The sequence below is a fragment of the Papaver somniferum genome, chromosome 8 (assembly GCF_003573695.1).
Source record: "Papaver somniferum cultivar HN1 chromosome 8, ASM357369v1, whole genome shotgun sequence".
Classification (NCBI taxonomy): Eukaryota; Viridiplantae; Streptophyta; class Magnoliopsida; order Ranunculales; family Papaveraceae; genus Papaver; species Papaver somniferum.
The window spans coordinates 32,819,741-32,880,688 of NC_039365.1; the positions used below are offsets into that span (position 1 = coordinate 32,819,741).

General features: G+C 37.0%; 1 protein-coding gene and 1 long non-coding RNA gene across 3 annotated transcripts; one reads left to right on the plus strand and one right to left on the minus strand.

Moving 5' to 3' along the window:
• Window positions 1-50,008: 50,008 nt before the first annotated feature.
• LOC113306618 lies at window positions 50,009-53,843 on the plus strand. 2 transcript variants are annotated; one of them, XR_003338739.1, is made up of 4 exons: window positions 50,009-50,517; window positions 51,801-52,852; window positions 53,006-53,278; window positions 53,582-53,843. It is a non-coding gene; the product is annotated as an uncharacterized LOC113306618 (long non-coding RNA). The 2 variants fall into 2 exon arrangements; XR_003338740.1 differs by having other exon boundaries at window positions 53,006-53,273.
• A 5,173-nt stretch (window positions 53,844-59,016) lies between these two features.
• Window positions 59,017-59,688, minus strand: LOC113305367. Its single transcript, XM_026554421.1, has one exon. It carries the CDS (start codon window positions 59,686-59,688, stop codon window positions 59,017-59,019), a length of 672 nt encoding a protein of 223 aa, XP_026410206.1.
• Between the last annotated feature and the right edge of the window lie 1,260 nt (window positions 59,689-60,948).

Genomic DNA, 60,948 nt, shown 5'->3' on the forward strand with positions numbered 1-60,948 from the left:
CTGTCAAAAGACAGTCAATACTAGGGGCATATCAGTGAGCAAGCTGATTTTCCTCCCATTCTAATATATTGCATTGCTTTACTTTCTGTCACTAGAAAAGTAAAAACAACACCAGCTCCCTCCTTGTCCCTGTGGACTTCCCCTGCTTTTCATTATCTACTATCTGACCCTGTATACTTGCAGGTGTAAATATAACCATAGTTTTAGGTTTAATTCCTTAGCTATCAAGTTTTTTGCGCCGCTGCCGGGGACTTGGCTGCTGTGTGGTTGAAGCTTTGTGTATTTTGCTTTTCTGTTTTCTGTTACAGCTGTGTAGCTTGCTGTTTTTTTTTCTTTTATTGTTCATCATAGCATACTTGCTGTTCATCTTGCATAACCTTCTGCCATTTGCATCTGTCATCCTGCATCTCATACCATAACTGCATCTTGATGTTCATAACATAACTGCATCTTGCATTCTTAGCTGCATAGTCTTGTAGTTTGCATACCATAACTGCATCTTGCATTCTTAACTGCATCTTGACTGATTCATACCATATCTGCATCTTAAACCTACTATCAGTTTCCTGTTCATACATCTCAGTTCATAACTTACCTTGCACTTAGTTCATCTAGCCTAACTTGTTGTGCACTGCCTTGTAGCTAGTTCTCACTTGCTGCTTTCACTAGCTGAGTCTTCCCTAGCTGCTGTGGGCACCACTGCTGTTAACTTGCTGGTGCTTCTGGAAGTTAACTGCCTGTTCTCTGCATATTATTCTTTGCATACTGTACTGCATTCTTGACTGCATTAGCATCTCTGCATTTTGTTTTGCTGCATCATTGTCCTGTACAAGTTTGTGGTGTTTCTGTGACTCTGGTGCTGACTGATTGTGCTGTGAAGTCCAAAAACTCACCTGTGAAACTGTTGCCTGCTGTGCTCCTGTGCTGTGGAGTTGCTGAACTGTGGAGCTGTTGCTGAGCCTGGTGCTGTTGGAGTAGAAGTTGTGACCCAACTGGGCCTCTGTTAAGGAGTTGAAGAAGGATGATCCAAAGCCCAACTGGGCTTTTGCAACCAATCTGAACAGCTGGGCTGTGCTTAAGCAAGTAAGCCTAAACCCAAACCCAAATTTTTTGGGCTTGTAATTTTTTGTGGGTTTGTATTGTTATTCTCTTTTGGGCTTGTAATTTTAATTATCTATTTGGGCATGTAATAATTATTTTAATTTTATTTCTTTTATTTTTTTATTTGGGATTGTAATAATTTTAGTTTTATTTTTATTTTCTTTTTTTTTTGTGGGTTTGTAATAATTAGTTTTATTTTTATTTCTTTCTTTATTTGGGCTTGTAATTTAGTTGTTTGTTAGGCTTGTAGTTTCTTAATAGTGGGCTTGCTCTAAACTTAACTTTTTGGATTTTGGGCTTGCCTCTTTTGTGAACCAAACTTAACTAAATTTTGGGCTAAAAAAAAATCATGGGCCTTACTTTTCTGTGATTTGTGTGATTAGTTCATAAAACAAAGACATGTCTGGATTTTGGTCTGCCTCTGGGAATAAATCTATTAGAGATGCTTACGGGCAAGATTCACCTTATGAGCCTCCCACAGACCATGATGTCAATAGTTATAGGGATTATAATTATGGACCTTTTCAAGGTCATGAGCCTCAATATGCAAACCCGTATAACTATTCACCCATGTATCAACCTAGCCAACCTAATATGCATGTTTGTACCTTTTGTGGTGGTTTAGACCACCCTGATGAATATTGCTATGTTTTGCATGAATTTAGGAAATCTAGGGGATACCATGAAAATCCAAATTATGAAATGCCCACAAATTGTGAGGCTGGTAGTCATTGGGACCATAATCAACCTTTCGAAGGTTGTGATCAATATTTTGTAAACCCTAATGACCATGCACACATGTACCATTCACCACAATTTGAACATGAAGAATTTTGTACCCCATGAATTTAGACTCTACCGTAGAAGCTCTCAGACTCGGTGAGCAAAATTCTGATAGAACTATGTCACGCATTCAGGCGAAGTTAGATCAGATTTTGCTTCAACTACAAAAGGAGGAAATTCATGAGGAAATGCATGTTGTCCCTAATGAAGTGTCCAGTCCCATTCATCTAAATGATATTGAATATGAACCTGATTTAGAGGAACATGAATCGACTAAGGACAACACCACTTTTAATGAGGATCAATATGCATGTTACCATGATGATGATTATGATGATAATGATATGTTAGAAGAACATGTTTTTGCTGAAAATATTGTGGAACCTTTTGGTTCAATAACATATGGCTTCTCAGCCTCAACCTTCATGAATGTTGTTTCTTCTGATACTCATTGTAATTCATATGATTTTGATTCTAATATGGGGCTTGTACAATTCTTCTGTGAAGATGAACATGACATAGGAATAGTTGAATCTTCTGTAGACACTAATTTTATTATGCATGAGGACGAATTTGATGTGTCTGATTCCTTGCCTAAGTCACAAAATGTTATTTCTTCCGGTGATGATTTGAGTACTTCGAACAATCATGATACTGATTTAGGTCTTGATGTTTTGTTCGATGAATGTGAGCATGTTTTACCTGTTTCTGATTTAGGAAAAGTATGTGTTGGTACTATTGATCGTACCCATGAAAATAATTTAGATGTACCCACTTTCTGACCTAAATATCAAATCGAGATTATTCCACCCAACCTAGATTTGGTTTGCAACAAAAATTTTAAACCAACTTTTCTGAAAATTCCCAATCTAGGATTGGAACTGTGTGCCTCCCAAGTCCTCTTGGACTATTTTGCTTCAAAATATAACACTTTTAAAGATCCACAGTTGGAATGCATTTCTTTGCCCATCCCGAAAACAGTCCATTATGAGTTAGACCTTTTGAATCCTGAACCCCTAAAATTAAAAGATTTTGTGCTTAAAAGTAAATCTGTTGAACAATTTAGGTTTAGGGGTGATTCATTCGGTTTTTCACTCTCATTCCCATTTAAGTCCAATTTTAGTGTTTTGAAACTTTCTATGTTTCTACACTTCGTCTTTTGGGTTGATCCTCAACTCTTTAGATTGTTAGTGTATGGTGAATTTTTTGTATATAATCCAGTAGATAAAAATTTTAAAAATCCTTTTGTTCATTTTGTATATATTTTGCTAATCCAATATGATCTCGGCTGACATATGTTGGATTTTTTCCTTGAATAATGGAGTTCAAAACTTGCTTTCGCCAATATCTGGTAATCTCTTTCATTTTTCTACACTTAGCATCGTTCTCATGGTATGTGTTATAATCATGTTTATCTTTGAAACATTGAGGACAATGTTTAGTTTAGGTTTGGGGGTGAAAAGTAGATACTTTGATAATATGCCATAATTGAAAACAAGAACTCCTTCTTTTTGAAAAAAATAAAAAAATGAAAAATGAAAATAAAAAAAAAAAAATTGAAAAAAAAAAAACATAAAAATGGAGCTCATTTACCTTGAAATGTTGACTCTTGTGCAAATATGTAATTATTAGGAGTCTTAGTCTAGATATTTAGGCACCCTGATTCTAGCACAATTCACATAGTGATAAGAAATTTGCACGCGCACGATCTACCAATACATGTATAGCCTCGATCTTCAAGGTGTTTGATAGGAAGTTAGATTGCCAATCACTTTAGAATACTGAATGAGACTTGACTATCTTGTTCTTTGGTTGGCTGGGATAGAAGTTGGAGAATACGTTAAGAAAAGCAACCATAGAATTTGACCGGATGCATTCGATAAGGGCCACCTCTTGCTAAGAGTCACGTAATTATGTTTTTCTTTTTGTTCATGTATCAAAAGTGTCACTATGTTGTAAAGATCAAAGTTATTTCTTACAAAAAAAAAAAATCAAAAAAAAAAAAATCAAAAAAAAAAAAAATTCAATCAAGTATTTATTTCATGTTTTGTCATGTTAAAGACAATATTCTCTCTTGTTCCAAAAATAAAAGAGAGTAATCAATGTAAATAAGAGTCATGTAAATAGTCATATTTTTGTTGTAAATAGTCTTGTAATAAGCAAGGAGGGTGCAGCCATCGATGTATAACGCGGGTAAACTGAAATATCACCAACTCATTGGGTGAACATTCACAATTCTTGTAAAGCCGGACATCTAGCTTGGCTTAGAATTTGGTTCTTAGCCTAAAAACTATCTCTTGGTGATTAGTAGTCATAACTGCAGGTCATTCTAGACACATGTGTAGATACACTTTACACTCTTATCACATGTCTTTTTTTGTTATCAGTGCTAGGATTGTGCCTTGGATAGCTAGATTGACATCTCCATTTTGCTGTGAGCTTAAACTGACTTGCACATGTCACATTTGATGGAATCTGAGCTTATATTTTGACCTAGAACTTTGTAGGTACGTTCTAAGCAAACCTTCACGAGACTTCACTCGTCCACTAGGGACACTTAGTGGTTTAAAAGGCTTAGTGCATATGCTAAATGCATTCGAGAGACCAGCGACAGTGGTATAGGTAGGATTTCCTTAGTTTTGTTTTACTTGAGGACAAGTAAAATTCAGGTTTGGGGGTATTTGATGAGTGCTAAAAAGTGCATATTTCTATATATTTTTCTTGGCATTTAACTCATCTTTTGTGCATTAATTCTACATTTTATCCCATATTCTGTATTTTCATTGTTTTCAAGAATAAATATTTTTATTAATTAATTTTGCATTTTCAGGTAATAAATAAAGTTTGGATGAATAGCGGTGCGAAAAGAGCAGAAAAGTAGTGAAAAGCCGGGAGGAATTACACAAGGAAGCCGCGAAGAATGTTGTGCACAATACCAAAAGGCTAGAAGTGGGCTTGAAGAGGAAGAATTGTTCTTAAAGAAGATATGGGCTTGGCATACCCAATGCCCAAAACCCTCACCCAAGTCCATTTCCTATATCCATACCCGTTTCTCATGTAGCCGTCAGATTGGATCCATATCATCATCCAACGGTCGCCTCCTCTCCGTGCATCAAAGTCTGAAATTCCTGACCAACACTACAGCACCTAACTCCATCTCACGCCGTTAGTTTCGTTGTATCTCTTCATCCGACGGTCGCTGAAGGCTATGTTCCATCTTATCGTTGGATGCATTTCATATGTATCGATCCAACGCCTATCACTCGCCTAATATCGAAATCTGATGAGCCCACCTCACACTCGAACAACCTAAACCTATACCCTTCAGACAAACACACCCCTAATCCCATCGACCTTCTCTTTCTTCTTCCCCCTTCTTCTCTTCTGCAACTCGATATCCAGCGCCACCAACTCCACTGCCCCGCTCAACCACCACCTCAACCACCACCATCTCCTCTCAAATCAACCAAACCCCAACACCCATCACTCCCCCTATTCCTCTAGCTATTTATTTTATAGTTTTCTCAACTCTCTGAAACCCTAGATGAGAAAACAATAAGATAGGTCGAGCTAGAGCAACAGCACAGACCAGCAGAGCAGAAGAGGAAGGACGAGCATGGGAGAAGCAGGAGAAGAAGAGAAGGAAGCATGGGTCGAGACTATTGAGATGAAATCAGAGAGTTAGGTGAGTCAATTTCACTTTTTGGTGAAACCCTAATTTTCTGATAATTTGGGGATTTTTGGTTTTTTTTGCTTGCTTGTATAAATAGAAGGTGTTGGGTGTGAAATTGGGGCATGCCTGGATTAACCAGAGCATCAGTAGAATAGTTTTGTTATTTCCATGAACTGTAGCTTTGAGGGTTTCAATCTTTTCAATTCCATGATTCTCAATTCAAATGCATTGTTAATTTTAGCTGTTCTGAACTCCAACATGTATTTAATTTGAGTGTGTGATTGTTACATTTTATATCAAGGTCCTGTTCATGTTTATCTTGATGCCTGTTTTGTTTGAGCAATGGGAAGTAATCAGTGCTCTGGTATGCCTGTGATTGACTGTGCTGTCAAAAGACAGTCAATACTAGGGGCATATCAGTGAGCAAGCTGATTTTCCTCCCATTCTAATATATTGCATTGCTTTACTTTCTGTTACTAGAAAAGTAAAAACAACACCAGCTCCCTCCTTGTCCCTGTGGACTTCCCCTGCTTTTCATTATCTACTATCTGACCCTGTATACTTGCAGGTGTAAATATAACCATAGTTTTAGGTTTAATTCCTTAGCTATCATACTTTCTACAAAAGCACTAAAATATTGTATCATAGCTAATATAAATATGGGTATAAAATGTAGCATATACATGCTTATCATCTTTACCTAGTGACGAAAGTCATGATATGTTTCAATCACTTTGAGAATTGCTTTGATGAGAAATGGTGTAACAACTATATAACGTCCTCTAAGAATGTTTCAATGATTGAAATGAGAGTTTAGATTACATAACCAATGATGGACATAAGCATTGTTGTGGAAACACATTTATGTATAAGTCCTATTCCTTGAACCAAAGTTTGCGAACTTTGTTGATCAAGAGAAACCGGAAGAATGGCTTGTTGCCAAGTCCGCGAACTCATTCCGTGAACTGCCGAACTTCTCATCCCGAGAAATTCAGCTGGAGTTGACGAACTAGCTGCGTCCGCGAACCCAGTCCGCGAACCGGAGGAAAGTCTTTTGCCGAGAATTTTTGCTGGAGTTTGTAAACTCTGCCCGGTTTCTTAAGTCCGCGAACCTAGTCTGCGAACTTAAGAAGGTTATATATCTGAAGATGTTTTCTGAACTTAAACTTAAAAAAACTGAGGAATGCAGTTTGCAAACCGTGGCTATAAAATTTCATGAACCAATTCAAGTGAATCAAATCATCTTTGCTTCAATTGTGTCTTGTGTAGTATATAAGATTTCCTTGCAATTGAACAACTCTCTAACGAGTTCATTTGAAGTCATTTGAACTAGTTATGGTGAAGAAGAACATGGTTGATATGAAATGATCATATGTCTAACCTTTTGGTTAACTATTATAGAACCAACAAGTGTACATGTTTGGGTACGGTTAACAAACCTAGAAGCGTGCATTTCATTTGTGTATAACAAGCTAAGTTTTCGATCTAACGGTTGACAAATATTAGCTTGAATCTAAATCAGGTTTTCATCTGACGGTGGATGTTGTTTGCTTTGTAACCAAGGCAAAACCCTGATTTGAAAGACTATATAAAGGATACATATAGTATTGTGCAAAACTAATCCCCACACCTTACTTGTGATACTAGTTTGCATACTAGAGTCGATTATTCTTTAACCTTTGGTTTTCTTCTTCTAAAACTAGGTTAACGACTTAGAGACTTCATTGGGATTGTGAAGCCAGACGGATACTACTTTTATTGTAGTTGTGTGATCAGATTTTTCATATTCTATCGTACGAGTACAATCAGATTGATTGGCTTGAGATTGATATCTCCGATAGGCAAGATATAAAAAGTAATCACAAACATCTTCGTCACATTGTTTGTGATTCCGCAACATCTTGTTTCGCTACCATACGATTAAGATTGTTGTGAGGTGATTGATAACTCTAGGCTGTTCTTCGGGAATATAAGACCGGATTATCAATTGGTTCCTGTTCACCTTGATTATTATCAAAAGACGGAACAAAACCTTTAGGGTTTATCTGTGGGAGACAGATTTATTCTTTGATAGACTTGTCTGTATGAGACAGATTTGTTTATTGTCAAAGCCTGCGATTTTGGATCGTAGCAACTCTTAGTTGTGGGTGAGATCCGCTAAGCAAATCAAGTGCGTAGTATCCTGCTGGGATCAGAGGCGCAGGAGCATAACTGTACCTTGGATCAGTGGGAGATTGATTGGGGTTCAACTACAGTCCAGTACAAAGCTAGCTTGGAGTAGGCTAATGTCTGTAGCGGCTTAATACAGTGTGTGTTCAATCTGGACTAGGTCCCGGGGTTTTTCTACATTTTCGGTTTCCTAGTTAACAAAATTTCTGGTGTCTTTGTTATTTCAATTTCCGTATTATATTGTTTTATCTTTATAACTGAAATAATACAGGTTGTGTGTTAGATCATCAATTAGAGTAATCCGACCTTTGGTTGTTGATTGTCATTGATTGATCCTTGGATATTGGTCTTTGGTACCATCCAAGTTATTCCTTGTGTTTGATTAAAGACTCGCTGATTTCTATTAGTTTGAATAAATCAAAACAAGAGAGATATATTAACTCCTCGATATACTTTAGTCTAGGTTGAGTCTGACTGTCTAATTGATTCTCTAGCAAAGTATATTGGAGTTAGTCCATACAGATTGTTAAGCGAAATATTGGGTGTTGTTGTTAGACCCCCGCTTTTTCAACATGTATGTGTTTCCACACATTTCTTATATCCAACAATGATTATATAATCTAAACTCTCATTTCAATCATTGAAACGTTCTTATAGAACGTTATATAGTTGTTATTCACAAACCATTTTTCGTCAAATCCATTTCCAAGTGATGAAACATAACATGACTTTCGTCACTAGGTAAATATGAACTTGGCCAAAGAAAAAGCTTTCCAACACATATTTCGAGAAATAGATAAGCGAGATGAACTTGGCTCGAAATAGAAAATGTGTATAATCAAAGATTATATAGCAAAACGACTTTTGTCTCAAGATAGGAGATAGAGTATATAGACTTTTGAGTGATAGATAAGTTCAAGTCTCCACATACCTTTTAGTCGATGAAGTTCCACCAGTTCCTTGAGTAGTTCTTCATCTTGTATGATGATCTCCATGGAGTTCTTGAGCTCAACTACACTTTCTATCCTAGTCCGAGACTTAGCTATAGTAGAATAGAAATCAAGACTTATTGTTTTGATCACTAACATTGACAAACATGCTTGAGATAGCAACGCATGCGAGTTCGACCGAGAAGTACTCTAACAATCTCCCCCTTTGTCAATTTTAGTGGCAAAACTATCAATACATATGGAATACAAAAATAGATAAATAAACTTTTGTATCTCTTCTTCCACATGCCTAATCTTCAACATTACTCGAAATCTTCGTCACTTCCAAGTACTCCAATGATTCCAAAGGTTATAAGTTTAGCAACATCATTGTTGAAAATCCGTAGCTATAACAATGAGAAAACAAGAATTCTCAATCATTGTTATACAGTGTCATAGTATTACTATACAGCATCAAAGTTCAAATGTATCACAACTTCGACAATAATACTATGGTGATATGTATCACTCCCCCTTAGTCAATACTCCATCTCACATGGAAACTACTCCCCCTTACATAATGATCCGAAAACCATATGTATTTATAGTGTGAACTACACATTAATTCTCCCCCCTTTTGTCAATAAAATTGGCAAAGGTACGAAAACGAGATCCTAATGAAAATTTCCATAGAGACATTTCATGACCAAAAGAAAGCACATATCAACTTATTTAGATGCAATCATAAAGCCGAAGCTAAATGCTTTCATCAAGGAGTTTATAGAGATACAAGATAACCCCTATAATATTCCACATCCGCACTCCCTATAAAGATTTGGAAATTAAACACAAGTTCAATAAAGAACTCTCCCCCATAATTTGTCATTCACGAAAGAACAACAAGAGCGACCTTATTTTCATAAGAAAAGAAGGATTTCTTTGGACATAACAAATCACATACGAATATGAATTTGAATCCAAACAATACTCAACTAAATTAACTACAAGAAAATCCATGATTAATCTAATCGGGAATGCTCGACATAAGAGAACTTACGAAGCGTCACAGTATATACATAAAATATGGATCAGGGAAGATCAATAATGCGGAATAGATAAGGATTCATTCTATTTTCCATCACTATTTGCACAATGACATACAATAGACATAATCCTCGTAAACAAAAGTTCATCCTATCTTCCATCAATATTTTCATAATGACATAATAGGCTTAAAACTTTTGTGATGTCAAAAGCTCATTCATTCTTTTATCAATACATGCATATCGACATATGAAAGACTTAACTTTTGACAAAGTATGGGACAATCATAGTTCACGGACGCAAACACGCATATCCCATAACAAGTTTGCAATATATAAAATCATAAAGATTAATACTGCAAAAATCATCTTCCAAACAATTTTTTTAGAATTTAAACAAATAAATCTAAAAATAATAAAGATGAAAACGTTGGACATAGCTATGTGTGATCACAATAATGGCTATTCCAAACTCTAGTTATCATTCTAAATAAAACATGAATAGAATATTTACTAGACGTTAAGACCTTTGAAGAATTCTTTATCATCCCCGAACTCCTTGTCGTCAACAACCATTGGGACATAAGGTTCATGAAGGTAGGAGTTAATATCAATGAACTTTCTTGACTGGTGTCGAACCAGGGCCTTATAAATCTCACGAGTCTTAAATACAAAAGCCTTTATTTGTTGAATCTCCTTTTACATCTCTTTCAACACTTCAAGAACGTCAAAAAACTTCTGAGAATTTAAAGGAACAACTCTAGGCTTCCTCACATTCCTTCTTTTTCTTTTCAATGTCGGAGATAACGGAGATTTCTCTTTTTCCTTCATGATTGATGGCTTGAAAATCATATTAACATCTTTTCCATCACAAGACATGATGCTTGGAGTATCCATAAACGTATGGGTTTGTGAGAGGAAATCACAATCTCAACAAGTAGTCTTAAGATAAAAGAAGTTTCAGGGAAGGAAAAAGGAATGTAGGGTTACGCAACCTTTAACAGGTTCGTGCACGCACAACTCTGAACCCTAGAGAGAGTAGAATTGTCGAGAATAACCCTTCTTTAGACAGATAATTCCAAGAAAAAAACTAAGAAAAGAAGAAAACAAACTTTTCTTAAAGCCTGAGAGGTACACAATCTTGTCTCTTTTGATCAGGCACATGAGACAAGATTTACAAATCAACGCAATCAAGTTGTGTTGCGGTGAACAACAATTTGTCCACCATGTTCCTCTTGAGAGGAATCCACAGACCTCTGTCTATCAAAACGATTTGACCATATTTTCTTCTCTAACGGTCTTGTTTTGTCCTTGGAAACTAACTTCTTAGATGAAGATAAAATATTACATACCTCAGCGGTCTTCTGAGCGAGTTTAAGCTTGTTTGCTAATCGATTTGCTCTTCGTTGAAGTTTGTTGACATGTCTCAATTTGTGTTTGTACTTGTAACACTTTTGATAGTTCATGACTCTTGAGTGAACAATATGAGCACGTCAATTTTGAATACAATTCAGGCATATGAGATGTGCAAGCAGCTAGACACATAGTAGAACCTGAAACATCATACACAAAGTTTCCAAATAAGGGGTCAATTTTATCTTCCAGATTGGTTGAGTGTTCTTCTGAAAGAATATCAAGATTGATGTGTGTATTGCTACAATTATCAAAATCAATATTTTCACAAAGAAGTGCAACACTTGATTTCTCGTCTTCATTAGAATCATAGTTGTCAGACATTTCATCAAGAGTTGCAGCAAGACCTTTGTTCCCAGTGTATTTCTTTCGATTTGGACACTCATTTGCAAAATGACCAAAACCTTTACACTTAAAGCACTGAGGCATATCCTCGTCATCAGTTTCATCAATATCCCTATTTTTAGGAGGAACACGATTATGAGGTTTATCTGATGACTTGGATTTATCTCTGGAAAACCGTTTACTTCTCTTCAAAGAAGATCCCTAAACTGTCTTGTGATCAACGAGACTGACTTGTCAAGATCTTCATCTCATGAATCAGCCTCAGAAAGATCATCTTCAGAGATATAAACACTTTTACTTTTATCAAGTAATTCAATGTTCTTTAGTGCTTTGAAAGCAACATCCTTACTAGACTTGGACGTATGCTCATGATCAAAGATCTTTAGCTTCCCAACCAGAGTATTTCTGGAAAGCGTTGCGAGATTATTTCCTTCAACGATGACATGCTTCTTAGAATCGTATCTAGATGACAGTGATCTGAGAATTTTCATCACAATGTCCTTTCAGGAATAGTCTTACCCAATGCAAAAGATGCATTCACAATTTCAGAAACTTTGTGATTGAACTCATCAAACGTTTCTTCATCTGCCATACGAAGGTTTTCCCAATCAGAACTATGGTTTTGAATCCTAGCTTCTTTCTCATTGGTATTTCCTTCAAATACGGTTTCTAAGATATCCCAGACTTCTTTAGACTTAGTGCACATAGTCACATAATGTTGAAGATCTGTGGTAATGGCATGAATGATAGCATTTAAGCCGCTAGAATTATGCTTCGCAGCAAGAATTTCTTCTTGACTATATCTACCTATATCCTTCGGTATAGATACATCACCATCTATATTAACCAGAGGGTCATAGCCATTAACAACACATACCCATGTTTGAAAACCACGAGCTTGAAGAAAAGCACGCATAACAATTTTCCACCATAAGTAGTTTGAGCCATCGAAGACTGGTGGTACGTTTATGGAGATATAATTCCTGTCCCTAGAGTCAGATCGCTACAAACACAGACTTGTAAGGTCTTTAAACGTGTTTGCCTACTCTGATAACAATTGAAAAAGTGGGGGTACAACAACCACACCCAATATTTTGATTAGCAATCTGTATGGACTAACTCCAATATACTTTCAAGAGAATCAACTAGACTCAATCTTAATAAAGTATATCAAAGAGTTATATCTCTCTTTCTCGATTCAATTCTTACTCAAGCAATAGAAATCTGCGAGTCTAATTGAATATAAGAGAAATCACTTGAACGGTACCAAAGACCAATGTTCAAGGATCAATCAATTTCAATCAACAACCAAAGGTCGGATTTTCCAATTGATTGATTCAAACGCACAACCTGTGATATTTCAATTATATAAAAAAATATAATGCGGAAAAGAAATAACACAGACACCAGAAGTTTTGTTAACGAGGAAACCGCAAATGCAGAAAAACCCCGGGACCTAGTCCAGATTGAACACACACTGTATTAAGCCGCTATAGATACTAGCCTACTAAAAACTAACTTCGGCCTGGACTGTAGTTGAACCCCAATCAATCCCACACTGATCCAAGGTACAGTTATGCTTATACGTCTCTGATCCCAGCAGGATACTACATACTTGATTCTCTTAGATCATCTCACCCACAACTAAGAGTTGCTACGACCCAAAGTCGAAGACTTTAATAAAAAAATCTGTATCACACAAAAAAGTATATGGTAATAGATAAATCTGTCTCCCACAAAAATACCTACGATTTTTGTTCCGTCTTGATAAATCAAGGTGAACAGGAACCCATTGATAAACCAGACTTATATTCCCGAAGAACAACTCAGTATTATCAATCACCTCACAATAATCTTAATCGACGCGGTGAAATAAGATATTGTGGAATCACAAACGATGAGACGAAGATGTTTGTGATTACTTTTATATCTTGCCTATCGGAGATATCAATCTCAAGCCAATCGTTACAATTATACTCAATAGGATAGAATCAGCAAGATCAGATCACACAACTACAAGAAAGTAGTATCGGTCTGGCTTCACAATCCCAATGAAGTCTTCAAGTCGTTAACCTACAGAGTCTCGGTAGAAACACAAGGTTAAAGGAGAATCGACTCTAGCTTATACAACTAGTATCACACAAGAGGTGTGGGGATTAGGTTTCCCAGTTCCTAGAGTTCTCCCTTATATAATATTTCAAATCAGGGTTTGAAATCAACGTTAGCTTATAACAAAGCATTCAATATTCACCGTTAGATGAAAATCTGGTTAGATTCAAGCTAATATCTTTCAACTGTTAGATCGAAAACTTAGCTTGTTACACACAAATGAAATGCACGTTTTAGGTTTGTGTAACCGTACCCAAACATGTACATTCGTTGGTTCAACAGTAGTTAACCAAATGGTTAGCCATATGAGCACTTTCATATCAACCATATTCTTCTTTACCATAACTAGTTCAAATGACTCAAATGAACTAGTTAGAGAGTTGTTCAATTGCTTAGATCTTATAAAAGTATACAAGACAAAATCGAAGCAAAAACGATTTGATTCACTCGAATCGACTCGTGAACTTTATAGCCACGGTTTGCAAACTTGCATTCCTTAGTTAATATAAGTATAAGCTCACAAATAATCGTTTTCAGAAAATAACCAACCTAAGTACGCAGACTGGGTACGCGAACTTAAGTACCCGGAATAAGTTTGTAAAAGTTTACAAACCCCGACATATTTTCTCGGGAAGAGAACCTCCGACAGTACGCGGACTGGGTTCGCGGACTCTGTTTCGGTTTCCTGAGCAACAAAGTACGCATACTTTGGTTCAAGGAATAAGGACTTATACATGTATGTGTTTCCACACAATGCTTATGTCCAACAATGGTTATATAATCTAAACTCTCATTTCAATCATTGAAACATTCTTAGAGGAGGTTATATAGTTGTTATTCACAAACCATTTTTCGTCAAAGCCATTTTCAAGTGATTGAAACATAACATGACTTTCGTCACTAGGTAAAGATGAACTTGGACAAAGAGAAAGCTTACCAACACATATTTCGAGAAATATATAAGTGAGATGAACTTGGCTCGAATTAGCAAGTGTGTATAATCAAAGTCTATATAGCAAAACGACTTTTGTCTCAAGATAGGAATAGATAGACTTTGAGTGATAGATAAGTTTAAGTCTCCACATACCTTTTAGTCGATGAAGTTCCACCAGTTCCTTGAGTAGTTCTTCGTCTTGTATGATGATCGCCATGGATTTCTTGAGCTAAACTACACTTTCTATCCTAGTCCGAGACTTAGTTATAGTAGACCAGATATAAATACTTATAGTTTTGATCACTAACATTGACAAACATGCTTGAGATAGCAACGCATGCGAGTTCGACCGAGCAGTGCTCTAACACAATTGATTTAGAGAGAAATATAGAACTACTATAAATTTGGATACAAGACAGTATGCGTACCATTTTCACAGACCGGGAAAATTGTTATAGGTCCAGAGAGGCAGTACATGTACCCATTACACGTACCGACGTAGCTATAGTTCGACAACAATTTTTTGGTATGTATACCTGGTATCCGTACCATAAAAAGTATTTTGCTCGTGAACCAGGAATGGTAAGCATACCTAATATGCATACCGTAAAGGAACTGTTGTTTTTGAAACCAGAGTGGTATCTATATCCGTTATGTTAACCATAAAAGTTCTCTGAATTTCTGAACTTATTTTTGTCTTAATGGCACACATACCTGGTACATGTACCATGACAAAAATAGTCATGAACAAGGTAGAGTACACATACCTGGTAAACGTACTTGCACTGTCGAAAATTTTCAGATGCACAAAATTATTTCTGTGAGATAATTGGCATTTGAATAAATCTCTAAAAACACTATATATACATGGAATGATAACCTATGGTTGTGACTCAAACTTAAAGTCTTAAGTGTTATATGGAAATGATTAAGTTTATTGTTCAACCGGCTAGGTTTGGATAACCGTCCATGAACAATATCTTTATACACAGTTCAGTTGCAGTTCATGTTAGAGCATTGATAGGTCAACCTTGCATGCGTTGCTATCTCAAGCATGTTTGTCAATGTTAGCGATCAAAACTATAAGTCTTGATTTCTAGTCTATTATAGCTAAGTCTTGGACTAGGATATAAAATGTAGTTGAGATCAAGGACTTCATGGCGATTCATCGTATAATCATAAGAACTAGTCAAGGAACCGGTGGAACTTCTTGACAAAAAGGTATGTGAATACTTGAACTTATCTATCACTCAAAAGTCTATCTACTCTATCTCCTACTCTTTGAGACAAGAAGTCGTATACTATATATATATATATACTTGGATTATACACATTTGGTATTTCGAGCCGAGTATACCTCGCCTATCTGTATCTCGAAATATGTGTTGGTAAGCTTTTCGCTTCGATCAAGTTTATCTTTACCTAGTGACGAAAGTCATGATACGTTTCAATCACTTTGAAAATTGCTTTGACGAGAAATAGTGTAACAACTATGTAACGTCCTCTAAGAATGTTTCAATGATTGAAATAAGAGTTTAGATTACATAACCAATGATGGACATAAGCATTGTTGTGGAAACACATTTATGTATAAGTCTTATTCCTTGAACCAAAGTTTGCGAACTTTGTTGATCAAGAGAAACCGGAAGAATGGCTTGTTTCCAAGTCCGCGAACTGCCGAACTTCTCATCTCGAGAAATTCTGCTGGAGTTGACGAACTAGCTGCATCCACGAACCTAGTCTGCGAACCCAGTCCACAAACCGGCGAAAGGTGTTTTGCCGAGATTTTCTGCTGGAGTTTCTAAACTCGGCCCAGTTGCTTAAGTCCGCGAACCTAGTGTGCGAACTTAAGAAGGTTATATATCTGAAGATGATTTCTGAACTTAAACTTAAAAAAACTAAGGAATGCAGTTTGCAAACTGTGGCTATAAAAGTTCATGAACCGATTCAAGTGAATCAAATCATCTTTGCTTCTATTGTGTCTTGTGTGGTACATAATATTTCCTTGCAATTGAACAACTCTTCTGACTAGCTCATTTGAAGTCATTTGAACTGGTTATGGTGAAGAAGAACATGGTTGATATGAAATGCTCATATGGCTAACCTTTTGTTTAACTATTATTGAACCAACAAGTCCATACGTATGGGTACGGTTAACAAACCTAGAAACGTGCATTTCATTTGTGTATAACAAGCTAAGTTTTCGATCTAACGGTTGAGAAATATTAGCTTGAATCTAAATCAGGCTTTCATCTAACTGTGGACATTGTTTGCTTTGTGACCAAGGCGAAACCCTGATTTGAAAAACTATATAAAGGAGACATCTAATATTGTGCAAAATTAATCCCCACACCTTACGTGTGATACTAGTTTGCATACTAGAGTCGATTCTCCTTTAACCTTTGGTTTTCTTCTTCTAAAACCAGGTTAACGACTTAAAGAATTCATTGATATTGTGAAGCTAGACCGATATTACTTTTATCGTAGTTGTGTGATCTGATCTTGCATCTTCTATCGTACGAGTACAATCATATTGATTGGCTTGAGATTGATATCTCCGATAGGCAAGATATAAAAAGTAATCACAAACATCTTCGTCTCATCGTTTGTGATTCCGCAACATCTTGTTTCGCTACCATACGGTTAAGATTGTTGTGAGGTGATTGATAACTCTAGGCTGTTCTTCGGGAATATAAGATCAGATTATCAATTGGTTCCTGTTTACCTTGATTTTTATCAAAAGACGGAACAAAACATTTAGGGTTTATCTGTGTGAGACAGATTGATCCTTTGATAGACTTGTCTGTGTGAGACATATTTGTTTATTGTCAAAGCCTGCGATTTTTGATCTCAGCAACTCTTAGTTGTGGGTGAGATCAGCTAAGGGAATCAAGTGCGCAGTATCCTGATGGGATCAGTGGCGTAGGAGCATAACTGTACCTTGGATCAGTGGGATATTGATTGGGGTTCAACTACAGTCCAGTACGAAGTTAGCTTGGAGTAGGCTAGTGTCTGTAGCGGCTTAATACAGTGTGTTCAATCTGGACTGCGTCCCGGGGTTTTTCTGCATTTGCGGTTTCCTCGTTAACAAAACTTATGGTGTCTGTGTTATTTCAATTTCCGCATTATATTGTTTTACCTTTATAATTAAATTAATACAGCTTGTTCGTTAGATCATCAATTAGAGTAATCCAACCTTTGGTTGTTGATTGTCATTGATTGATCCTTGGATATTGGTCTTTGGTAGCATCCAAGTTATTCCTTGTGTTTGATTAAAGACTCGTTGATTTCTATTAGCTCGAGTAAATCAAAACAAGAGAGAGATATTAACTCCTCGATATACTTTAGTATAGATTAAGTCTGACTGTCTAGTTGATTCTCTAGCAAAGTATATTGGAGTTAGTCCATACGGAATGCTAAACGAAATATTGGGTGGTGTTGTTAGACCCCCGCTTTTGCAATTGGTATTAGAGCAGGCAAACACGTTCAAGACCTTACAAGTCTGTGTTTGTAGCAATCCGAGTCCGAAGACAGAATCTCTTACGCATACCAAAATGCCTCCTAAATCTTTCAACTATGTCAGTTGTCTCGGGAATACCTCAAAGGATTGTTCCTTAGTTGATTCTTCCGAATACCGAGGTAGGAAGATTGTCTCATCTTGTGTTGATCACTCTTCCCCCAATGAGACATTGGACAAAATGGCGAAAGCTGAAATGGAGCTCACCAGAATCGTAAAAAATTCTACTGAGTTTGTTGATCTTCAGAATCATGATCAACTCATCGATGAACTTGAATAGTCTATTGATCGAGAACGTGTACTCTATAACATTATTGAGTCTTTCTCTAAGGATATTGAGAAACTTCTTCAAGAGAATAATCTATAGCGTGAAAAGATTTTTGATCTTGAAAAGGTTATCAAAGAAGGCTCAATTAGAGAAAAACGTTTGATCAAGACGCATTCATCTGAACTTGACGGACTTCGTGTTGAAAAAGAGAAGCTAGAATTATCACTTTCACTAGCCCATAAACAGTGTATGACCTTGGAAAAGGAAAACTCTATCTTAAGGAAAAATTCTTCTGTTCCAACTGTTCCTATTGACATACAGTATGTGAAGAAATATCCTCCAAAAGAAGATAGTGTCGAGAAAAGTTTATATAACTTACAATCGACTCACAGGGCTGTAAAGTTAAAACAGATGTCGTCTGTTGCGTCTTCTCCACGAACCTGTACTTTCTGTGGAAAAGGGAATCACTATGTTATCCATTGTTTTGCTAGGAAGAAACAAATTTCGTAATTTCATAATTTGATTATTTCCACTGTCAATGGGGTAAATAATCAGTCGACTACTGCAGTGAATCTCATGCTCACAAGAAACCAGACATCTTATAAAAGTGATCTCTTTCCTAGGATTCATTACAGGACTTCTTTGCATTCTAGTGGTATAAAGTCTTATGATATTGATGAAAGCATGACCTGTGCTTATAAGAACAACTCTGGTGAATCTAAGTCTAGAGTTTGGAAACCCATCTCGGAAAATCCTCTTGAACCAATCTCTAGAGGTCCTAGACTCAGTAATCAGAAAGCTCATTCTATTGAGCTTTCAGGAAGAGCTATGAGAAATTTCCCTAAAAATGGAAACTACCATGGGAAGACAAGAAATGATGAGATCAGATATCCTGGTGGAAATCACAACTACTCTCTCAAAACCTATGGTGAGACTACGTCTCCCTCTGATACCTAGTAGCAGAAAGTTCTGTTCTTGTATCTAACTTGAGAGATACAAGGATGTTGTTTGAGATATGCTCAAGTAATTAGCTGATTTTCATTAGTTTGTATGTTTGATATCTTATGATGTGAGTTTTTAGTGTTTCTTTCTTTCTTCACTGTGACCTTTCTTTTTAGGGCTGGAAAGATTTTGAAAGCGATACAGTATGAAGTTTTCCTTTTTTTTTTTTTGCGTATGGCTTAGTCCACGAACGTCCACATCTCCTCAAGGAACTCTAGGGTTTCCATCTAAGGTGTACACTTGAACATATATATATATTTCGTATATGCGTTCATTAATCTTCAAGAAAGGAACTCAATGGAAACTGTTCCCAAAGAAGAAGTTAACCCTACTGTAGAGGATGATCTCAAAGGAAGTGATCCTGCTCAAGAGTTTATTCTGAAGAAGATGCTTGAAAGGAAAGAGTATAATTCTTGGATTGGAGAATCTGTCAAGGATTTAATTCTCGTTCAAAATGAAGTAAAGAACGAACTTGCTAACCTTCAACTGCATATCAACCAGCTTATTGATGGACAGGCAAAAATCCTTGGTACTCAGAATATCTTGATCAGGAATCAGAATAAAGTTATTCTTGACTGCGCTAAGGCTCAACACTTTGTTCGCATTGTTGATCGAAAAACTAACGTTCTGACTCATGAACATGGTGTCTCTACGGTCAACAAAATCAAGGATATCAGTGACTCCTATTTCGATGGACCATTCCAGAGGTATAAAATCATCAAGGAAAACTGATTTTTATTAGTTGCCTAGTAAGTCTTCTTTTTTGTTTAGTTGGAAGAATAACTAGTGCTTGAATAACAATGATTGTGACTACACATAGCTATTATTTTTCATCTTCTTTTTAGGTTTATTGGTTTAAATGTTAAAGTTATTTAGAGGATGATGTTTTTTCAGTATTAATCTTTATGATTTGTCATATTGCAATTTTTTATGGGATGTTGGTGTTTACGTCCGTGAACTTTATTTGTCCCATACTTTGTCAAAAGTAAAGTCGTTTGTGATCGGCAATCACGTACTGGTAAAAGAATGAATGGACTTTTGACAAATACAAAAGTTAAGCCTATATTGTCAATTCTTTGATGGAAGATAGGTTAAAATCTTTTGTTTTCAAGGATTATGTCTATTAATATCGTTATGCAAATAGTGATTGAAAATAGAATGAATCCTTGAGTATTTGGTATGATTTTCAATTGAGTTGTAGTAAAAAGTTCGTTGAGACTTGTGAAAGCAAAATATTTTAGATTTAATGAAATTTAAAAACAAACAAAACTTAATTCAAGATTATTAGGAATAACCAAGACATTGATTCCACTATCACACATGAATAAATTATGGCAAGTAATCCAAAACTCTAATTATCTTTTAAGTCCCTTATTTCTTAGTTCACAAATAATCAAACATATTCTCAAATATTAATTGTATTCCCCAAGCATGGACTATCAATTGAATCACAAGTAATTAAGAAAATTATGTAAACATTTAAAAACTCTGCAAAAGCAGTGATTGAGTGAATTATAATTAAAAATTAGAGAAAATGAAATAGTTACCCATTATTCATGTGTAAATAGCTTCATCCATTGCCTTGGTTAAACGAGAATTTAGCCTCTCATCATGTTGGAAACACACTCAGAATTCGATTTCATTGCTCAAAAATGGTTTACAAATGATGAAAAGGGAGAAATAATTCAAAACCGGGTTTGTAACAATTATATTTGTTACAAACCAAAGAACGATACAGAGGATGTGTCACTGTTACTGTATCTCTAAGACTGTCACCGAACAGTCGCAAATACTATAGCAAAATAAGACTGCTTCTTGAGGTCTTATGTTCTTCGTGTTCTTCAATGGCAGCAGCAGCAGCAGCAGGTTTCTCTGGTGATCGTATTTCTCCTCTGTGATGTTCCAAATCCTTCCCAAACTCCCTATTCCCCTTGTACGACCCCCAAACACTTCTTTTATACTCAACAGGACCTTAAAATATCACTGGTTAATGCCAATATCTTCTCTTTACTCACTCTGCATATTACCGAGATTTCTTTCCCTGTTTAACTCCTACACGCTTCTGTTGCATCCAAACATACTCCAATTTCGCTTAGAACAAGAACAGAAAGATCCCAACACTTCAGACACGCGCAATCCTCAAACACTTCCCAGAAATAAAACCGAGAATATATTTCTTCCCTGTTTGACTGAAACACCGAGGAAGCTTCATTCTTTCTTCAAACTAACCGGGTACCAGTCCTGTTTCGTCTTAACAGGCTCATACAAGTCCAAAACCATGAAACAATCCCCACAAAATCATTCCAAACTCGATTCAGCAGTTACACAGGTGACAACATATTTCTCCCATGCAAGAACTGCCCTGGTTTGAAACCTTGGATTATCTAGCCAAATTCAGTCAAACAGACAATCATACCACGCCTGTTACGCGCAAACAACTCATCCCAAAGAATCTTAGCCATTGAATCTCTCTAAATCAACTCTAAATCACGAACCCTAATTCTGATAATAGTCCGCCACATTTTCCCGCCAATTTTCAGATTTCAAATGTTGAAGATGAGTGCCCCTTATCCGATACCTGGGGTGCGAATAGCAGGTGGCGCCCTGGGATGCCCCTTAGTAACTGGGTGCCCCTTATCCAATCTGAGAGTCCGCATTACAAATATCCTTCGGGGGTGTTCCGCATAATTTTTCGAGCCGATTTTTCCAAAAATATTTATTGGCCAAAAATACCTACACACACATAAAACACCATAATTAGTACAAAAATCGAGCACTAACAATATACACATTGAGGACAATTCAGACACAAAAATGTGTCTATCAAATACCCCCAAACTTATTATTTGCTAGTCCTCGAGCAAAACTAATCTAGAAAATAACATGACTACACTTAGCACGTGCAACAAGTCGTTAAACTGCTAGGTGGCCCTAGCGGCGGAGTGTTGTCTTCGGAGGGTTTACCAGAGGTGTACCCACAAAACCTTTACTCCAGACCCTAGCTATCTACGCAAAACCTTGGAAGGCACTAAGGAATCTCCTTGGTTGGCATACTCTCATTGACTACAGGAGGAAGTACCCTGATGCGAAATTCCAATTGTTATACACGAGTTTGCACTCAGCATACTAAATTCATATATAAGTGACAGATCTCTTCTCAGACAGTTTCTGAACATCATAACCGGAGTCAACCAATCACATGAAAAGATCAAGAAGATGGATAAAAAGAAAAAAATAGATGGTTTAAAGTGAGCGGTGTTTCCCATATCTGTCTGAAGGCCACTACTAGGATGAACCTATCCTAATGGACTGAGATACCAGTCTGACTAATATCAACACAGCTGGCGTATACAAGGGGACCAGTGGGTGATAATCCTAACTCTAGGTCAACACAACTGGCATATACAAGGGCACCAGTGGTAGACTTTATTTGAATTTATTCCGCTTGGTCTGATGGTCTGGTCTCAATTCTCTTTTTTTTTTTTTAATATCTCCATCATTCTATTTCACCCTAGAAATGGTAACAACTTGAGTCGTGTGCCCCACCAAATCACTTAAGAAATAAAAACAGAAGGGATTAGGATTCAACGAGATATGGCGAAACTACCATGTTTTTTTTAATTTTAACACCTAAGCTCTGTGCTCTTATGAATAGACTCTTTAGATATTTCCATATAATCAGATTGGTTCCTCAACTCCTACAACCAAGATGTTCCCATCCATTTAGATTGGTTAGTGCCAACCTTAATAAGCATAAATTTCTAGGCTCTAGAGTTTATTTATTGCAACTAAAAGCTAACAAAAAGTTTCATCCCCACTCCCAAACTTAAACCTAACATTGTCCTCAATGTTTCTAATGAAAGAGCAATATCAAAAAGTAAAGTAACATGAGGAATCAGTAAAGAGAGAAGTCGGAAAGATAGTACCTGGGTGAAGAGAGAAATCAAAAACTAATATACAACATACAATCGCCTCGATGGTCAATCAAGGGTAAACAGGGTCCTCCAGAGGGACCTCCTCAACATCACCTATAGGAAAGGGCTCTAAAAAGGGTTTTAATCTCTGACCGTTAACCTTCGAAGAACTACTACCATCCGGTCTCTCTATCTCAACAACTCCATGAGGAAAGACAGTGCGAACAATAAAAGGACACGTCCACCGAGAACGTAACTTCCCAGGGAAAAGATGCAAGCGGGTATCATACAGAAGAACTTTTTGACCTGGAGAAAATGACTTCCTTAAAATATTTCTATCATGCACAAGTTTCATTTTGTTCTTATACTCCTTCGCACTATCGTAAGCATCTATACGAATCTCTTCCAACTCATTGAGCTAGAGTTTCCTATGGGCTCTTGCCTTATCAAGTGAAAAATTTAGCTTCTTAATATCCCAATAAGCTCTATGTTCTAACTCAACAGGTAAATGACATGCCTTGCCATACAAAAGCCGATAAGATGACATTCCAATGGGGGTCTTAAACGCAGTACGGTAAGCCTAGACGACCAGTATTTCCGATTAGGATTAACTGTTTTCTCTAATATACGTTTTATCTCCTTTTTGGAAACCTCTACTTGACCACTAGCCTGTGGATGATACGGGGTAGCTACCTTATGTGTAATACCATATTTCTTCATCAAAATCCTAAAAGGTCCATTACAAAAGTACGACCCTCCATCACTAATCATAGCACGCGGTGTACCAAAACGTATAAGTATATTATTTTTCAAGAACTCAATCACAACCCTATGGTCATTGGTTTTACACGCAACCGCCTCAATCCACTTAGAGACATAGTCTACAGCGACAAGGATGTAAAGGTTACCAAAAGAATTAGGAAACTGACCCATAAAGTCAATACCCCACACATCAAGGACCTCAATAACTAAAATAGGGTTCAAGGGCATCATGTTCCTACTGGAAATGGTTCATAACTTCTGGCAACGCTCACAAGTAACATAGTGACTATGAGAGTCTTTAAACAACGAAGGCCAATAGAATCCACACTGCAATATCTTAGCAGCAGTCTTCTTAGCACTAAAGTGACCCCCACAAGCATGATCATGACAAAAGGAAATTATACTGGACTGGTCACTCTCAGGTATACATCTCCTAATAATCTGGTCTGGACAATGCTTATACAAATAAGGATCATCCCAAAAGAAGTGCTTAACCTCGGCTAAAAACCTAGAACGATCTTGTTTACCCCAATGTTGGGGCATTCGACCAGTAACAAGATTGTTCACTATATTTGCATACCAAGGTAATTGGGCAACAAAGAATAGTTGTTCGTCAGGAAAGCCATCCCTTATAGGAAGGGAATCATCAGGGGAATCAACAACTAGCCTAGACAAGTGGTCTGCTACTACATTTTCGACACCCTTTTTGTCTCTAATGTCTGGAGAAAACTCTTGCAACAAAAGGATCCACCTAATCAATCTAAGTTTTGTATCCTTTTTAGACATAAGATATTTCAAAGCAGCATGATCAGTATATATTACGATCTTAGAAACCTAAGAGATAGGGTCTAAACTTGTCTAAAGCAAACACAATGGCTAACAGTTCCTTCTCGGTAGTGGTATAGTTCAACTGGGCATCATTCAGAGTTTTGCTAGCATAGTAAATCACATGAAGTAATTTGTTTTCTCGCTGACCTAGCACAACACCAATAGCATAATCTGAAGCATCACACATGATCTCAAAGGGTAGTTTCCAGTTGGGTTCCTGGACTATGGGGGCGGTAGTGAATAAATTCTTAAGCTTCTCAAAAGCCTTTAAAAAAGCATCATCAAAGGTAAACTTAACGTCTTTTGCAAGAAAATTGCAAAGAGGTCTAGAAATAAACCTAAAATCCTTAATGAGTCGACGATAAAAACCTGCATGCCCTAAGAATGACCTAATATCTCTTACTGTTTTTGGGACATGTAAAGTTTTAATAAGGTCAACTTTGGCTCTATCTACCTCTATACCCTTCGAAGATACAATATTCCCTAGAACAATTCCTAAACGAACCATGAAGTGACATTTCTCCCAATTAAGCACTAAATTCTTTTCCTTGCACCTAGTCAAAACTAATGAAAAATGATGCAAGCACTCATCTAAAGATGAACCAAACACTGAAAAATCATCCATAAAGACCTCTAAGAAACGTTCTACCATGTCAGAAAATATGCTCATCATACAATGCTGAAAGGTCGCAGGGGAATTACATAGCCCGAAAGGCATGCGTCTATACGCAAAGGTACCAAAGGGACAGGTAAAAGTGGTTTTCTCTTGGTCTTCTGGGGATATGACAACCTGATTATAACTGCAGTATCCATCTAAAAAGAAATAATGGATACGTCCAGCTAATATCTCTAGCATTTGGTCGATGAAGGGAAGGGGAAAGTGGTCCTTCCTAGTGACCTTGTTCAATTTCCTATAGTCAATACAGACACTCCAACCCGTGGTCACCCGGGTTGGGATTAACTCGTTGTTATCATTCTGGACTACAGTAATACCGGATTTCTTGGGAACAAGCTAAACGGGGCTGACCCACTTACTGACTGAAATGGGGTAGATAATGCCTGCATCTAACAGCTTAAGAACCTCGGTTCAAACTACTTCTTTCATATTAGGGTTCAGTCGACGTTGCATCTCCCTAGAAGGTTTGGTGTCACTCTCTAAATAGATATGATGCATACAATCAATAGGACTGATGTGTTTTCAAAGTTGTTGTAGTAATAAATAGAGTTCGTTCAAGACTTGTGAAGGTTGTGCTTTCAGATTTAAATTTTAAAACTAAAGAAAATAAAGCAAATTAAAACTGATTATATTAGAGAGACCGGGGTTCAGGATTTCACCATTCACCAAAATTCATGTAATTTAATGTTAATTTTTATCATGCAATTCTAGACAATATAACTCCAATCAAAAGAAATTGTGATTCAAATCATTTCCTAAATTATATTTTCAAAACATCAATTGTTAATCGCAAGCATGAAGTATCAAAAGCCCTAAACTAAGCATACTTCATCAAGAGAAAACACAACTAATTAATAAAAATCATTACTCAATTTTCATTCGGTGCAAATAATCATAAAAGAATTGCATAAATAAATTCAAATAAATTTTACCACATAACTTTTGGAAGAATGGCTTCCTCCATCGCCCCGGAAGATTGGGTTTAGCTCATCATGATGTTGGAAACACGCTCAAAAATTGATTTCATTGCTCAAAGTAGGTGTACAAATGATGAAAATAAGGTGTTTGCAACGTTTATAATTGTTGCAAAACACTGTTACAAAGAACGATAAAAAAGAACTGTTGTTGTTGTATCTCTGCGACCCTCGTGTGGCTGTCGTTGTCACTGTTGATAAACGACTGCCTCTGGTGGTCTTTTGTTATTCGTGTTCTTGGTGCAGCAGCAGAAACAGAGTTCTGAAAACTCTTGATTCTTGCCTCCTGAGCTCTCCTCTCGACCCCAAACTCTTCGTCCCCCTTCTCTATGATCCCAACAATCTATTTATACTCCCCAGCCTCATTTAATCACGCCATAATTCTCAATATTCTTCATTGAACTCGGGCAGTAAAGAAAATATTCTGGGAATATTTTCTTCCCTGATTTAGCTTCTCACGCATTTCTAGATCTTCAAAATCTCCTTATTTATCTTTGTCAAGGTCCAAAGTGTTGCTCGAGTCGTCAAACATGAGCAGAACACGTTTAAATTCTCCAAAAACTCATGCAATCCCGTGAACTGCTCCTCTCATGCATGTGCTGTCCTGTTTTCTTCTCACGGATTTTTCAGCCAAATTTAATCGAAACAAACACCCATACCAGCTTTGTTAGGACATATCACAACTACCCATGAAGTTTCTGCGATTGAATCACACAAAAACTCCTCCAAAATCCGATCGAAAAATCTACCAGAGAATGGAAATATTTTCCCTCCAAAATATTTTTTTGAAATGTTGAAGATAAAGTGCCCCTATCCTTTTCTGGGGTGCGAATAGCAGATGGGTGATGAGGACAAATTTGGGTGTTGAGGATGAATTTGGGCTACACATAACCTTGGGTGTCCTTTAGCCAAATCTAGGGTTCGTATAGCAAATGTCCTCCAGGGGTCCAAATAGCACTTTTTGAGAAACTTTTTCCGCACAAGTGTATTTCTCCAAAAACACCTACACAAACATAAAAACACCATAATATGTACAAAATCAAGCACTAGCAATAGAGACACTGAGGACAATTCAGACACAAAAATGTGTCTATCAAATACCCCCAAACTTATTATTTGCTAGTCCTCGAGCAAATCTAATATAGAAAATAAAAATGACTACACTTAGCACGTGTAGCAAGTCGTTAAACCGCTAGGTGGGCCTAGCGGCGGAGTGTTGTCTCCGGAGGGTTTACCAGAGGTGTACCCGCAAAACCATTACTCCAGACCCTAGCTATCTACGCAGAACCTTGAAAGGCACTAAAGAATCTCCTTGGTTGGCATACAATCATTGACTATAGGAGGAAGTACCCTGATGCGAAATTCCAATTGTTGTACACGAGTTTGCACTCAGCATACTAAAATTCATATATAAGTGACAGAGCTCTACTCAGATAGTTTCTGTACATCATAACCGGAGTCAACCAATCACATGGAAAGATTAAGAAGATGGATAAAGAGATGATTCAAAGTGAACGGTGTTTCCCATATCTGTCTGAAGGCCTTTGCCAAGGTGAACCTATCCTAATGGACTGAGATACCGGTCTGACTAATATTAACACAACTGGCATATACAAGGGGACCAGTGGTCGATAAACCTAACTCTAGGTCAACACAACTGGCATATACAAGGGCACCAGTGGTCGACTTTATTGAATTTATTCCGGTTGGTCTAATGGTCTGGTCTCAATTATTTTTTTTATTTTTATTTTTATTTTTTTGGTATCTCAATCACTCTATTCCACCCTAGCAAAGGTAACAACTTGAATCGTTTGACCCACCAAATCACTTAAAAAAAATAAAAACAGAAGGATTAGGATTCAACGAGATATGACGAAACTACCAAAATTTTTTTAATTCTAACACCTGAGCTCTGTGCTTTTATGAATAGACTCTTTAGATGTTTCCATCTAATCAGATTGGTTCCTCAACTCCTACAACCAAGATGTTCCCATCCACTTAGATTAGTTAGTGCCAACCTTAATAAGCATAAATTTCTAGGCTCTGGAGTTTATTTGTTGCAGCTAAGAGCTAACAACAAGTTTCTTCCCCACCCCCAAACTTAAATCTAACATTGTCTTCAATGTTCTAAAGATGAAATTAAAAGCATGAACAATAAGAAACTGTTATCACTTAATGGATGAAAAAAGAAATAAGGAAGGATATTACCGTAAGCATGAGTACCTCCCAGGAAATGCTAAATTTAAAGTCTTTAGCTAGACATCAAATACCTCAAAAAGGATTGTCACCTTCCAAAGTCATATATCAATAGTCGAAACAATTGTGGGTCCATAAGACCAAATAGAGCTGACACCAGTATGAGACAACTGCACTAATTCAGAAAAATGAAAAGAAGGAGCACGTCCTCATCTAAGGTTTATGTCAAGACAACTGGGTTTATCCGGGGTGCGTAATTGAACTTCATATGTGTGTCTCGATAAATAGATTCATCCGAAAAACGGGTCTCTAATACCTGGGTTACCTCCTGGACAGTATCAGGAGGATCGGGTTACGGAGTCTGAAAAGACTCAAGTAATATCTCAGATGTACAAGGATCGAGTCCCAAGTTAGGGAATCTAATTAGGGATATGATACAATCACAAGAACCGTCACTACCCCCAGAGTTCTTAAAATACTCAAGAGATTCTTCTAGTTCTCTACCCCCAAACTTAGGGTCATCATTATTCTCAGAAAAACCCAAAACTATTGCCTGAATTTTTGGGTCCATAAAATCTTTAAAATACTCAAGAGATTCTTCTAAAGATTGATCACATATCTGATCTAAGAGAATGGTTTCCTCAAAATCATCTATAGAATCTACCAGTAAAGTGTCAAGCCAATTATCCTGAACCCAATCCTGAACTAAAGTGCTAATCATATTCACTTCTTCTAAATCATCGTTCTCAGAAGGTTGTCTAGTAACATTAAAGACATTTAGTTCAATGGTCATATTATCAAAGGATATGTTCATAATCCTAGTCCTACAGTTGATGACATCGTTAGCTGTGGCTAAAAATGGGCGACCTAAAATCACTGGGATTTGACGACTTGGGTCCTGAACAGGCTGGGTGTCTAGAACAACGAAATCCATAGGATAAATAAACTTATCAACCTCAATCAGAACATCCTCTATGACACCACGAGGGACTTTGACAGACCTATCAGCTAATTGTAGTGTCATTTTAGTCGGTTTCAACTTACCAAGACCTAGCTGGGTGTATACATGATACAGGAGTAAGTTAACACTAGCTCCTAAGTCAAGTAAAGCTTTATCGACCATGTGATTACCAATCGCAAAACATATGGTGGGGAATCCAGGATCCTTATACTTAAGGGGTGTTTGGTTCAGAAGAATGGAACTTACCTGGCCAGCTAAAAAAGCTTTCTTATGGACATTAAGCTTACGCTTTCGTGTACAAAGATCTTTAAGGAACTTGGCATAAGCAAGCATCTGCCTAATTGCTTCTAATAGCGGAATATTGATGTTCACCTGCTTAAATGTTTCCATAATCTCGTTAAAAGTCAACTCCTTCTTTGTTGGGGCTAACAAATGTGGATATGGGGCTCTAGGCACAAAGGTAGACCTATCAGGAATTTCTTGGGAATCCTTAGAGACTGTTTCAGTTTCCTCGTCTACGGGCTCCTCTTGGGAAGTAGAAGGTGGAACTATAGTATGTCCACTAGGCATGGCTACCTTATTGTCTACCGTTTTACCACTCCTAAGGGTTGTTATCGAGTTCACATGGTTTGATGATTTCTCACCAGCTAAAGATATTTGATGGACTCCCCTAGGGTTGGGTTGTGGTTGACTAGGAAACTTTCCTTTTTCTCTCAATGTCTCATTTATCTGACTAACATGGGTTTTCAACTCGGAAATAGCTTGAGAATTAGCCAGACCTATTCTCTTATTTTCTTCTAAACCTTGAGCAACAAATTGCTGAAACTGCACAGTGTTACGAGTTAACAAAGCAAGAGACTCTTCTAAACTCATAATCTTCTTATCCGAAGGGTTCTGAAACTGTTCCGGAGCTGAAGGATTCTTAGTATAGCCAAAACCTGGGGGAACCTGAGCATTACTAGACTGACCTTGATTCTGGCCCTTGGACCAAGAAAGGTTTGGATGGTGTCTCCAGCCAGGGTTATAGGTTTCTGAATATGGGTCCAACTTCTGTTGGTTATCAAACCTATTGTTATAAAGAGCATTGGCTTGCTCTTCAACATCATGACCTTCCCAAAAAGGTTCATTTCTTCCACTACTACCACTAGAATGACCTAATTCTAAGGCTTCTAACCTTTTGGCTATAGCTGCTATTTTGGCATCTGACTAAAAATTCCTTCTACCCTATTAACATTTCCTCTACTTAGAAGAATTTTTTTCTGGGGTTCCCTACTATTTTCCCATTGTTGGGTCTTATCGGCGATTTCATTCAAAAATGTCATCGCTTCATCAACAGTTTTATTCTCAAACCCACACGTGCATAATGACTCAACCATGGTTGTTGTTGAATAATCTAAACCCTCGTAGAGGATCTGAACTAACCTAACCTTCTCCAAACCATGGTGAGGACATTGAGATATCAAGTCATTGAACCTTTCTAAGTACCTATATAAAGATTCTCCCTCTTATTGGGCAAAAGTACATATTTGTGTCCTAATAGACGATGTTTTGTGCCTTGGGAAAAACTTATGTATAAAGGCAGAAGTAAGTTGGTCATAGGTTTCAATTGACTCAGAGTCCAAACTATACAGCCAAGATTTGGCTTTATCTTTTAAGGAAAAGGGGAATAACCTAAGTTTCAACGCATCATCACTTAGGTTCTTAATTTTCAGAGTACTACAAACTTCCTCAAATTCCCTAACATGAAAATAGGGGTTCTCATTATCCTTCCCTAAAAACATTGGGAGCATCTGTAAAGTCCCAGGTTTCAGTTCATAATTTGCCTCGGTTTCAGCTAACTTGATACAAGACGGACGAGAGGTCCTAGTTAGGTTTAGCAAAGCTTTCAAAGTTGCCATTTCTGGCACTACCAAAGGACTAGGAGTACTAGGGGTACTTTCCTCACGAAGAGACAGATTCTCAAAACTGAAGTTTCTAAAAACGGGGCTCCCAAAAGAAGAGTCTTCGAGCTCCCCGTCTTCACAAGAAGAACTACTAGGTTTTTCACTAATCAAATGACCTAGAGTGTTTCTTTTCCAAGCCCGTTTAAAAACTTCGGGAATACACTAGAAAAACAAAACCAAAAAGAAAAGTCCTAAAACAGAAGGGATGTTCTATGCAAACACAAACAAGGCTGACTCCACCACAGCAAACCTACTGATTTCTAGCAAACAAAAAGCATGATGGCTCCACTTAGATTGTTTCTAGACCAGCTTCTAATCCTTCGAATGGGAATTCGTTACAATTTAAGCAAACCCCTCTGGAATCAATCCGAGTCAAAGTAAGTTGAATAGAGGCGAGGGAAGCTCGGTGGAGCTTTGATACCCAAGGCCTCACCGGTATTACAAGGCGGCGCAGTCACGCATTAAACTTACAGAAACCGTCAAGAACTTCGAAGTATGCTTAAAATAGTAACCAATATGTTTCGAATGACTTTCCTGTTAAGCTCGTTACCCTATCGGTCTCGTTCTAGTCAAAATTTTAGGCTTAGGTTCGCGTTTGGTGTCGTTTTCTTAAGGCGGGAAAGAAGAGAACGGTGATGAAATCCGAACCCTTATCTTGTATGGCCAGTCCTTGCCCTTTACTAGGAAATTAAAGCAGTCGTTTTCAAGTCCTCAACATATATGCATACGAAGGAAGACAGTAACTCGCTGACAGGGGATTCACGAGTGTTTCGACAAACTTACCTCCCGTACCAGACGGGGGGTGAACCTTTATAGTCGACTCGGGCCACAACTCCTATGTCATGTACGAACCCGAGGGGCCGAGGTGATATCGTAATCACCGTCCTTCTCTGCAAACAGTTTATATTTAAACTACCCTTTCGTAGGGTTTAAAAATAATAACCCAAAATTTAAAGTCCAAAGTCCAAAAATATAAAGTGCAAAAGAAAAAGAAGTCTAAAAAAAATAAAAATCTACAAAAATAAAAATGTCTCTCTTTTTTTTATAAAAAAAAAAATCTTCTTCTTTCACTCCTTTCGCTTTGCCTTTTACTCCAGTCTTTAAGTATTCACCAAAAGCTTTGGCAAAATTTTCTTTCGCTCCAAATTCCAAAATATAAAGAAAAAGACAAAAACACAAAAACGTAAAGAAGAACAAATAAAAATAAAAACCTAAAAAAAAAATCTAAAAACTCTAGCCTAAAGACAAGTCCGCGTCGGCGGCGCCAAAAATTTGATGGGTTTTCAAAGTTGTTGTAGTAATAAATAGAGTTCGTTCAAGACTTGTGAAGGTTGTGCTTTCAGATTTAAATTTTAAAACTAAAGAAAATAAAGCAAATTAAAACTGATTAACCATTCATCAAAATTCATGTAATTTAATGTTAATTTTTATCATGCAATTCTAGACAATATAACTCCAATCAAAAGAAATTGTGATTTTAATCATTGCCTAAATTAGATTTTCAAAACATCAATTGTTAATCGCAAGCATGAAGTATCAAAAGCCCTAACCTAAGCATACTTCATCAAGAGAAAACACAACTAATTAATAAAAATCATTACTCAATTTTCATTTGGTGCAAATAATCATAAAATAATTTCGTAAATAAATTCAAATAAATTTTACCACATAACTTTTGGAAGAATGGCTTCCTCCATCCCGGAAGATTGGGTTTAGCTCATCATGATGTTGGAAACACGCTCAAAAATTGATTTCATTACTCAAAGTAGGTGTACAAATGATGAAAATAAGGTGTTTGCAACGTTTATAATTGTTGCAAAACACTGTTACAAAGAACGATAAAAAAGAACTGTTGTTGTTGTATCTCTGCGACCCTCGTGTGGCTGTCGTTGTCACTGTTGATAAACGACTTCCTCTGGTGGTCTTTTGTTCTTCGTGTTCTTGGTGCAGCAGCAGAAACAGAGTTCTGAAAACTCTTGATTCTCGCCTCCTGAGCTCTCCTCTCGACCCCAAACTCTCCGTCCCCCTTCTCTATGATCCCAGCAATCTATTTATACTCCCCAGCCTCATTTAATCACGCCATAATTCTCAATATTCTTCATTGAACTCGGGCAGTAAAGAAAATATTCAGGGAATATTTTCTTCCCTGATTTAGCTTCTCACGCGTTTCTACATCTGCAAAATCTCCTTATTTATCTTTGTCAAGGTCCAAAGTGTTGCTCGAGTCATCAAACATGAGCAAAACATGTTTAAATTCTCCAAAAACTCATGCAATCCCGTGAACTGCTCCTCTCATGCACGTGTTGTCCTGTTTTCTTCTCACAGATTTTTCAGCCAAATTTGATCGAAACAAACACCCATACCAGCTCTGTTAGGACATATCACAACTACCCATGAAGTTTCAGCGAAGAATCGCACAAAAACTCCTCCAAAATCTGATCGAAAAATCTACCAGAGAATGGAAATATTTTCCTGCCAAAATATTTTTTTGAAATGTTGAAGATGAAGTGCCCCTATCCTTTTCTGGGGTGCAAATAGCATATGGGTGCTGAGAACAAATTTGGGTGCTGAGGATGAATTTGGGCTACGCATAACCTTGGGTGTCCCTTAGCCAAATCTGGGGTCCGTATAGAAAATGTCCTCCAGGGGTCCAAATAGCACTTTTTGAGCAACTTTTTTCGCACAAGTGTATTTCTCCAAAAACACCTACACAAACATAAAAATACCATAATAAGTACAAAATCAAGCACTAGCAATAGAGACACTGAGGACAATTCAGACACAAAAATGTGTCTATCAAGGACTTATACCCTTAATGTCTGCTATGGTCCACCCTAAAGCTTCCTTGTTATTCTGAAGGACGGTCACTAGCCTACTTTCCTGATCACTATCCAAGTTGGATGCTATAATCACAGGTAAAGTTTCAGATGGGCCTAAAAACACATACTTCGGGGAATCTGGTAATGGTTTAAGGTCCAACTTAGGAGGCTTTTCTAACGAAGGAACTAGGGTAGACTTAGAAACGGGTAGAGGTTCGAACTTAGGTTTCCAGCCATTACTAGTGTCTATCAAAGGGGTTGAATCTAACAAAGCATTCACCTCATTAATCACATCATCATCATCAAAATCAATCCCAAAGTGGGCTAGGCATTTCTCTAATGGATCTTCTAACAAAGTGTTTGGTAATGACTCCTCGACTAATGTTCCTATCATGGTCACCTTTTCTATGCTCTATCTAGTTCAGAGGGTAGCTTACTAATATTAAAAATATTCAGCTCAATAGTCATATTACCAAAAGACAAATTCATAATACCATTTCGATAGTTAATGATCGCATTGGATGTAGCTAAAAACGGGCGACCTAAAATCACTGGTATTTGGTTCTCTGGGTCAGGGACAGGTTGGGTATCTAGGATAACAAAATCCACTGGATAAATAAACTTGTCGACCTTAATAAGAACGTCCTCTATCACACCACGAAGAATTTTAACGGACCTATCAGCTAACTGAAGTATCATCTGGGTAGGTTTCATCTCACCAAGTCCTAGCTTAAGGTACACATGGTATGAGAGTAAGTTCACACTGGCTCCTAAGTCAAGTAAAGCTTTCTCGACACGGTATTTACCTATTGTGCAAGAAATAATAGGGGACCCTGGGTCTTTATACTTAGGAGTAGTGGTATTCTGGATAATAGAACTCACATGACTAGCTAGGAGGGCTTTCTTCTGGACACTAAGTTTTCACTTTCGCGTACACATATCCTTAAGAAACTTGGCATAAGCGGGAATCTTCTTAATCTCATCTAACAATGGGAGGTTGATAGTAACCTGCTTAAAAACCTCCAATATATCATTAAAGTTGGACTCCCTCTTAGTTGGAACTAGCAGCTGGGGGAACGGGGATCTGGGAACAAAGCCAGGCTCAGCAGTACCCTCATTGGTCTCATTGGAGACTCTATCAGTTTCCTCATTTTCTGGCTCAGAAGGGTGAACTACAGCATGTTCACTATCAAGCATGGCAACCTTACTGTCAACTTTCTTTCCACTCCTAAGGGTTGTTATAGAATTCACATGATTGTACGATTTCTCTCCTTTAGGGTTAGGATCATTTTGACTTGGGAATCTTCCATCTTCTCTTTCACTAAGAAACTTAGCTATTTGGCCGACTTGAAGTTCTAAGTTAGCAAGAGACTGGGAATTATTCTTAAAATTCTGTCTGGTTTCTTATTGAAAACCATAGTGGTTCTTTGATAACATCTCATGGTTCTTTGCTAACATAGCAAGGATTTCTTCTAAGGTGAAGATCTTTTTCTCATTCTGAAACTGGGGTTGACCTGAAGAGTTCTAGCATAACCAAAACCTGGGGGAGGCTGAGAACTACTAGACTGTCCTTGATTCTGACCCTTAGACCAAGAAAAATTAGCATGGTTTCTCCAACCAGGGTTGTAAGCCTCTGAGTATGGGTCAAACTTTTTATGGTTCTCAAACCTAGCATTGACATAGACATCATGGGCTTGCTCTTCACTAACCCGACCTTCCCAAAACGAGTTATTTGGTTCTACTCCACAACTAGACACTTGAGAGGCTCTAAACCTATCATCGGGTTCCACAAGAGACCTATGTTTAAGATGATTCAATTCCAAAGCTTCTAACCTTCTAGACAAAGCAGCAAACTTAGCATCTGACCCGAAGCTTGTATCTACCACATTGGTGATACTTCTATTGACTATGAGTCTTTTGGGGGGTTCAACACAAGACTCCCACTATTGGGATTTTTCAGTGACAACTCCTAAGAAGGTAAAAGCATCATCAGCACTTTTACCAGTGAACTCACCAGCGCACATAGACTCAACCATGGCTTTGGTTGAATAGTCTAAACCATCATAAATAATCTCTACGAGTTTCATCTTATCGAATCCATGGTGAGGACACTGGGATAGGAGATCATTGAATCTATCTAAGAACTTATAAAGAGACTCTCCCTCTTGTTGCACTCTAGCACTAATTTTCTGCCTAACAAATGCATTTTTATGCTTAGGGTAGAATTTCATATAGAAAGCAGCAATAAGTTCCTGCCATGTTTCAATAGATTCAGATGGTAGGTTGTTCAGCCAGGTCTTGGCTTTATCTCTCAAGGAAAATGGAAACATCTTAAGTTTCAAGACTTCATCAGTAAGGTCTTTTATTCTAATTGTCCCACAAATTTCCTCAAAGTCCCTAATATGAAAATAAGGGTTCTCATCATCTTTCCCTAAGAATATAGGGATCATCTGAAGAATACTAGGTTTTATCTCGAAATTAGCCGTAGTGGCTGGAAATTTAATGCACGAAGCTCGGGTGGACCTAGTTGGGAACATGTAATCTTTCAAAGTTGCCATCGATGGCACAGCTGAAGTACTAGGGGTATTTTCCTCACGAAGAGACGGATTCTCAAAACTGAAGTTTCCGAAAACAGGGCTCTCAAAAGAAGAGTCTCCGAGATCCCCGCTTCCACAAGAATAACTACTAGGTTTTTCACTGATCAATCTACCTAGATTATCTCTTTTCCAAGACCGTTTTCTAATGACCCAGGGCATACAATAGAAAAAAAAATAAAAGAAATAAAAGATTCCTAAAGGAAGGGAGGTTCTAAGCAAACACAAAGCAGGCTGACTCCACCAAAGCAAACCTAAAGATTTCTAGCAAAAAAAAAGAATGATGGCTCCACTTAGATTGTTTCTAGACCAACTTCTATTCTTTCGAAAAGGAACTCGTTACAATCTGAGCAAACCTCTCTAGAATCAATCCGAGTTAAAATAAGTTGAATAGAGACGAGGGAAGCTGCGTGGAGCTTTGATACCCAAGGCCTCATCGGCGTTACAAGGCGGCGTATTCAACTCACAGAAACCATCATGAACTTCAAAGTATGCTCAAAAGAGTAACCAATATTTTTCGAATGACTTTCCTATTAAGCTCGTTACCCTATAGGTCTCGTTCTAGTCAAAAAATTTAGGCTTAAGTTCGCGTTTGGTTTCGTTTTCCTAAGGCGGGCAAGAAGAGAACGGTAATGAAATCCGAACCCTTATCTTGTATGGCCAGTCCTTTCCCTTTACTAGGAAATGAAAGCAGTCGTTTTCAATTCCTCGGCATATATGCAAACGAAGGAATACAGTAACTCGCTGACAGGGGATTCGCGAGTGTGTCGACAAACTTACCTCTCGTACCAGACGGGGGATGAACCACTGAAGTCGACTCGGGCCACGACTCCTATATCATGTACGAACCCGAGGGGCCGAGGCGATATCGTAATCGTCGTCCTTCTTTGCAAACAGTTTATATTTAAACTACCCTTCGGTAGGGTTTGAAAAAATAAAGTCCCAAAGTCCATAGTCCAAAGTCCAAAAATGAAGTGCAAAAGAAAAAGATAATCTAAAAAAAAAATTCTAAAACAATAAAAAAAATGTCTCTCTCTCTTTTTTTTTATTTTTTTTTTCTTTCGCTCTTTTCGCTTTGTCTTTAACTCCAAATCTTTAAGTATTCACCAAAAGCTTTGGAAAATTTTCCTTTCGCTCCAAATTCCAGAATCTGTAGTAAAAAGACAAAAACCCAAAAACGTAAAGTAGAACAAACAAATAAAAAAAACCTAAAAAAAATAAAATAATAAATCTAAAAACTCTAGACTAAAGACAAATCCCCGGCTCCGGCGCCAAAAATTGGTATGATTTTCAATTGAGTTGTAGTAAAAAGTTCGTTTAGACTTGTGAATGCAAAAGATTTTAGATTTAATGAAATTGAAAAATAAACAAAACTTAATTCAAGATTATTAGCAATAACCAAGACACTGATTCCACTATCACACATGAATAAATTATGGCAAGTAATCCAAAACTCTAATTATCTTTGAAGTCCCTTATTTCTTAATTCACAAATAATCAAACATATTCTCAAATATTAATTGTATTCCCCATGCATAAACTATCAATTGATTAAACAATGTATAATCTATCAAATTGAATCACAAGTAATTAAGAAAATTATGTAAGCATTTAAAAACTCTGCAAAAGCAGTGATTGAGTGAATTATAATTAAAAATTAGAGAAAATGAAATAGTTACCCATTATTCATGTGTAAATAGCTTCATCCATCTTGGTTTAGCGAGAATTTAGCCTCTCATCATGTTGGAAACACACTCAGAATTCGATTTCATTGCTCAAAAATGGTTTACAAATGATGAAAAGGGAGAAATAATTCAAAACCTGGTTTGTAACAATTATATTTGTTACAAACCAAAGAACGATACAGAGGATGGGTCACTGCTACTATAGCTCTAAGACTGTCACCGAACAGTCGCAAATACTATAGCAAAATAAGACTGCTTCTTGAGGTCTTATGTTCTGCGTGTTCTTCAATGGAAGCAGCAGCAGCAGGTTTCTCTGGTGATCGTATTTCGCCTCTGTGATGTTCCAAATCCTTCCCAAACTCCCTGTTCCCCTTGTACGAACCCCAAACACTTCTTTTATACTCGACAGGACCTCAAAATATCACTAGTTAATGCCAATATCTTTCTTTACTCACTCTGCATATTACCGAGATTTCTTTCCCTGTTTAACTCCTACACGCTTTTGTTGCACCCAAACATACTCCAATTTCGCTCAGAACAAGAACAGAAAGATCCAGCACTTCAAACACGCGCATTCCTCAAACACTTCCCAGAAATAAAACCGAGAATATATTTCTTCCCTGTTTGACTGAAACACCGAGGAAACGTCATTCTTTCTTCAAACTAACCAGGTTACCAGTCCTGTTTCGTCTTAACATGCCCATACAAGTCCAAAGCCATGAAAGAATCCCCACAAAATCTTCCCAAACTCGATTCAGCAGTTACGCAGGTGACAACATATTTCTCCCGTGCACGAACTGCCTTGGTTTGATCCCTTGGAATATCTAGCCAAATTCAGTCAAAAAAGACAATCATACCACGCCTGTTACGCACAAACAACTCATCCCAAAGAATCTCAGCCATTGAATCTCTCTAAAACAACTCTAAATAACGAACCCTAATTCTGATAATAGTCTGCCACATTTTCCCGCCAATTTTCAGATTTCAAATGCTGAAGATGAGTGCCCCTTATCCGAGACCTGGGGTGCGAATAGCAGGTGGCGCCCTGAGATGCCCCTTAGTAACTGGGTGCCCTTTATCCAATCTGAGAGTCCGCATAACAAATATCTTCGGGAGGGTGTTCCGCATAATTTTTCGAGCCGATTTTTCCAAAAATGTTTATTGGCCAAAAATACCTACACACACATAAAACACCATAATTAGTACAAAAATTGAGCACTAAAAATACACACATTGAGGACAACTCAGACACAAAAATGTGTCTATTAGTATTCCGCAGTATTGATCATCCCTGATCCGTATTTTTATTTATTATTGTGAGGCTCCATAATGCATCTTATGTGAGCACTAAACAACCAAGTTGATTTATTAGCTTAGTTGGTGTTCCGTGAGATATGTTATGTCGAGCATTTTGAACTAAATTAATTATCTTGTTTGGTTATTTAGTTATTGCTCCATAAGTCCTTTTATGTCGAGCACGATACAACCAAGTTGATTAATTTTTGATTAGCTTTCTTGGTTGTTCCGTAAGGTACTTTATTTTGAGCATTTTTGAACTAAATTAATCATCTTGTTTGGTTATTTGGTTATTCCTCCGTAAGTTTTCTTATGTCGAGAAAAACAAATGACAATTAATTGACTACTTTTGTAATTAGTTTGGTGGTGTATTCCAATTAGATTAATTATGGGTTCTCTTGTAATTAACCTAGTTGAGTATTTTCATACTCCGTAAGATTCCTCTTATGTTGAGTATATGAACGACTATCCTATTCATTTTCTAATGGTTATGTTAGTCGTATGATCCGTAAGTTCTCTTATGTTGAGCACAATCAATTGAATTGATCACTTCTTGTGTTTAATTTGATTGCGTATTCCGATTGAATTAATCATGGGTTTACTTGTGATTAATTTGATTGAGTTTTTTGGATATAGAAAGTCATTCTCATGGTTTTTGGTGTCCAATAAAATCCTTCTTTTATTTTGAAATTAAGGTCGCTCTTGTTGTTCTTTCGGGAATGACATCAAATGGGGGAGAGTTCTTTTGAACTTGTGCTTAATGGTCATATCTTGAGGGGTGTGCGGCTGTGGAATATTAGAGGGGTTATCTTGTATCTTTAAACTCCTTGATGAATGATATTAGCTTCGGCTATATGATTGCATCTAAATTAGATGGTAGGTATTTTCTTTTAGTCATGAAATGTCTCTTACGGAAATTTCATTATGATCCCGTTCTTGTACCTTTGCCAATTTTATTGACAAAAAGGGGGAGAATTAATATGTAGTTCATACTACAAATACATATGGTTTTCGGATCATTATGTAAGGGGGAGTGGTTTCCATGTGAGATGGAGTATTGACTAAGGGTGAGTGATACATATCACCATAGTATTATTGTTAAAGTTGTGATACAATTGGACTTTGACACTGTGTAATAATACTATGACACTGTATAACAATGATCGAGACCGATGCTTTCTCATTGTTATAGCTACAGATCTTCAACAACGGTGATGCTAAACTTACAACCTTTGGGATCATTGGAGTACTTGGAAGTGACGAAGATTTCGAGGAATATTGAAGATTAGACATGTGGAACAGGAGCTACTAAAGTTTCTTTATCTTTTTTTTATTCCATATGTATTCATATTTTTGTCACTAAAATTGACAAAGGGGGAGATTGTTAGAGCATTGCTCGGTCAACCTCGCATGCATTGCTATCTCAAGCATGTTTGTCAATGTTAGTGATCAAAATTATAAATCTTGATTTCTAGTCTATTATAGCTAAGTCTCGGACTAGGATATAAAGTGTAGTTGAGCTCAAGGACTTCATGGCGATTCATCGTACAAGCAGAAGAACTACTCAAGGAACCGGTGGAACTTCTCGACAAAAAGGTATGTGAAGACTTGAACTTATCTATCACTCAAAAGTCTATCTACTCTATCTCCTACTCTTTGAGACAAGAAGTCGTATATTATATATATAGACTTGGATTATATAAATTTGGTATTTCGAGCCGAGTATACCTCTCCTATCTATATCTCGAAATATGTGTTGGTAAGCTTTTCGCTTCGATCAAGTTTATCTTTACCTAGTGACGAAAGTCATGATATGTTTCAATCACTTTGAAAATTGCTTTGACGAGAAATTGTGTAGCAACTGTATAACGTCCTCTAAGAATGTTTCAATGATTGAAATGATAGTTTGGATTACATAACCAATGATGGACATAAGCATTGGTGTGGAAACACATTTATGTATAAGTCCTATTCCTTGAACCAAAGTTTGCGAACTTTGTTGATCAAGAGAAACCGGAAGAATGGCTTGTTGCCAAGTCCGCGAACTTACGAACTTCTCATCCCGAGAAATTCAGCTGGAGTTGACGAACTATCTGCGTCCGCGAATCGGCAGAAGGTCTTTTGCCGAGATTTTATGCCGAAGTTGATAATGTTTTTTGATGATGTTGTAGTAATGAGGTTCAAACTCTCGGACTTGTGAAGATTAAATTTAAATATTTGATAAAATTATATATACAAAAATATTAACAATGGGTGCGAGAGGTAACCAAGACACTAGATTCCACTATTATGCAAAATTGAATGATAAATATTTCAAAACTCTATTCAATTCTTAAGTCCTCTTTTATCTTTAATTCACTATCAATCATACAGATTCTCAAACATTATTTGTAAACCTTAAGCATAGATTATCAAGAGATTAAACCAAGCATAACCTATCAAACTGAATAACAAATAATTAAGACAATCATTCAAATAATTTAAAAATCTACAAAAGCAGCGATTAGGTGAATTATATAATTAAATGAAATAGTTACCCATTTATGTTGCGTGAATAGCTTCCTCCATTGCCTTGGTTACGAGGGAATTAGTCGCTCATCATGTTGGAAAACCTCTCAAAATATTTCATTGATGCTCAAAAATGGTTTACAAATGATGAGAATATGAGAAATACAATAAAACCGGGTTTGTAACAATTATATTTGTTACAAACCAGAGAACTACGACCCTCAGTGACAAAATAAGACTGCTGCAGCTGTGTCGCAAACGTTGTAGCAAATAAGTCTGCCTGATGTACGACACACAGGTGTGAGTCGTTATTACTGTAGAAAAACGACTGCTGGTGCAGGTCCGTTCTTCGTGTTCTTCATGTTCTTCAGCAGCAGCAGCAGCAGAAACCGAGTTTGGGAAAACTCGAATTTCTTCTTCTCTGGCTCTCCTCAGCCCCCCAGACTCTCGACACCCTTTCTACTCAACCCCAGCAACCTATTTATAGCCAACAGAATCTCGCTCATTCACTCCATATAATTCTCTTTAACTCGGCAGTAAAGAAAATATTTCTGGGAATATTTTCTTTCCTATTTCATCTTCTCACGCGTTTTCAAGCCTCCAAATTACCATATTTAACTCCTTCACGCTCCAACAGGCTGTGAGGGTCTTCCATGCACGCACAAAACACGTTGAATCTTCTCCAAATCACGTGAAACCCGTGATATACACGAACTGCCCTGTTTTCAACCCGTGAATTGTTTAGACGATTCTAGCCAATTCTGGTCGAACCAAACGCCCACAGTGTGTTTTATAGGCCATATCACAACTATCTACCAAAAATCAGCCATTGAATCTCCCTAGAACACGTTCAACAATTCGATCAAAAATCTGCAGAAGTGTTCTCCATTTTCCCGCCAAAAACAAAATTCAAATGGAGAAGATGACCTCCCCCTAATCCTGTACTGGGGTGCGAATAGAAGATGCCTTTTGGGGTGACCTGGGGTGCCCCTTAGTAATTGAGGTGCCCCTTATCCAACAGTGAGAGTCCGAATAACACGTGTCCTCCGGGGCTTTTACCAACTTTTCGAGCCGAATTTTCCAAAAAATGTTTATTTTCCAAAGGTGCCTACAAACACATAAAACACCAAAATTAGTACAAACTCGAGTGCCAACAATATATAGTATTGAGATCAAATTAAACACAAAAATGTGTCTATAAGAAGTTTGTAAACTCTGCCCGACTGCTTAAGTTCGCGAACCTAGTCTGCGAACTTAAGAAGGTTATATATCTGAAGATGATTTCTGAACTTAAATTTAAAAAGACTAACGAATGCATTTTACAAACCGTGGCTATAAAAGTTCATGAACCAATTCAAGTGAATCAAATCATCTTTGCTTCAATTATGTCTTGTGTAGTACATAAGATTTCCTTTCAATTGAACAACTCTCTAACTAGTTCATTTAAAGTCATTTGAACTAGTTATGGTGAAGAAGAACATGGTTGATATGAAATGCTCATATGGCTAACCTTTTGGTTAACTATTATTGAACCCACAAGTGCATACGTTTAGGTACGGTTAACAAACATAGAAGCGTGCAATTCATTTGTGTATAACAAGCTAAGTTTTCGATCTAACAGTTGAGAAATATTAGCTTGAATCCAAATCAGGTTTTCATCTAACGGTGGATATTGTTTGCTTTGTGACCAAGGCGAAACCCTGATTTGAAAGACTATATAAAGGAGACATCTAGTATTGTGAAAAACTAATCCCCACACCTTACGTGTGATACTAGTTTGCATACTAGAGTCGATTCTCCTTTAACCTTTGGTTTTCTTCTTCTGAAACCAGGTTAACGACTTAAAGAATTCACTGGGATTGTGAAGCCAGACCGATAATACTTTTATCGTAGTAGTGTGATCTGATCTTGCATCTTCTATCGTACGAGTACAATCAGATTGATTGGATTGAGATTGATATCTCCGATATGCAAGATATAAAAAGTAATCACAAAACATCTTCGTCTCATCGTTTGTGATTCTTCAACATCTTGTTTTGCTACCATACAATTAATATTGTTGTGAGGTGATTGATAACTCTAGGCTGTTCTTCGGGAATATAAGACCGGATTATCAATTGGTTCCTGTTCACCTTGATTATTATCCAAATACGGAACAAAACCTTTAGGGTTTATCTGTGGGAGACAGATTGATCTTTTGATAGACTTGTCTGTGTGAGACAAATTTGTTTATTGTCAAAGCCTGCGATTTTGGATCGTAGCAACTCTTAGTTGTGGGTGAGATCAGCTAAGGGAATCAAGTACGTAGTATCCTGCTAGGATCAGAGGCGTAGGAGCATAACTCTACCTTGGATCAGTGGGAGATTGATTGGGGTTCAAATACAGTCCATTCCGACGTTAGCTTGGAGTAGGCTAGTGTCTGTAGCGGCTTAATATAGTGTGTGCTCAATCTGGACTAGGTCCCGGGGTTTTTCTGCATTTGTGGTTTCCTTGTTAACAAAACTTCTGGTGTCTATGTTATTTCAATTTCCGCATTATATTGTTTTATCTTTATAATTGAAATAATATAGGTCGTGCTTTGGATCATCAATTAGAGTAATCCAACCTTTGGTTGTTGATTGTCATTGATTGATCCTTGGATATTGGTCTTTGGTACCATCCAAGTTATTCCTTGTGTTTGATTAAAGACTCGCTGATTTCTATTAGCTCGAGTAAATCAAAACAAGAGAGATATATTAACTCCTCGATATACTCTAGTCTAGATTGAGTCTGACTATCTAGTTGATTCTCTAACAAAGTATATTGGAGTTCGTCCATACAGATTGCTAAGCGAAATATTGGGTGGTGTTGTTAGACCCCCGCTTTTTCAGTTCATCCTAACTAGAGTGTATATCTTGGGATGTTAATCTCATTTCAAAGATGCATCCAACGGTGGATATTTCTTTCTTGGTTCCAAAGCTATCTTAGCTTAAACCTAAAACAACCTGTACTTTGATAATCTATATAAGGGAGAACCTCAAGCAACTAGAATTTTTGAATCCCTGATACTATCTTTGTGTGTCCTAGTTGTAAACAAGAGTCGTCCTCTCCCTCAAACCCTTCTAGGGTTTTGCGACTAAAAAGACCTCACAAAGGGATTCGTGAAGCCAGATCCACATGGACTTATCTGTGGGAGGTAGTAGGACTCTGAACAATACCTACAATTAGAACTGCAAGTACACAGTGTCGATGTGCAACACAGGGTAAGCACAGGTCGATCCATATGAACTTGGTAGGTGTAAGGTTGAAGCTATGGTATGACTACAACTGACTTAGAACAAAGAGTAACCAAAAAGGGGGGTTTGTTGCCGATACAGCTAGATGTTGTAGAGATTAACTAAGAAAGCAAATAAAATTGTAAACAAGCAGATAAATGGATACTAGGGCAGTCGAATCCACCTATTAGCCTACACTGAGTCAATTCAGTCTTGATAATTTTCTTGTCCCTTGTAATAGACACCGGTCAAGATACTAGTCATCCGTCTATCCAGGGTAATCTAAATTAAAGAGTTTAACGTCAACTAAGGTTACTAACTAATCCCTAGTATTAACTGTCTTCTTACAGTACAACTAATCACAGAACAATTCGATAACTTAGATAATTAAACCTTCCCTAAGATGGATATTCTAATCGCAATTAGGGTATCTTTCCAAAGCACGAACCGTCTGATTAAGGCACAATTAGTCAAGGGATCAATAACAGTCAGTAAAGCATGAATTGTAGCACATTCATCACAGAAGTATTCTAACTACAATGGATGCATGACATATACCGTGAAAGTAAAATGATGAAGAGCTCAGATTATGTTTATCCTAAACAAGTAAAGCACAACAAGAACAATACCAGAAACATGAATCAAACCTAGCTGTAAAGTAATGGTTTCATCTAAACCCTAGCAAAAGTAATTAGAACATGATGAAGAAAATAGAGAAAACAAATCTATACTACTCCTTGGTGCACCGGCTAATCCGGGCATGAGTTTTACATCACAATTCTCCTCCCCATTTATATATAAAAATCCCGAATTGGGTTTCAATTTCATAATAAATATCTACCCACTCACCTAATTGCCTGAATTTCTTGTCCCCTCTGCTATTTCTTCTTTGAAAATTCATTTAAATTTTGCTTTAGCTATTGAAGATAACCCTAACTCTATCTCTCTTAGTTCTAGCTTACAGGGTTACTGTTTTTGATAAGGAAGAAGATAAGATAAAGAGAGATAGAAATTTGGAGCTTGAGTGTGATTGTGATGGTGGCTGTGAGCAGAGATTGTCGGGGATGGAGTTGATTGATGGAGGTGAACTGGGAGTTTTGCAGAGCTTGAAGAGAAGAAAACGAAGTGAAGGTGTGTTTGGTTTCTGCTCGTACAAGGGGAGGAGACATGAAGCTAGAGTGTTAGGCAGGCACATCAAAATTTGATGCATCGATTGGGGACGTCGTTGGATGCTTGGTATTTATATCAAATATGACGGCTCAGGATGGAAACGGGTTTGGGTCTTAGATCTTGGGTTTTATCTCTTGGAAGATCTTTTTCTAGTCACATATATTCTTCAAAGCTAATATCTCAAGCCCACACCTAGTTTTGGGTCTTGCAAACAACATTCTTCACTTGCGGATGAGGTGCAAACAATATTCTTCACTGCCTTCTAGCGGGAGCTTTTGTTGTCTCTCTTCCGTTGTCACCAATTCTCCACTTCTTTTGGCTTCTCAATTCATCCAATCTTTATTTAGTACCTAAAAACACAAAATTAATTTGTAAAACTATTTATTCTTGAAAACAATGAAAATACAGAATTTGGGATAATATATGATTTTAAAGCGCAAAAGATGAGTTAATTGCCAATAAAAAGGTGTAGAAATATGCAATATTTGGCACTCATCAGGAGGCAGATTGGTTAAAATCTTCAATTAAGTTGAAGCAACTCTTAGGCTGTAAAGGACGTCAGCTAAGGGAATCAATTGCGAGGAATCCTAATGGGATTCAAGAGGCGCAAGGAGCGCGACTGTAACTGAATTGTTGTGAGGGTTTAATTTGGTCTCAACTGCATTCTAGTCCGAAGTTATTTGTAGTAGGCCAAAGTTTGTAGCGGCTTAATAAAGTTTGGTATTCAATATGGACTAGGTCCCGGGTTTTTTCTGTATTCGCGGTTTCCTTGTTAACAAAATTTCTGGTGTCTGTGTTATTTCTTTTCCGCATTATATTGTTTACCTTTATAACTTAAATATTAGAGGTTGTACGTAAATCAATCAAAGTAGATACATCCATCCATGTTTGTTGGATACGATTTGATTGATTCTTGGATATTGAATTTTGGAATCGTCCAAGTACTCTCACACATAAATCAGGTTCACGGACTTGTCTCTGTAAACTTTCTGATTGTGAGAGAAAGAGATATAAACGTAAATCAATCAAAGTAGATACATCCATCCATTTTTGTTGGATACAATTTGATTGATTCTTGGATATTGATTTTTGGAATCGTCCAAGTACTCTCACACATAAATCAGGTTCACGGACTTGTTTCTGTAAACTTTCTGATTGTGAGAGAAAGAGATATAACTTTGAATATTATTCCTTGGTCGAGATTCATTAAGTTGAACTCTCGAAATTGTATTAGGTTTGTCCATAGATGTTGCTTAAGAAAAAGTTAGTGGTATATTTTGGTATCCCCGCGTTTTCACTTAAGATTTTCCAAACCCTCGATACCGCCTTTACAAAAGATCATTATGTCATCTGTAAAAAACAAGTGTGAGGAAGACACATATTTACGAGTAACCATTGTTCGCAGCTTACCTGTAGAGACAAGTTTAGTGATATGCCTACTCAACACGTCCTCAATAAAAACAAAAATGAGTGGCGACAAAGGATCTCCTTGACGTAATCTCCTCTCCGACAGTTGTTAGAGACGAAACCACTGTAGCGAAGCCATTAGCAAAATATAATGAAATCGATATAAATACTGCAAATCATAATTATGACGGGTTAAATGCTTTTATCCACGCCATAAGCCAAGATGTTCAGCACCATGTGACTTCGTGCACTACGTCTAAAGAAGCTTGGGATATCTTAGAAACCATATTCGAATGAGATACCTGAGAGAAAGAAGCTAGGCTTCAAAACCTAAATTCTGACTGAAAAAATCTCTGTATGTCTGATGAAGATTCGTTTGACGAGTTTAATCAAAAAGTGTCTGGAATTAATACATGTTATGCGTTAGGGAAGATTATTCCCCAAAAAAGATATTGTGTTGAAAATTATCCGATCTTTACCAGCAAGATACGAGTATAAGAAACATGCCATCATAGAAGGAAATAATCTTGCTACACTTTCCAGAAACACATCAAACAGTAATTATGTGCCCATACATTAATTTTCATTTATTAGAAATTAAACTTGTTCTTTATTCTCTAGTTCTTAAAAAATGGTGTTGTTACGTTATATCTACACAAACTTTAAGAAGTGTAAATTGTGCAAAACACCTGGTACATGTATGCTTAGGTATAAACCTTGGGAACAAGGACATATTATAAGTTACTTCGAGATTTTCACCCAGAAATAAAATCCCCCACTACAAAATTGTACCAGTGCACAAAGTGGGTGCGCCATCCTCTGTACAAACTGAATTCCGAAATCGACTACATTGCACCCTAGTTAGCAATTCGGGATTCGGCAAACGTACGGAACGGCAAACGTACGAGTATTATACGGTTTTGTAAAATCCAGATTCGGTCCAAAATTTGGTCAACGGGACGTGATTTGTCAGTAATTCGGAACGGCATACGTACGTGTATAATTCGATTTATAAATGTGAGTTCGGCTCTGAAAATTCGGTATCTATATATAACAAATAATTTGTATTTATAAGGTCGTAGACCAATTTTTATGCATATGTGTGAGTTATTTAAAGAAAAAATAAACTTAATATGATGAAATTAATAATATATACAACATTAGTTATCCAAGAGGACGTCGTATGGTGGTTTAGATGCTTGGTTAGTGAGTTTGAGATCTCTCTCACCTTCACCTTCAAATCTCTTCAGTCGTTTTTGTTTCATAAAAATTACAACACGTCTAATATTCGGTCGTGTATACTCGGAAGGCAGTAAAGCCCAAAAAGTGGAGTCTTTGAAAAGTAAAAGCTAAAAAATTTATGGCGAATTAAGCGGACGTATCATTCGGAATACGTAAAATTCGTGAACGGTTCACGAATAATCCGGGAATGCCACATAATACGCGACTTGGGTTCGGAGTTGCAAACGTACGCGAATAAGACGGTAAAATTCGTGATACGCGAATCATTCGCGAACTTACTAACTAGGCATTGCACCCACCAATGTACAGAGGGTGTGCCATCCAATCTGCTCATCCATCCCGGGATTCCCGGCTAAACCAAAATTCAAACTAAGTACTATCCCAAAAGTACATATTTACCCATTTCTATTTTCATTAATAACATTACATATTCCCTGCCCCTCTCTGCAATAGTTCGGTTCAGTACATTATTTTCACAAATGAATCTCTCTCTTCAGATCTCATCGCCGAACCTTTCAGAGATCCCTCTCCCCGATTTCACCCTAAATTTCATTTTTAGCCGTCAGGAAGAAGAGATCTGGCTGTAAATGTCAATTTTAGGGTTTCTTTAATGGGATTTTTTCTTCAGTTGGTCCATTTTTTGTATCGATTTGAAGTGGGTTTAGAATTTTTAGATTTGATTATGGCACAATATCGTGAAAAGAAGAAGATGTTTGGTCCGTTTGGAGTAACAACCACGAAGAATAAGAAGAAGAGGAGGAGGAGGAGGAGGAAGGTGATGAGATGAAACACGATGAAGAAGGAAACGGGAAATCAAATAATCCAACGACGGCAACGGCAGAGAAGAATTACACTGAGTAAATTAGATCCTTCACTGTTGATTTTATCAATTTTGTTTGCTAAAGTTGAAGGTGGTAGTGTTTTTACTAACGGAGGAGGGGTTTTATGTGCCGGCGATGATTTTCGGCTCTTGTAGAAGAAGAAGAAGAAATGTGTAAACAGGTAAATCTCATTCATTGTTGATTTTATCAATTTATTGTTGATTTTATCAAATTTTATTTGAACTTATTTTTTGCTGCTCTGTTATCCTACACCACGGCATTAGCTTTATCCTACACCGCTAACCTCAGCTGCCACGCAATAGATTCTTGTTGGCTGCGGAAATAAATTGACTGAAAATTATTTGGGCAGGCACCCATAACAGTTCTTTTTTTAGGCGGGTCTGTTGTTGTTTTGAAATATATAGACTGATCAGCAAAAGTTTAAGCGTTTCTATTCTTTTGTTTCTTTTCCTCATCTAAGCAGAGAAAAAATATCTTTAAGACCTCTCAAACTACTTGAATTGGATTATCAAGTTCTTAATTAGTTAAGTATTCCACCATATTGTGTGTGTTCTTACTTAGAAGACGTTGTATACTTGCAAAAGCTACAACCTGCTCCCTAATCATTCTCAGAGGTACTTATAATGTAATGTTTGATGAAAGTTACTGGTTATTAAGATTGAAATGAATCATTTAGATGATGATTGAAGATGGGTTTTCTGTATATTGGTTAAATTTTAATGAAAACCATAGGTTCTTGAACATTAATCATGTTGATTTGTGATAGAAATTTTCTTTAATTTTTCAAGAACCCTTGCAAAAGTGCATATATATATTGTAATGTTTGGTGAAATTTACTGATTATTATGATTGAATTGAATCATTTAGATGATGATTGAAGATGGGTTTTCTCATATTGGTTAGATTTTAATGAAAATCATAGGTTCTTGAACATTAATTATGTTGATTTGTTATGGAAATTTTCTTTAATTTTTCAAGAACTCTTGCATAAGTGCAAATATATGATGTAATGTTTGATGAAATTTACTGGTGCAAATATATAGAGAAGATAGGTTTTCTCTATATTGGTTAAATTTTAATGAAAACCATAGATTCTTGAACCTTATGGAGTTGATTCTTGGATGGATTTTTTTTCTTAATTTTCAAGAACCCCATAGTCTGATGTTGTTTCTTGCTAGTTCTATAAATTTTGGAATGTTAATGGTTAGAAAATGCTTCTGAAACAATTTTGATATGAAACTTGGGTTGTCTCTTAATTCCTGGATATTTAAGAAGCAATTGGTAGCGTATTGTAAGTCCATTAGTTTCTTTTAAGTTGGTTAAAATTCTACATATGATATCTCTTTGTTTTCCCAACTATTGATGCAGAGAAGACCTGGGACACCAACAAATGGCTTCTTGGTTGGACATGTTTTAATTTTCTTATATAATTATATTATGTAGGAGTCTGATCAGAATCAGCGATGGGCGACCGTGAAGCATGTTTAGCATGCAAATTTCTGCGTAGACAATGTCCAGAAGGGTGTGGTTATGTTCCGCTGTTTCGTTCATGTTTCAATGTACCGAGATTCCGAATAGGAGATGCAGCATCCCCTACTGATAGACAGCAAATAGAAGATCGTTTAGCGGAGAGCACGAAATATTTTGAAACAAAAGCCAGAATTGATGAACCTGCTTTTGGGGCAACAGGAGTCCTTATAGGATTAGATCTGCTTATGAGAGATAAAATTAGCCGCTTTAATACTATTATAGGCATGAGTCGCTTCTTTTCCATTAGAGGCAATGTCGTGTATGTTTCTCCACCAGGCACTGAGAATTATTTCGTCCCAGAAGATACAAAAATACTTAAACAGCAACATCTAGCTTGTCCTGTGTGCATGTATCTACCACTGAAGTGTGGGGAGAATTGTCCTACTGTTCGATTCTTTGAAGCAGGCGAATCTGCAGATTACATCAGAAAGTTTTATAAACTACTTTTGGGCCCAACAGCTGTGTTGCCTCATCACCCTAATCTTCAGCCAACTGATGACATAGCGGATATAAGGATTAAAGCATTGGAGTTCGAAGATAAAGATAGGCTCCACGATCCTGTTTATGGGATAACAGGAATAATTCTATCATCGTACAGGGACTGGTGGAACCTTAATCACCGGCTTAATTTGATTGAGAGAGAGCAACAGCATCGGAGTGTGCAGAATTTGTCTACTGGTCCAACTGGTTCTTCCGACATTAGTACAGACGAAGGCAAATAGATTGTGACCCCAGAATCAATAAAAGTGGCGCATGATGAATGTAGCGCAAAATTGATGGATATGGAAGATTTTGATGAGTCTCTTTACAGCAGAGAAAAAGTGTTGGGGAAGTATATGGAGTTCCTACACGAATGTAGCACTTACGCATCAATCCTGCAGCTACCACAAGAATGGTATTATTCTTTCTGCCCTCAACAAGGAGAATCCTCAAACAATTCTCCTTTAAGTTCAGTTCCTCACAGAGTAAGATTGCCTTTAATCTCTAGTCTTTGACGATTTTGTCTCCATCACTTTCCTTTGTTTTTTGATTTGTTATTGTCAAGTCCTTCAGTTGATGATTGTGAGTGTGCAATATTATATCCTTGTTTTGTTTTGACGATTGAGTGTACTAATCAGATGAACCAGCCATCAGCTGATCAGTTGTGTAATACAACACTGCTACAAAGACAACAACAACTACATAGAGTCTCACAACAAACACAGCAACAAGTACCAGAGAATGTTCCACAAAATGTAGCATCACAGCTACAACAACTGGCAGCTCCTTCTCTTAGTCAGCAAGCCGCTTCATCATCATCAAGAACAGCAACTTCGTCTCAACAAGGATCGAGCAGTAGCACAGGAACACTACCAACGAATACTACCACAGACACTATATAAACCTGTAAGGTATCCTGGTCACTGATCAGCCCTACAACTCCTACCTCTAGATTCTAGAATCTGTTTGTTGACTTAACTTACCTGTAATTGGGTATTCCTTTAACTTGCTTGCTTCATACATGCTCTCTATTTACTGGTTTTTCAAAATATTCTTTTTTGATGTTTCTCAAGTATTGCATTTAGCTTTCTAGCTTGCAGCCGTCTAGTACTGGTTTACTGTTGATTATCCCAATATTTGAACTTGGAAATGTCCTCCATCTTATCATTTGAAACTTAACTCTGATGGAGCTTCCCTTTTATGCCTTCTTGCAGGAACTGGTGATATCATTAGGGACTATGGAAGTTTGTTGCAGCACTAAACTATTGAAGAAACGGAAAGATAGGGTTATGGATGTTTCACCAGAGATGGATTTAGCTAGCTAGTTCTTGCTCACCCATTGTCAATTGACCCTCAGCTATAGTTTAGTACCTAGTAAAGAAAAAAAACTCAGTGACAGCTTAGTATGTATGGTTGTTGTAGTGGCAGTAGTAACTTTGACATTCTAGCTTACATTCCTACCTATATCAATACCACCATCCCTAGCTTTAATTTCATGTCTTCGGTTGGTTATATCTTGCTGATGAATCATATACTACAATATTGTCCTTGATGTTTGAGGAACCACATGGGTTCTTTTTGGGTGTTTCACTGATTTTATAGCCAGGCACATACTAATTTTTTCAGGTACATGTTACATTTAGACTCAGTTGAGCTGAACAGGCCAACCCCGGAATTGGGAAGTTTCACCTTACTTATATTAATAATTATGACAAAATAATGAGTTCAAAATGACGGAACACAACTTATATGACCAAATAATAGGTCTAAAATTAAGTGACAACTTATATGACAAAGTAATAAATCAAAAATAAAGGGATGCAACATATTCAATAAAGAGGGAGATTCTTTTGCATGTTTATATTATCTTACGCATTATACAACATTTATATGAATAAAAATCAAACAATAACGAATTTGAAATTAATATTTTGGGATATGTTCCTCTTATGGAGCTCCACGTTCCTACCAATAATGAGCGTATTCCGACATATTAGACCTCATCATCTACCAATCTTAATTTTAATGGTTAGAAATCTGATGATTTTCAACAGCTCATTTTCAAATTAGTAGATATTTCTACGTCTAGGAATGCACTCATTTTTGGTACGTATGTAGAGCTTTACAAGATGAACATATTCTTAAAATATTAGCTTCAAATTCAATATCATTTAGTTTTTATACATACAAAAAACGTCTAAAGTGTAAGATAGTGTGACAGTAAAAGTGTGAAGGGACGGGTTGCTTGTGCTCGGGCGGGAGAGTATGCTGGGTGGTTATGCCATATACTGGTCTCACAGGAGACAAAGAACGTCTACATTATATTGATGTCTTTTCAGCACAATTAGCTCCAGAGTTGGCAGAAAACTCTGCGATTAAGCGTGCTCAGATGTGAGTAATCCAGGGATGGTGACCTCTCGGGAAGTTACTGCTGGATAACCGCAGAGATGCCCGTTGAAAACCCCACACTGTTGGATGATCGCAATGGTTAAGTGGGGACAATATCGCGTGGAGGGTTGGGTCATTGCAAATGGTATCAGAGCCGACGATGGTTCACCTGGCGAGGGTGAGAGAGTACGCTTGACGGGATATGTTCGGGTACTGGCCTCATGAGGGGCAGGAAACGTTGGAGATTTGGGCTTGAATAATATATTCTGGAGCCGAGGACGGCTCCAATTAAGGTGGTGGTATTGGAATACCATGATTTGGGAGGTAAGGTTCGTCAACTGGAATATAGGTAATGATTTTTCCTTTCCTAATACCGAGAGGCTTAATTAGTACACTTGGATGAGTTGTGGTAAAAATTCCCAGTTAACCATGCAAGGTCTGGAGTAGTCAGGGGATGGGTGTCTTCTCGGGAAGCTGTTGCTGGATGACCGCAATACTGCTGTTAAAAATCCCATTCTGCTGGATAACCGCAGTGGGTAAGTGGGAACAATATCGATAATAGTTGGGACACAATTAGGGACGAGTTTCTTATGCTCGTACGGGAAAGTATGCTGGGCGGTTATGCCAGATACTAGTTTCAGAATAGACAAGGAACGTCTATATTATACCGCGGCCTTTTCAGCACAATTGGCTTCAGAGTTGGCAAAAAACGTTGGAATTAAGCGTGCTAAGGTGGGATTAATCCAGGGATGGGTGACCTCTTGAGAAGTTACTACTGGATAACCACAACGATGCTCTTTGAAAACTCTACACTGCCAGATGACAACAATGGCTAAGTGGAGACAGTATCGTAGAGGGTCGGGTCATTGCACCCTCTTTATGTTGGGGGATTGATTATTGCATCGTAACATGTAAAATGTAAAAGTTTCTATTGTTCTTTGTAAACTGGATATGAAACAATATAAATGGTCTTCTTATGTAATTAAAGCTTGTGAGAAAATTATAAGGATCTTCCTTTGGTCTGGGATAGTGAAACAAGGAAATACAAAGTTTTATCTTAGAGGAAAGTGTGTACTCCCAACTCTGAAGGTGTCTTAGGAATTCAGAGGATTGAAGTTATTAACAAGGCTTTTCTTATGAAGATGATGTGGAAGATTGTGAACTCTCAAGAAGACTGGGCTTTGTTCTTCAAATCCAAATATAAGGATAAGCACAACCAATGGAGTAATAACTGGAAAATGTCTTCAGTTTGGAATGGTTTGAAGTGGGCATGGCAGTCATTACAAGAATATTTAAAATGGAGTGTTGGAAATGGAAAAACAATCTCACTTTGGTTTGATGTTTGGATAGGTGATTTCCCACTGAAAAATCTTATGGAGAAATCTCAACTTTTTAAAGACAATATTCAAATGAAGGTGGCTGAAATTTTAAATAATGGAAACTGGTCCATTCCCGAAAAACTCAAAGGAGTAATATCTGAATTAAGCTTACCTGAAATTGGGGGTATGAGCTACATTGGAAGGAAACTTTCTCAGGTAAATTTGAAATAGCAGCAGCTGTTAATAAACTCAGGCTAAAGGAGGAGAAAGTGCATTGGTCTAAATATATATGGAATACTTATTTACACCCCAATATTGCTAGTAATGTATGGAAATTGATCCAGGGACTATACACAGATGATACAATAATGGTTAAGAATGGATATGATATGGTTTCCAGGTGTTGTATTTGTGAAGAAGCTAAAGACAACATGAATCATTTACTGTGGAATTGCAAATTTAGTTTGCAGATATGGAATTGGTTGTGCTCCATTTTCAATTTTCCTCTGCCAAAGTCTTTTGATGAAGTATGGAAAAGTGTACATTATAAAAGCTTATTAATTCAACAGGTATGGATCATTGAATCTTGCTTTACCTTAAAGGAACTATGGTTTCAAAAAAATAAGAAATTCTTTGAAGGATTAGAGCGTGATATTTCAAAGTTTAAATGCAAGATTCTGAACACAATTCTTGAAAACAGTATTAGAATTAAGGGAATCAAATGGAACAAAGCTTATGATAATCACATTATATCAGCCTTCAAACTGGGTATAAAATTCTCCAAGTTTCAACATATTACAGCTTGTCAGTGGGTACCTCCAGATAGTGATTTCACTCTATTTTGCTGTGATGGAGCCTCTTTTGGTAATCCAGGAGCAGTTGGCTTTGGAGTGGTTGTTAGAGATCATTTAAATATGGTACTAGGAGCAATCACTGGTGGAATGTGTACTGCAACAAATTACATAGCTGAAGTGTATTCTGTGGTTCATGCAGCTGAATTGGCAGTTTTCTAGGAGCTGAAAAAAATAATCATCAACTCAGATTCTAAAACTGTATTGAACCAGTTTGCAGGGAATCAAATTCCTTGGTTTGTGAAAAACAGATGGATGAATGCCACAAGAAAGCTCTCAATGATTAAATATACTCATTGCTTTAGAGAAATGAATTTCTCTGCGGACTGTGATGCAAAAAGAGGAGCAAAATTACAAGCTGGGGGGAGGCAGCTCTATATTGGAAGGCCTGAGTGGTTAAAAAGAATTGAAATGCCTGGAGTAACATACTACAGATTTAGTTGAGAAATGCCCATTTTCATTTTATGATTTTAGTTCTCTGTACAAGTTTTTGAGTTAGTTTTCTAGCTCAATTTATTGCTCTTTGTACCTTTATTGTAACTCCCATTTTAAATCAATAAAAATATATGATTTAGAAAAAAAAAAGAAAAAAAAGAAATAAAGGATAGGGAACAATATCTGTGATAATTGGGATACAACCAGGTTTGTTTGTGCTCGTGCGGGTGAGTTTGTTAAGCAGTGAGCGGTTACTGGTCTCACAGGAGACAAGGAATGTCCACATTATACCGAGGTATTTTCAGCACAATTGGCTCCATAGTTGGCGGAAAACTCCGCAGCTAAGCGTGCTCGGATAGGAGTAATTAAGGGATAGGTGATCTCTCGGGATGTTACTGATGGATAACCCCAGCGATGTCTGTTGAAAATTCCACACTGCTGGATGCCCATAGTGGCTAAGTAAGAACATTATCGGTGGAGGGTCGAGTCATTACTTCCTCTTTTCATTAGGTTGTTGATAATTGCATTTGCATCGTAACTTGTAACAGGGACGGGCCTAGAAAAGCGCTAACTGAGACTATTGTTCGTCCCTTAACTTGGACAGAATTTGTTTAGCATAGATATTAGGTTGGTTTTTAATCTTAGCCCAACAGTTAACTAAATTAGCTCAGTATCAATCCCAATTGTTGATGTTTGTTAACCAGATTGAAAAGTTTAGTTTGCTTTCCACCATCATTCACATACAAATACACAGATTTTCTTGAAATATTTAGTATTGTATTTATTAATAAGGGTTGTGATTCATTTTCCATACAAATATTTACCAGCTAAAACCATGCTTGAGAAATCAATTTGTTATAGGTGATCACAAACACGCTTGACAAATGTCTTTTTTTATTTTATTTTATTGGTCGATGATGGAAATTTCGGTTTGTAAGAAATTCGGAAATGGTTTAACTAAGATAGATAGATAGATAGGTTGATATTGTATAAGACCTTCGTCAATAAACAATATTGCAGTTAATCATTTGAAGGATGCGTCTCTTACTTATAGATATGTTTGTTAACACTAAATACAACTTCTCCACAAATTCAAAGTAACGAAAGAATCAAGGAAAGAAATATAAAATCACTTGATTGTGTCTCCATGCCAAGATTCTATTAATAAAAGAAACAAAGATTTCAATCCAGCAATATACGGAAAACTGTATTTACAAAAAAAGACTGATCAACCTAGCTTAGATATATATATATATATTTTTTTTTGAAACTGGAGATTTATTGATTGAGAACTATTGAGACAATACATAAGAAGAGTCTTCAGAAAGTTGAAGAGAAATTACAGGAAGCGAAGAATAACCCCAAGAATTAGAAATCCTATCTATTCTAGCCATTTTAGCTAGAATATCATCTACCTTATTCCTTTCTTTTAGAACATAAGAGAGTTTCCAAAATCTAAATAATGAAAATAAATTTTTAATGTCTTGAATGTATGGTGTAATCTCCAATTGATGGCACTCTCATCATTGTTTACTGCATCCACAACAAATTTAGCATTCATCTCGAAGTGAACTCTTTCAAGCTATAAATCTTTCTCCCATTACACAGATTTCCACAATCCCATACACTCAGCCTGTTCAGCACTTCTGATTTTGTTTAGGTAGATGCACCTTGTTTCCTGTTGTGTATTGCAAAATTTCTAATAATTAGTCCAATACCACCTGAAAGGTTTTGTGAATCAAAAGAACCATCACAGTTTATGGTTAAGGTGTTTATAGGGGGAGGAATCCAGTGGGCATTCCTACGATTAACTCTATAAGAAATCTGAGGAGTATTATAAGTCTTGTTAGTGTGATCTTCCATCAGCAACTTGCACTGATGAATGATCACTTCAGGAGATGTATTAGTTTTCTGGAACACTTTATTACATCTTGTTATCCAGATGCTCCAGACAATGCTAGCTCTGTTAACTATTTCAGATCCCTTAATGGTGTCATGCTGCAGACTATCAAGCCAACTGCTAATCCATTCTGATAAAGAGCCTGTAGTATTAGATGTCCAACCCAAGGTAGCAAAACAAACTTCCCTTGAAAAAGAGCAGTTCATAATGAGATGAGTAGAAGATTCTGGTTGGAGATTGCACATGGGACAAGAATCATCTTCCCCAACGATAGCAGTACCAAGGGTTTCTCTTGTAGATAGAAGATTAGCTATTGCTTTCCATATAAAATGTCTTATCCTTGGTAAAGTGGGTAGTTTCCATAATCTACAATAGATTTTCCGCATCCTAGTATCCACTGGTTGAATAAGAGCAGACTCATGTAACATATTCTAATAACAAGACTTAATAGAGAAACTCCCATTTTTATCCAATACCAAATCAGCCTGTCAGACTGCGCAGGATGAATGGATTAGTCAAAATAAGATCAACTATCTCTGGATTAAATAAGACGCCGAGAAAGGAAATATTCCAATCTGCATAATCTGACATGAAAATTTGTTGAACATGTGTATAATTTTGAGCAACACTACAGCCTTCTTTTGGTTGAGGAGGATCTTGAACCTCAGGGATCCAACGATGATTCCATATAAGGATTGATTCTCCATTCCCCAGATTCCAACAACTATTCTCCTGAACGAAGGGAAGTTGAAAAGGCGAGGGTACCCAAATATACCTCAAGCTAAAACTTTTCCTACCTATAAGTCCTTTCTCCGAAAGTGATTGTCTATGGACTGAGTCGAGACAATACAACTAATCGGTTCACACTTCGTATGATCTTCTATGGATACGAGATCGAGACAATACAACAACGAAGTTTGTTACTTGATAAAAAGGTTCGAACTTAACCAAACACAATAGGATTCACTTATCAAGTAAATAGGAATTAACTTTTGTGTAATTTACTTTAATTATAATAAAAAAATTATAATGCGGAAATATAAAGTAAATGACACAACAAGATTTTGTTAACGAGGAAACCGCAAATGCATAAAAACCCCAGGACCTTGTCCAGAATTGAATACTCTCAGGATTAAGCCGATACACAAAATTACATCTAATTTCGTATAGTTGAGACCAAGAAACTAAACCTATATTTCACCTAGTTGCATCTGTATTTCCACGCCTCCAACTTATAAATAAGTCACGTACTTGGAACAATTCCTTTGGTTCGTATTCCAAACAGTAATGGAACAACAAATCTGTTTGGTATCAACTCTATTCAACCAAGTGATATGAGTCAGACTAAGGATCTTCTGTTTATCTTAACATAAACTCCTTCGTCAGGTCCTTAGATCTATCTAATGTTCAATTACCAAAGTAATCGTTTAAGATTAAGCCAACAACACTATTAATCCAAAAAATTGTGTTGATGCCGATCTACTCGATTAATCAATCCAATCTATCACAAGGATAAACCGATTATTAATTGGATCCTCTTTTACCGAAAAAAGTATTGTGCACACCAAAGATTATTAACCCACAAATCAGAAATCTTAAATATCTTCTTCGTCTTCAAATCTTCTTAATCTTCAATAATAACCTGCACACAATCACTTGAATCTCTTGTGATCAATCACGCACATAAC

What these genes read in the sequence shown, in the direction of transcription:
- LOC113305367 (XM_026554421.1), bottom strand. Translation starts at nt 59,688, where the DNA reads ATGTTACATGAGTCTGCTCTTATTCAACCAGTGGATACTAGGATGCGG.